Source organism: Cupressus sempervirens, chromosome 5 (assembly GCF_028749045.1).
Source record: "Cupressus sempervirens isolate cs-2001-9-10 chromosome 5, ASM2874904v1, whole genome shotgun sequence".
Classification (NCBI taxonomy): Eukaryota; Viridiplantae; Streptophyta; class Pinopsida; order Cupressales; family Cupressaceae; genus Cupressus; species Cupressus sempervirens.
In genome coordinates, this window is record NC_143122.1 from 1,004,321,626 (window position 1) to 1,004,393,714 (window position 72,089).

General features: G+C 34.6%; 1 protein-coding gene across 16 annotated transcripts; it reads right to left on the bottom strand.

Moving 5' to 3' along the window:
• Positions 1-24,795: 24,795 nt before the first annotated feature.
• LOC149559312 (protein argonaute 4B-like) lies at positions 24,796-40,964 on the bottom strand. Of its 16 annotated transcripts, none has more exons than XM_089833233.1 (24): positions 40,533-40,567; positions 39,548-39,625; positions 34,984-35,287; positions 34,572-34,771; positions 34,219-34,416; positions 33,906-34,042; positions 32,141-32,238; positions 31,845-31,942; positions 31,502-31,688; positions 31,303-31,419; positions 31,120-31,227; positions 30,815-30,880; positions 30,507-30,626; positions 30,218-30,383; positions 29,998-30,113; positions 29,731-29,868; positions 29,051-29,193; positions 28,838-28,915; positions 26,443-26,506; positions 26,227-26,341; positions 25,901-25,974; positions 25,696-25,790; positions 25,565-25,596; positions 24,796-25,379 (listed from the first exon to the last, which is right to left on the bottom strand). In XM_089833233.1, exons 3-24 carry the CDS (start codon positions 35,251-35,253, stop codon positions 25,195-25,197), a joined length of 2,805 nt encoding a protein of 934 aa, XP_089689359.1. In that variant the 5' UTR covers positions 35,254-35,287; positions 39,548-39,625; positions 40,533-40,567; the 3' UTR covers positions 24,796-25,194. The 16 variants fall into 16 exon arrangements, with proteins under 16 accessions (XP_089689359.1, XP_089689373.1, XP_089689362.1 ...); XM_089833247.1 differs by lacking the exons at positions 39,548-39,625; positions 40,533-40,567 and adding exons at positions 38,657-38,891; positions 39,043-39,088; XM_089833236.1 differs by lacking the exons at positions 39,548-39,625; positions 40,533-40,567 and adding exons at positions 38,657-38,891; positions 39,043-39,088 and having other exon boundaries at positions 34,984-35,372.
• Between the last annotated feature and the right edge of the window lie 31,125 nt (positions 40,965-72,089).

Genomic DNA, 72,089 nt, shown 5'->3' on the forward strand with positions numbered 1-72,089 from the left:
ATCATGGACCAATTCATATGCGATGAGACTTGATCCCTGAAAGAAATGCAACAAATCTTTAAGTCAATATAAATCTTGATATTGAAATCATATGCGATAAATTTGTTCAAAATTTATTCAGATATGGAATTTCAATAAAATGCAGAGTTGGATCAAAATGTTCAGCACTTTTCATGTTCCATCAACTTTGAGGGGTACAACAAGGAAGTTTCTTGGGAAAAATGCTAATCAAAAACTTATGTTGCTTTTGAAAACCATAAATAGTAGCACAAGCAGGACTAGCTAAAATAAAATATTATGAAAATTTCAACCTAATCTCTTCAATAATCAGTAAGCCTGTGAAATTGTCAACCATCAATACACTCTCTATGTTTAGAGAGGACTCTTGATCAAATAATAACCAGAACAGTCTCTTGACATCAAATGAACAATCAGTTGGCAGGTGGAAATCACTACATATGCTAAATTAGATGACTTTTTAAATTGAAATAATCTATGATAACTTTTAGAGTCAAAATTGTTTATGATAATTTTTCAAGTTACATTAATTATTAGAATCTAGATACAAACAACAATTAACAATTTTCTTGAAAATTTTTGACATGAAGTGAATTCTTATAGACTAAAATATAGAGTTCAGTCACAGAAATTAACAAAGAACCATCCATAGTACCTGGTTGAATGGTCTCGTCTCTATGCAAAAAGCAGTCTCTAATAGTCCCTCAGAATGAAGTGCACGAATCACACCAAGAGTAGTACCATATCCAGCAGTTGCAAGACTGACCAAATACATCACTAAGTTATGTTAGAATCATGCAAAGTTCACAAAGAAATGGATACATCAAACATATTATTAAAGTTCTATCACACCTTCCAGTGTTACAATGAGTCAAAACATTAAGGTTCTGAGTTTTGTTGGTCTGACATAGAATAAATTTAGCCCCATGTAAATTGATTGCTTTGTTAGAATTGACATCATCTATCAGTATTCCTTCAGTAGCTTCAATATAGGCTTATACTAAAGAAATTTAAAAATTCCATTAGAAATTTAGAAGTATATATATACAAAATGATTTGACTTGAGTATAAATAGATGATTAGACCTCAGCAATACCTCATATCATTACTAACTCAAAGTGCCTTCTTCATATTCCCCACCAAGTCTTCTGTTGATCTATCACAACCATTAGTTTCTACATTAAAAATAAACCAGTTATTGGTTCCCGCTTTGATCAGCAAAGATGGATTTTATACGAATGAATTATACAGATTCATGTGAGGAAATCACCCCTACCAGCCATCAATGTACAAAATTAGGAAAACAAGACTAAAAGATGTAGTAGAGGGTACTAGATATAAAACAAAGTGAAACAAAAGATAAAACCTAAATGTCGTGTGGGTCCTTTCAGAGTTGGAAAAAGATTCCCCAAACAAAAATGAAGTTTAAAAAGAATGAAAAAGTCACATCAAATTTAACAATCTGGAGAGCTAGAATGTGATTTCAAAATTGCAACACAAAGAAAAAGAATCTCTTTCCTACAATTCACACACAACAAATACTAAGATCGTTGCCAAGTTGAAAATTAACATCATGCAGGTTAATAAGTTCCTCCTAGAACATATGATCAAAGAAGATGACAAAAACCATGAATTTCCTAACATGAAAGGTGATGCTCGAGAAATAGAAACACAAGGTGTACACCCGTTAGAACATCATCTTTACAATAAAATTTTGGTAATTTCACTTGTTAAGAACCAACTGCTTTAGCGTTGCTATTTATAAAAGTAGTCTTGCAAAACTCTGATGTGAGGGCATCACTCCAAAGCTACAAATTGAAGGGATGTTATCTCCATATTGCACAATATCTCCTGAATGCTACTGTTAGAATATAGCTTCTCAAGTTCCTTCTACCAGATTAATTTCTAGTAATGGCCGTTCAATACATGATTGGGGGCAGGACAGAATTGGGAGCCATCACAGTAGAGGGTGTACAGTCAGCTTTGTCTCATTATTAGCAGTCAGATGCAACAAATGTAATTGAAGAGTTGCAAAACAAGATAAGGATCATGCATGCTTATTGTGGAGATGCTAAAATTTTAGTTGGCTTGCATGTTCATCACCATTGAGGAAATCTAGAAATTAGATGTGATTACATCATGCCATTTTCTCTGGCCCTTCCATCCATAGATCAAGATGTCGAAGGGAGACATGTTATAGTGTGTGTTTCACATCTCTGACAGGAAATTGAAGGGGAAGGTCAGTCAATGAAATGAGCCTTGAGTCACATTGATGTAGAGAGAAAGAGCATAAAAAATGCATATTAAAATGATTGTAATGCTAGACGAGGATTTCATTTATAAGATTTTTAGATGCCCAAACATCAATGAGTATGTTGTTATCATCATATAGTCAGCATAAGATTATAATGCAAGCACTTTGAGAAATATAGGAAGAATATAAACATGAACTGGCTCAAGACATCCAAGCTTTCCATTACAAGGTGGCCAAAGACTCCCCCATACTGAATTCCAACAAGAGGTCAATGATTTGATAACCCTTCTCAGTAGGGTTAGAGGTCTTCCTAAATCTTAAATATTCCACCAATGAATGTATCAATACATTCACATTGTTAGAATGGCAATCATAAAATCTTTTGGGTAAAGCAGATTAGTGATGCAATTTGTAATTATCTTTCAAAGGTATCAAATAGTTTGAAGTTCTACATGACCTCCTACTCAATGTATAATGTCGCATCAATGAGACATTTTGCAGGTGTGAATTTATAGAGTGACACAAGTTAAGTCCTGGTGTATGAGTATTATTCCTAAACTCTATAAAAGTATGAAACACGTGAGGATAGTTAATGAAGCTTCTTAACTAGTTTGATTGCACTGTCATCATGCTTTAATTTATTCAAGTAGGGTGGCCACATTTGTGAAGGATTCTTATTTTGAGCTTGCATTCTCATGGTGGATGACAGTGTATTAGCTATTGTTTAGTGCATGTGTTCAGTTAAATGTTTCTCTATTTAGTGTTGATATTCCATTGGTTGTTGCAAATGGTTGGAATGGTCCAAAGCTGTAAGAAGGCTCCTGGGACCCATTTCTCTTTGCTCAATCTCAGTCATTGCCTTAAAGAAACTTTTGATGGCTAGTACCTAGCAACTCTAGAAAAAGTAGTGTTGAGAGTGAAGGGAGTGTAGGATATTTGGTGAAAGGAGTAAGCATACAAATAGAGAAAATTTCTTGGCTTAGTTGAGTTTCAATATATCAAACAAAGCCTTACAGAAAGTGGATTTATTGATGCCAAAAGAGTTGTGTTGATGTCTCGTGTGGTCACCCTAAATGTGGAGAACAAGGTTAGTATGCATAAAGCATGATTATAATGCTAGGAGGATGAAATGTCCCTTTTCTAATTTTTGTGTGATATTTCCAACCTTTAATCAGATCTTTAAGATCAAACAACTAATATCACAAAGATCCTCCAAATTTTTCAAGAAACCCCAAATCGGGTATGCCAGAAATGGTGCCAAAAGCTTCACAGCTTCACCTATTATTAATAAATCTGAAAATGGCCATTTTTACAGATTTTTTCAGCAGCATAACAGCCTACAAAATGACATTTCCAGATCTATATAGCCTTTACACAACAACTCACAAATGCAGGACAAAAACTATGCTCATCGGGCTCCCGGAATTAACACAAAAATGCCTGGAAACACCACAAAAACACTAATAAACTATCTCAGAAGTTTAATCACATCCCAATACATATATTCAGCTCTATTTTAACAGCTTAAAGTCTGAAATAAAGCAGCAACCAAAACTGATATGAAATGCTCAACTGAAAACACCAAACTCATGCAAAAAACACACCCAAAAACCCACAAATCTACACTGTTCAGCACAAAGGCAAACTCTATATGAGCATGCACATGGAATGGCTTCAAACTCCCATCCTTAGCCTTCCTAGAAACTTACAAACTCCCATTCTTGGGTCTCCCTGGAAACTTGCAAACTCCCGTTCTTGGGTCTCCTTCTCCACAGGTTTGGCAGCCTCTGAAGAATAACAAAGAATGAGCAAAAATCAAGTTCTCCTCCTCGCCCAAAATGCCTCCAAACCCCTTAAAAGAGGCCATAACCATAACTCATGTCCAAGAGAGGTTAATGAAACATATTTTAATAATAATTTCATTTATTAGTCCAACGGTTTCCAAAGATTAACCCCCCTTTTTTCGAAACTTCACTTTCTTGGGCCTGCCTGTCTTAGCAAAGATTATTATTTTTTTATTATTTGAAAAGGGGACATGACAAGTCCTCCCCTCCCCAAACATTTCTTGTCCTCAAGCAATGGCTGAACAATATACCAATCAATCCACCTGGATCCCAAATGTAGTCATGAACTATACTACTACCAATTAACACAGGCTCCTGCAATATCCTCTGCAATATGACCAAGAGGAATCCATAATCAAACTGACAATTATAGCTCAACCAAACTCCAAAATCACCACCACCATAGTAAAAAACCCATGAGACACAAACTCTTAGAACATCAGAACCCAAGTAAAGTGGAAAAATCAAACTGCCAACACAATAAATACCATCAACGCATCCCACTGGCCTATACGAAATGTACAATCCAACTCTACAACAATGGTGAATGCTCTCATATGAAACTATACCAAGTATAGAGAATCCACACACTGTAAAACTCCTGCAATCAACACAACTCTGTAGATCATCGGCCACTGTCTCATAACCATAACTCCCATGCACCCCTGATGGTGAAAAGCCATCACAAGATGAACAACAAGAAATGGAACCCAAACCAAATTTTCCTACCATCAACTCCTCAACACAAGGATCAATTGCTAATTGATGTACATACCCTGCTGAAGCATCACTCCAAAACTCCTGCTCTAAGTCATGTATTATCAAGCTATCAACTGTAGGACCTATCACCATGTCGTGCCCATCACAACTCTCATCCCGAGGCATCAAACTATTCCATAACTGATGATAAGCACTAGGAACCAAAGTACATCTCTGTATCATAATCTCATTAACATGGTCATCAAAGGTAAATTGATGAGCGTACCTCACAGTGTAATGCTGATAGAATGCGCCAATCTCAGTCAGTGGCTCAGACTGTAATCCAGATGAAACTAACTGCAATTGATCATTAACCATGTTGGAATTGACTACTATCTCTGAAGATATCACCAAGGGAGTAGTATTACTAGTAGGAACCATGCCAACTGTCGACTCACCAACATCACACATGCTCTTTGATACATCTCTAGTCTCTGTGCCATCAGTACTAGAGGCCACCACCATGTCAGGCATACAACAATTTGCTACAAAACCCAACTCAACTGAACCTGACTCTAGTGGGAATGAACCTGATATGCCAATGTTAGTATCAAGGATGGATGCATCCCCATCTCCACTGTCTCTGAAAATCTCGGCCATGGACATCCTCGAATCACCAAACACCATAGCTTGTGACTGTATAGAATCAGGTAAAGACTGTAGCCACTCTAACTCCATGGTCGCCTTAGCCAAATGAAACTGTGACTCCTTGAAAGCCAACTGTGTACTCTCAAGAATCTCAGAAGTCACCTCAAGTTGCTCAGTAAGCTCACTCACCTCATCTTCCTTGGCCAACAATGCATCATATGCTGTACTGCCCCACTCCATAAGATAATCTCTATCAGCTACCAACTGCATATAATTTTGTCTCAAAATCTGAATAGCCTCCCATAAAGAGTGGATCTCTGTCAAGGAAAGATAACTACCTTCCTGCTCATCACTAGTAGGAGAACCCCATCCATAAACTGCTAACAACTAACGAGCAGCATCAAAATGCTGGCAAGTGATAGCAATGTCTCGGTCACTAACTCTTAACTGATTAGGCACATGATGGCACTGGCTTGACTGTCTCCTACAAACGTCCTCTGATGCACTGTCTAAAGGAGTATCCTCAAAGTCACTAGTCTCTAGAGTATTACAATCCATACCCTGTGAATTAAATCTAAAGCTCATATCAACATACGGAGTATCAAAAACATTAGCACTGCTGTCCAACTCCTCTATACCCAAGGAAACTAAGTCTTCAAAACTGCCCACTACATCCTCCTAGATGTCATCAATGCCAATATGATCCTGGGACTCATCTGTACACACTGCCAAATATGAAATATCATCAACACATTCCAGCAAGTATGGTCGACTAGATATATGAACAAAGCCCAACACCGGTGTATAAAAACTAATACAAACATCGGATAAGCTCCTGGCACAAGAAAAGACAACACTGTGCAATCTGCTAATCAAATCCATGGTAGCACCCAAACAATCATTGGTACCAAAAAGTGTTAATGATTTACAGTCAACTGAACCCCAAATGCCAATATAAGAATCTCGAGTCCATATCTGTAAACTAGAATTAGCTGGTAACTCAAGCAAAATCCTGACTTGAGTAATATGACCAATACCAACTAACTCCACATACCTGTCATGATGAGATAATGTAGTGACAATACTGTCTTCACACACCTTCAGCTGGCGGGATAAATCATGTGAAGTACTACTAGCCTCAACCTCATGTGACGAAGCATCTAACTGTGCCTGGTACTCTCTCTCAGAAAAGTCATGAATGCTCAATGTCTGCTCATCTACACCAGGTATCTCACCATCATGCACAACAACATCCTCATAATCATCATCCTTGAGGTCAAATATATCTATCACTCTTTGACTAAAATCATCAAATGTAGTTACCTGATCATGACCTTGAGTAGTCATTCCATGATACCACCAATCATAGGCTGCATCTTCCAAGTGTAGACTTGTAATTTGAACAACATCACTCTCCTTCATGGGGTTAAGTGTGAAGAAGGTCTGTAATTTTTGTAGCCATGCTCTAGCTGAAATTTTATTTGTTCCATCAAAAGTAGGTGCTATAAACTTGCTTATTTTATTTTTGAGCTCTCTTCCACTTATGTCATGCTCCCTTCTGTACTCTTTCTTGGGCATCAAAGTGTTCATCATATCCACATATTCTCTAAAAGGAACTGAACTACGAAAGTCATCATCTAAGCCATTATAAGTAGCTTTTAATGTAATCAAGTTACCTGTAACCTCTTCCATAGGATTAATGGCTGGATTTGGTACTGGTGGCTCATCTGCAGGCAAGAAAATAGTTTTGGTTGATTTAGATGGTGTGGATTTCAGATTTCTTGGCTCCTCTAAAGTGCTCCCTTTCTCATTAATAGATGCAACTCCTTGTAGTTTTTCTATCAATATTCACAAAGCCTCTCTAGTTTCTGCCAAACTATCCACTGTTTGCTTCTGAGTATTTTGGATGTCTTGGAAGAATTTCTTTGCCATCTCATCTAGATCAGCCATACTTTTCCCTTCCTTGGATTTTGTACTTTTACTTTCAACTAGAGGTTTGATCAAAAAAAATTTATTCTTTTCTCGCTGCAAATATCTTTTTTCTCTTTCACTTAGTTGCATGCAATCATAAATTTTGACATGCAGCTGATTAGAAGCAACATGCAACCACCAAATTCACCAAGAACTAACATGCATATGATTAGAAGTAGAATGCAACCATAAATTTTGACATGCAAGATTTGGGTAGTTATCAAAACTGACATGCAAGATCTGGGCAGTTGTCAAAACTAGCATGCAAGATCTGGGTAGTTGTCAAAACTGACATGCAAGATCTAGGTAGTTGTCAAAACTGACATGCAAACTTCTACAACCACCAAATTCACCAAGAACTAACATGAAAATGATTAGAAGTAGAATGTAACCATAAATTTTAACATGCATCTGATTAGAAGAAACATGCAACCATAAATTATGACATGCAAAATCTGGGTAGTTGTCAAAACTGACATACAAGATCTGGGTAGTTGTCAAAACTGACTTGCAACTTCTACAAACCCTCAAGCTGGCAAGATCATGGATCTGATACCATTGAAATGTCCCTTTTCTGATTTTTGTGTGATATTTCCAACTTTTAATCAGATCTTTAAGATCAAACAACTAATATCACAAAGATCCTCCAAATTTTTCAAGAAACCCCAAATCGAGTATGCCAGAAATGGTGCCAAAAGCTTCACAGCTTCACCTATTATTAATAAATCTGAAAATGGCCATTTTTACATATTTTTTCAGCAGCATAACAGCCTACAAAATGACATTTCCAGATCTATATAGCCTTTACACAACAACTCACAAATGTAGGACAAAAACTATGCTCATCGGGCTCTCGGAATTAACACAAAAATGCCCGAAAACACCACAAAAATACTAATAAACTATCTCAAAAGTTTAATCACGTCACAATACATATATTCAGCTCTATTTTAACAGCTTAAAGTCTGAAATAAAGCAGCAACCAAAACTGATATGAAATGCTCAACTGAAAACACCAAACTCATGCAAAAAACACACCCAAAAACCCACAAATCTACACTGTTCAGCACAAAGGCAAACTCTGTATGAGCATGCACATGGAATGGCTTCAAACTCCCATCCTTAGCCTTCCTGAAAACTTGCAAACTCCCGTTCTTGGGTCTCCCTAGAAACCTGCAAACTCCCGTTCTTGGGTCTCCTTCTCCACAAGTTTGGCAGCCTCTGAAGAATAACAAAGAATGAGCAAAAATCAAGTTCTCCTCCCCGCCCAAAATGCCTCCAAACCCCTTAAAAGAAGCCATAACCGTAACTCACGTCCAAGAGAGGTTAATGAAACATATTTTAATAATAATTTCATTTATTAGTCCAACGGTTTCCAAAGATTAACCCCCCTTTTTCCGAAACTTCACTTTCTTGGGCCTGCCTGTCTTAGCAAAGATTATTATTTTTTTTTTATTTGAAAAGGGGACATGACAGAGGAAATGAAAGCAGTCCTAAAAAAGAAATATGTGCAAGAAATAGGTACACTCCAAAGCTCAAAAAGGTTTTCTTTCAAAGTTTGTGAATACTAGGTCAATGAGGTAGGTGACCCTGCATGAGGATAAAAGCTCCAATTTCACCTTCTAAATCAAGATGAATAATTAAAATTTACACTAGGGCTTGCATATGACAACATCCAATCACAAGTGCTAATAAAAAATTGTGAACTCCAATAGATTACACAGTATATATCTGCATCTTCTCTATTTTCTTTGCATATACAGATATTGACTTGCGCTTCTAACAATATGTGTATAGATGATAAAAGTGCCTATATTCAAGTTTCCACATGATATGAGTCTACAAGAAGGAAATTGGAAAGTTCAGAAGTTCTGTTTGGCAGTTGCTCTGTTTCCTCCAGTGCTGAACAAGTTCTTCAGGATGTTTGCAATTTGTTAAAAGATTGTATTCTGCTTGCAGCCTCAAGATCAAACTTAGGATTGAATTGACCAATTCAATAAGTAAAACAGTAATCAACTAAATAGGTTCAGCAAAAATCAACTACAAGTTTTACATTATCCAAAGAACACTCTTCAAAGATCAACTTTCTCACTTTAACTCCAATTTCAAGATGATGATCATCCCCAAGATGCATGGATCACTAATTTGAGTTGATTAAACTATTCTCTATTGCACTTGATTCATTAAAGAGATCATATGGGCTTGTATTCCTTTATTCAAGAGTTAACATAGGAGAGTCATTCACGCCAACTCACAAGTCTTATGGCTCTCTCATCACATCATCTTTGTATAAATAGTTGCTCCTACAAGACAGTCTCAAGCATCGTTGTAGTAAACTCAATCACCATCACCACACAAGAACAACATTAGAGCAGCCAACAAATGTCATGAACATTTTTTCTTAAACTTTTGAATATTACAAGTGGATATCATTGCCCTGGCCCACCTGCCACTTTACTTATGCCTCCTCCAAAGCCTTAGTTTCAATTTCAAGAGTTCAACAGACAATGTGCAGCTCCAAATATTTCTCACTGAAATTGGCCAATACTTGCATCTTCCTATGCTTATGAACCTATTGTAGTCAAATTGTGCATAGCAGTCATTTGTGCTTCCCGCCAATTATCTATTCTCTGAGTGCTTATTAGTTCAAAATCGCATTTATAATTATTTAATTTTGAAATGGTATTGAAGGGGCATTTTAAAGAAGGATGAAAGAAAGGTTGCACTGAATTGAGAAATGCTTTGAAAGGTCTGCTAGTCAAGAAGACAAGATAATAAGAGAAATCAAGTATTAGACTTTAAACATAATAGGTAGATTATGTATTTATCCAAGCAAATATACAGTAGTAGATAATATTCACAAGAAGCTCTTTTGGGAAATGCCATTGGTTTTTTTGGGGGATTACAGACATGTAACATTTCATATCCAATCAAAAAATGGTTGAATGGACCCAACCAATACTAACCTACAATGGTTACATTTCGAGGAAGATAATTCAGAGGATGATCGATGTTGTATGCTCTATGTCATGTTTGGAGGAAGAAAAAATAAATAATAATCAATGCTAAATGTGCAAGCAACCATGTATGAATTCTTGTGGAAGTTCTAATGATCTAAAATGTCAACTAATACTACATTAACCCATAGCATGAGCATTGAAGCCATATATTTTACTTTAAATTGTATTGACACATAGCTAGCACTAATTTACTATCCTACAACATGTGAGAGATTGTTCATTGGTTCCTATGAAAAATCTAGTAGGTAGAACTAGACAAAAAGGAATTGAATAAAGATTCAAAACCCTAAGAAATGATTTGTCCAGTGAAGGGAAATTTGTCATAAAAGTTAACTTCATGCTTCAAAATGATAAGCAAGCTTCTGGAAGTATCAAATATCTAAGAAAAGCTACTAGCATCTAGATATCATGTCGACCAATTGCTTATTTATAACCAAGTTTTCTGCTACTTAAATGATGCACTTGAAATAGTGATCCATCAACCAATGAAATCCTTCATAACTACTTTGAGAAAATTACAAATATGAGTAGCTATCATGAATGATTAATTTGGGTATTATCAATCATAGAGAAGTGGCTCATTGATATGAATTTAATCAATTGCATAGCATCCATGTTATTGCACAAGGGCTTGAGATTTTCACTCAATTATCAAGACATGGATGAGACTTGAGAGTATATTACTTAAATGGCCATATTATTACATGACTTATCTGATATACTTCAATAGCATGACCTCTTACACAATTGCTCCTGCAAGTAAAATATGTACAACTTGAATTTCCCAACATCGCATTGAAGTGTGTTTATTTGTAGGGGAAGCAAATATTTGTATTTTTCTCTATAAGTATTTAACAAACATATCAATGCAAACTGCAAAGTCAAACTATTGAATACCAATACAAACAAAGCAATAATCATACTCTACTAGAGAGGCAATATTAACATTCTGTTTGGGATAAAGATACTAAGACTTTACCTTGTTTCTTTTTCTAGCACACTGCCTCTTCCAGAAGAGTCCTTGACATCTACCAAAAATAAGAGTGCATATTATAACCAATTCTATTTGCTTGTCTGAATATCATACTTGAATCAAAAATTACAATCTCTATTGATAATTCATATGATCAAATGGCTAAATGCTTGAAATAAATCCACAAATTTAGCTTATCCGAAGTATATCTCAAAATTCAAAAAAGTGTGAGGTTGTGGAACAAATTATGACATAAGAAACTAAAATACAAAGAAATATATCAAACCTTTGGTAATTGCTCAGCTAACAAGCTGCACCTGCCCCTCATTTCAGTTGAATTATTACATGATTGGACCTTTATCCAAAAAAAAAAAAGTCAAATGATTAATATGTACCATTCATGCATGGTGCATAACAAAATGTTTTTAAAAACATCTAGGAATGTGTCAATATGAACGTAAAGAGATGTGAAATATGTCTACATCAAGATGAAGAAGCTTGCATCATGTTTCTAAAGCAACATATCAACAATATGTCAAATTGGATAGACATTAAGCATTCACTTGCCATTGGAAGAAGAATCTTTCTTTTCAGACCAACATTGCACTTCAAATATTCAATGGCCTAATTAACCATATCAATTACAAAGACTCCACAACCTAGCAACTTCAAGGTCCACGCCACCTCCACCTTTGAACTAGCCATCTCCCCCCACCCTAAAAAATCACCCCTAGGCTGATTGGAGCAAAGATCTGCCTTGTCAAAGAAGCAGGATGGTCTCCTCACAAAGCACTCCAAAAAAAACCAAATTGCAATTTCAAATTACCTGTATCAAATAATATAGAAAAGATTTGCATGGACGATTTGCTACATTCATTCTGTTATAGATTGCCAAGAAGATTATCAAGGCTTCTTTCCCTACCAAACGGGAAAATGGAATTAACTAATAATATAAACCATGAAAAAGGTGAAACTTTCCATGAATGAACGCAAAGTAGTCTTTGACCACTCAAGGAAAATTTCCTACCTAGAAATTCATAGGAGGCTTTCCAAGGTCTTTGAAAATATGGGTCTCATAATACTAGAAATCTTTATTGATTTATAAAAATTCTTGTAGTTGAAAAGAAAGCTTCATGATTATCTTCTCCATCGAAAGGGAAAATGAATTGATTCCTAAAAGAGGCCCACGGTTTGTGGAAAAAATAGGTTTATTAATCAATTATAGATTTCCTGCCTTAAATGCAACAGATCTTTTGAGCACAGTTTCAGTGTGAGTCAGGTTACACTTGCTTCCATATGAAGTTATGAACATTAGCAAGAATACACTCAAAAGAAAACATTGAGTAATAAAGAAGTACATGATCGTTGCCTAATCCAATAAAGGTCCTCCAGTATTCCTAATTATGCAAGGATTTGTGTCAGCATTGCTAGATGTGTCATTGCCCAACCATTGTATCATAGATGTGCAAGGGATTAAATTGGAGCAGTTAATATGCTATAATAGTATAACATTTCCCCATAGGTTGTCTTGAATAAGGTCATCCAACTAGGATTTGTTCTACTCCACAACCATACAAACATATGAACATAGCTACTAGCCAAAGAAGTTAGTAGCCACATCCTCTCCAAAAATTTAACAAAAATCAGTTACCCTTCTCAAAAAATATTTCAGATTACAAATGGAAACCCTCACAAATTAAGGACAACTTCCAAAGGGAATATATATGCAAAGGACAACCTCCACAAACCTAGAGAAAATAACTCAAAAAAAAATTTCATACTTTGGCCTCAGAGGGACACAATGAAGTCAAAATCAAACAGTTGAAGAAACAAAGGCCACTAGAGATGAACTTGGGATCAAAGAAAACATTTCCAATTCAAACTATTATCTCCCTGCACCAAATTCCAACTAAATGCTTCTTACAATGCCTATGCTTCACAAACAATAACAAGATATATAATTTTCAAAGTAAAGACAAAGGCTCAATCTGAATTTCAAAAGCCAGCATCATGGGTTATGACAAAATCCTCTTGAGGGAAGCACTAGAATATTTTGAGGGCATTGTGTCAAAAATAAATTGTGTATTTGACGATTCTCATCTACAATTCTGCACTCATTTTTGGCACTTCGCCTAGTCTTATTGTAGAATCAGTTAGCACATTTTTCAAGCCTAATTACCTACCACAAATAGCGTAAATGGAATGAAAAGTATTAGAATCCTCCTCTCTATCACTTGAATCTGGAGCTATGTTCTTTTAAGGACACCAATGCCACTGATACTCATGTCTATGTTCAAATTTAAATTTTGGTCCCAGCAACTATTTTAACCCTAACTTGTACTACATTTGCTAATAATAATTCATACAAAATCCACATATAAACCTAATTTTGACTATCATTTGAATCTCTCACACTCTTGATCATCTTTCTTAACGCATGTTTTGATTCATATTAAATTTTTAAAAGGAGATACCATGGTTACAAGACAGCAAGCTTCAACATTAAAAATTTTAGGAGTGAAGCTCTCTTTATCATTTGGACTCAATCCATAGCATCTTTAGATGGATTCTTCCTCCCTCCTCATTCCATCTCCATAGCTCTCCACTTCCTTTCCATTTGCCATAGTTTTCTTCCATTATAGATCCTTCATTGATGCCATAGTTTCCAAAATCCTTTCCCATCCTCTTTACAATATAAATATGAAGGTTTTTTTGTTCTCTTCAAACTAATCGCTGCATATTTTGTGACATTCTATCTCCCTCTTGATCTTTGTCCAGTCACACACATTGTCCCCCTACAAAACTTTCAGAAGTGTCAAATTTAAAGCAAACATCTATTGTTTTCCCAAGTGCAACTCATGATATCCCTCGTGATTCTACAAGGAGGCCACAAGGGTCTTGCAAACATCATGAAGTTCCTTGTGCCCTATAGAAACTATAGAAGAATTGTAGACAATTGATTTGGGTACAGGATTGGCAGCTAAGATGGTTTATATTCTAGCCATCCAATGGGATCTCATAGAATGAAACAAGAGACAAGTCAATTTCCTGGCTAAGGCAGGTAAGAAAAAGCTCTCATGCTTTGAATGTTCTCTCTTGCTGTGCATGGTAGTGGGCACCAAGGGCACGGTCAAGTAATAGCAGTTGCAAGATGTTTCAGGGGAATGAGAGATGATGTTATAATGGATGGAAATCTCAATGCTACTATGAGTGATCCATCTGCTACAGCAAGAGAAGCAGGTCCTTCTTCCCCGCTAATGACTAGATCCCTAACTTCATTTTTAGTTTGATCATTCGTTAAAAGTGGATCGAACTTGCAACTAGTTGCAACAAGGCTCGATACAATGAATCTAAATTAATCTAAATCATTTTTCTTCTAATTGAAGAGACAATGAAAACCTACAAACATAGGGAAAATGAACAAAGACTCTCCAATGAATAAAATGATGTTGAACATACCAGAAGGGATATTGCTCACCCTAAACTGCTGGTGTCAATGCCAGAAGAATGAGCTCATAGCTGTGGATAATGGAGGGGGTCGGAATCCATAAAATGTTTCAGAGAAGCATTCTCTAGTTTTTATTGCATCATCCAAGCAGAGGTAATAATTTATTTTGATGGCATATGAAACGATTTGTGTGCAATCTACAAGAGAATCTCCAAGAAGTTGAAGAACCTAAAACCATGCTCAGACTTAGCATATGCAGCTGGATCTGCACAAAGCCAAAATGAGAAAAGCCCACCCGACGCGCGAATGAATACCAATTTTGTTGCTTCCCGCTCATACCTTTATTACTCGCAAATGAATGAAATTTTTTCTATTTTACCCACGAATGAATGAAATATTTCCTTTTTTTGTTATAACATTGAGTTGGTCGAAATTCAATTTGGGAAAATATAGGTTGGTCGAAATTTTGACCAAATCGGGCAAAAAACAATTTATTTTCGACCAATGCGGGAATGAAAACAAAAAAAAAAAAAAAAAGGAATCATAGCTTTGGTCAAAAAATTTGGTAGAAAAACAAGTGCAAATGTACTAGTGATAATTCCTCAATGAAACTCCAAACCATACAATGAAAACTGCAGGATAATCATGGAAACACTAAGTGAATGATAAATAACACTTAGATGTCATCAACTCACGAGTCCTCACCTGAAATACAGAAGAAGAACAAGGTTTTGTGAAATGGCAAAGACACACACGACAGGAAGTGTTCACAAGAGCTTGCAAGAGACTTCTAGACGATGAAAATGAACAAGTTTAGGGTTGTTTTGCCTTAGTAAATGGGTTCACCATTGGTAGTAACGTGGTCATTGGTGAACAATAATAAGTGTCATTGTGCAAGATAATAGGGTCAATCGTGGTTAAGTTAGGAAGTGAACATTTATTGATACAAAAGCAATTGTTTACTAGATCAATATGTGAATTGTTTTAACTTAAAAAGGAAAAGTTATTGGGGGTTTTCGTGGTAGGGTTTGGGCGAACACATTTTTTGGCCACTTTTAGACCACCTCACACTCTATGGATTCTACAAAGAGTTTTGTGAATGTGCGATAAGTGAAAGGTTAGCTTCAAGCACTCACCTACAAAGCTTCACCGAAAAAATTGACAAATTTCAACATACGATTTAGGAACTATATGTGCATTAGCTTGGACGGCTACTAGGTCATTTCCCCTAGCTTGTGGTTTCCTTGAAGGAAGTGAACCAAATTTTATGCACCCAAAATGGGCAATGGTGGATGGGACCCAACAAACAAATTTACCTTATTTAAAAACAAGGTCATATGGAGAGGCTCAAAAGTCCACATTTCTTAAAGGCATTTTGTCAGACAGTCTGCATACCTTTTTGTGTTTCCAATTTTTCACACATTACAAACATGCAAATGTAAACATCTTGCGTGAAAACAAGTGTGTAGAAAATGAGTGTTGTTTGTGAAAAATAAAACCCCCTAAACAATAAAAGAGATCTATTTCCTCATGTGAATATGGATTTGAAACAAGATAGAATCTTTTAGGGCAACTTGTGACATATTCAAGTAGAATACATAGATCTACAAAGCCAACAACAAAAATTGTAAGGCTTATAACGAAAATTAAACAAAGTGTGTCTAACTAGTTCAAGATCTGTCAATTTTTCGGTTAACCAAGAAAGGGAATTCATAATGGAAACTAGTTTAAAATGAAAAATGGCAATTCTAAGCATGGGGTTTGTTGGAGAACACTCACAAATTTCCAAGAAATAACTAGAGAGGGAGGAGTCTCTACTCGAGTTATTTCTTGGAAATTTGTGTGTGTTCTCCTTATCTAATTATTTATTTATCAAGTGGCAGGAAATTTGTGAGCTAGCTTTTCTGCAGTGTTCTCCTTTTCTATACACTAGCCTGTCTAATTTCAAAATAATAATACTAAGATATTGTTCTCCTTCTAGTTTTCAGAGTTAGAAAGATATATAATGTGTATATACATGTTCAATCTTAGATTTTGTTGTAGCATCAAATTTTGCATGTGGAGATTCATTAAAAATTTATTTCCAATCTTAAATTAAGTTTTAAGTTCCAAATCTAGGAGGATTTATTTTTCAAAAATCTCATTTACTTTACTCTCAATTTAGTTATAATACCCTTGGGTTGACAAGAACCATTGCTAGCACAATTGGACTCGAAATTTGTGAGTTCTCTCCTTTTCTAATTATTTCTTTATCAAGTAGCAGGAAATTTGTGAGCTAGCTTTTCTGGAGTGTTCTCCTTTTCTATCCACTAACCTATCTAGTTTCAAAATACTAAATACTAATACTGAGATGTTCTTTTCCTTCTAGTTTTCAGAGTTACAGATTTAGATATATAAAGTGTATATGTATGTTCAATTTTAGATTTTATTGTAGCATCAAATTTCACGTGGAGATTCATTAAAATTTTATTTCAAATCTTAAATCAAGTTCTAAGTTTCAAATCTAGGAGGATTTATTTTAAAAAATCTCATTTACTTTATTCTCAACTTAGTTATAATACCCTGGGGTTGACAAGAACCATTGCTAGCACAATTGGGCTTGTAACAAATATTATAAAAGAGTGTGTAATGCAAAGGTAATTGTATTTCAACTAGGTTGAATATAATTCCCTGGGTACCTCACAAGACCAAAGTTTTTTTGTTAAAAAATGAAGCATAAACATGCAAGATTCCTTCAAAAAGAAGAACAAATTTATCTTAGGGTGCAAAAAATATGCAACGAAAATGAATTCTCACATTCTTGGGCATGCTATTCCAAGTGCCAAGAGTTGTTGCCCTCACAAGAAAAGCAAGAAATCAAGCCAACACAGTAATGAAATAGGAAAGAAGGTAATGATTTCAAGTTTGATCCATAATAGCATTTTGCATGCGTAAACTTGAAATGTGGTGGAAATCATCTATTATACAAGTAAAATGTAAGTGAGGGACCTATTCCAAGTGCGAAGGGTTGTTGCCCTCACAAGAGAGCAAGAAATCAAGCCAACACAGTAATGGAATAGGAAAGAAGGTAAACGATTTCAAGTTTGATCCATAACAGCATTTCACATGCATGAACTTGAAATGTGATGAAAAACATCTATTATACAGGCAAAATGGAAGTGAGGGACTAAATTCCTAGTAGCGCAAGACCTAAATTTTACTTCGACTAGTTTAAAAGAGCCAATGCCAGTAGCCTAGAGTCATACTTGATCATTCTCAAAATGGTGAAATGTGTGCAAAAGACTGTCATTGGGGGAAGACAACTAGTGTCAATAGCCCAGAGTCATACTTGATCATTCTTAAAATGGTGAAATGTGTGCGAAAGGCTATCATTGGGGGAATGCCATTAGGGGAAGACCATAGGGAATGGAGGAAACTCGGGCAACCATGTGTGGCCTAGGAGAATAGCTATTGGCATTGAAGGTGAAGTCTTGGGCTTCTTTATGCAGCTCTGCGGTTGAGGCTCCCCTTTCAAGTGTTGAGAAGTTAGTACAAGGGAAGATGGACGACGAGCGGGTTAGGCAGACTCGTGAACTAAACCTACGAGTCTGTGGTCTCCCCTCCATTGATGACCCCTCGATTGCTGGATACTCTTTCCTCAAGGATCAGTTGGGCATTTCAAACATCACTCTCAACAAGTGTTGGTTAGGCCCAGATGGCACTCTCTTCATTTGGTTCCTCTTCCTCTCTGACAGGTTGTGGTCTCTTAGGGCAAAGAGAAAGTTATTCTCTCTTTCCCCTAAGATCTACCTAGATGAGGACCTCACTCGATCACAGGTGGCAAAACTCAAGCAAGCTCGTGCCCTCGTTGTGGCAACCAAACAAGAGGGTGAATATGCAATCACCAGAAATCTTAAAATAGTAATCCGCGACACCTTTCCTACAGGTTGGGTTTCGAGAGCGGCCTCAAAGGCCAAATGATGGGCTCAGTGGTAGTTGAACACAGACTCTGTGTGACTCAATTGTTGGAACAACAATGGTATCCTCTGGTCTATGCCTAGCTTACTTAATGACGCTATTGGTTCTATCAACCTTTTTATTACAAAGACACATAAGAGTCTCATGCATCCTCTTCCCAGTATTTCTAGCTATCAGTGGCTCTCCTCTTTTAGAGACGAGGTCCAGTGTTCTAGTGGGGTCAAAGGTTCTGGTGGGGTCGCTTGTCTTATTCGAGACCACCTTTTCAGTACTATTTCCTTGGTTCACTCTGACAGTTATGCCAGTTTCATGTGGATTCGCATTGTTCAAGGGACCTCACTCTATAGAGATACATATATCGTTGTCTGCTACTTCCTGCCAGCATCTTCGTACTATGCAGTTCACAACACTGAGGGTGGGGACCCACATGAGGACCTTGAGCAGATTACCAAATTTTCTGTCATGGGGGACATCATCATTTTGGGAGACTTTAACACATTGACTAGAAACCTACAGCCTCCCCTCCATGATCGTAGGGTTGATCCCATGTGTATGACTGCTTGTGATCCTGGTTCTGTGGGTTTGCATTGGTTCTCCAAGGATCGTCAGGGACCCTTCACTAGGTATGGTCGAAATTTACTTCAACTTTGTGAATCCTCTAACTTAGTGATTTTGAACGGGCTCTCTTGTTTTCCTGGCTCTGAACTCTTCACTTGTTGGCCACATGGTGGTGGTGCTAGCATTGTGGATTATGTTCTCTCTACGGCCTCCTTCATCCCTCTCATTTGCCTCTTTACCATCTCTCATATTCCTCTGGTTGACCATGCCCTCCTTAGCATCACCCTTCGAGGACCCCTAACACCTCCTCTCCCTTACGTATCTGCTTCTTCTTACCCCTCATCTTCTAGCGACCTCCCCCTTCTCTCCCCCTGCCCCCACGCTCACACTTCCTTTGCTTCATCGATGGCGACGTAGAGCTCTTCATCCATCACCTCAGACGACTTCTCCCCTAGGACCCCTTCTCCGACTCCGAGGACATCACCTCCATGTTCCACTCACTTGCATTCGCCTTGTGGGAGTCTGCCCTTCTTTCCATTCCCCACTACACCTCCTCGCTCATCCCTCATCCCACTCGCAGGTCTTGCCCCATGAACCAATGGTTCGATGAGGACTCCTAATCCTTTCACCGCATGCTTCGCTCCCACCCACTTCTCCCTCCTTTTCCTCTTAGTTGAGGAATGACTATCACCACTTTCTTCACCATAAGAAATGAAAGTTCACTTTGTTTTAGTGTAGATCTCTTTGTGCCATGTTCTTCCAATCTCCTAAGCTCTTCTGGCGCACCATCTTCCCAATTTGAATTCTTCAAGTTGGGTATCTCTGTCCTAAGTGCCTTTCTTACAATGCTCTTTAATTGAGTGGTTTGTGTTGGCTTTCCCGACTCTTGGTCACGACATATTCTCTATCTAATCCATAAATCTGGGCTAGCTTCCGACCCCAAGAACCACAGGACCATCATGGTTGGGCATATCTTTGCCAAACTCTATGCAACTTTGTTGAATGGTATCTTGTCCAAAGAGCTCAATCAACGACATTGCCAAGCTAGAGGTCAAGCTAGGTTTCATACAGATTTTCAAACCACAGATCACATTTTGACCTTACAAGCCATCATTGAGGAGGCTTACCACCGCTTGGCAAAAGTTTACTACTATTTTGTTGACTTTCGCAAAGCTTTCGATATTCCTTAGGTGGCTCTCTTTCAACGTCTTAGGGACATGGGGATCTCAAAGATTCTCCTTACAGCTATTATGAGGTTATATGAGTGTGTTGTGGACAAATTCAGGACTCCACAGGGCTTCTCTAACCCTATCTAGAGCACTATCGGGGTGAAATAAGGTTGCCCTCTCTCCCTCTCTCTCTTTGGCATCTACATTGACGACATCAGGATCTCAAAGATTCTCCTTACAACTATTATGAGGTTATTTGAGTGTGTTGTGGACAGATTCAAGACTCCACAAGGCTTCTCTGACCCTATCTAGAGCACTATCGGGGTGAAATATGGTTGCCCTCTCTCCCTCACTCTCTTTGGCATCTACATCAACGAGCTTGAGGCATTTCTTTGTGATTGCTCGCTCCCTGGTGATGGTTGTTACTTACATCAAGTGTTGATCTCTATTCTTCTATTTGTTGGTGATTTGATTCTCCTAGCATCTTCCTCCGATGGTCTTCAATGGCTCTTTGATGGCTTGGCCTCTTTCTGCGACTCATGTGCGCTAGTTGTAAATCTCGACAAGACTCAAGTTATGGTCTTCAATTGTTGGAGGACATCACACCTCCATTTTTACTTCTAAGGTACCGAGATCGAGATTGCATCTTCATATACTTGGAATAAGTTTTCTGGACCTCAGTTCAACCTGAGACCTGAGACCAGCCATGCAACCCAAAGTCCACAAGGGGCTCGGCTCCCTCACCATTCTTGAGCGACAGTGCTTTCGACACCACGACTAAGATGACCCTTCTTGACTCCCTAGTCAAGCAAACTATCCTCTATGGCTCTACTATTTGGAGCCCCTCCCTCTTGGAGTCTCACTGGGCCTCTATTGAGAGAGTCCAAACTCTTTTCCTTAGAGCATTATCAAATGTCACCGGTCCACACCGCATAGCATTGTTCTAATAGAGTTTGGTGCTCACCCTTTCAAATTAGGGACCATGTATGATTTAATTTGGCTTATTCACCAACTCTAGAACTTCACTAATTCCTTTGATGGTCATCACAAATATTCTTACTTGGCTTACTATTCCTCTATAGAGGTTGTGGGTTCGAACTCTAGACACAAGTCTCGTTGCTAGTACACCCAAGTCTCTACCCACTTGGCTTGATTAGTATTTAGTTTGGATCATCTTCCCCCTTCTCAGTTTTCTCTAGACACTCCAATCCATCTTCTTCCACCTCAATGAGAGTTGAATGAGCATGTTAAACTTGACATCTATAGACAGCATATTATCACAACCTAAAGGAATCCCCCATGTGAGCTTCGCCCGTGTATGGCCTTCTATGCTAAGCACTTCTTCATATCCAGGATGGTATCATCTTACGCCCTTGGTATCTCACTTGTCATTGGACTCACGCTCTCCGCATCTCCTTGGGATCTTTTAGAATGGGATTTCACCATGTATTCAAACTAATCACCAAATCAGTAGAGAGGGCAAGATCTGTCAACTTTGTCACCTCAAGAAAGGTTGACACTAAGTCTCACTTTATTTTTCGTTGTCCCATTCACTATGAGATCTTAGGGAGATCCTATTGTTTGTCCAAAAAGTGTCAGTCTCTTCCCTCATTCTTCAGATATATTGACCAGCACTATCTTGTACTACCTTCAGGAGACCATGCAGCTTCGCAAGCACACTATACAGCTCCAACTTTGCTAGACATCGACACCTATGCAGCTCATCGCCTCTTTCTTCAATCTTAGTCCCTACCCGAGGATTGAAGCAGCCTACCTGTACTGTCTCAATTCACACCAAATCTATGAGACCCCACAAAGATCACACTTGACAACCACTTTCCAGAGTACCTAATTGCTCTAATGCCCACCTTTCCATTGTGGACTACTTCTCACCTATGAGTTCTTAATTGTTATTATTCCTTTTCTTAGTTCTTTTGTTGTTTTGCTTTAACGTTCTTTCTGCAGACATTGTTGGATGCTCCCCCTGATAGTGTTTGTCCTTTATATTGTTTCCAATCCCTTAAGCCCTCGTTGGTCTCTTGTTGGACATTAATAAACTTATCTTGCCAAATCTTTTTCATGAAACTAAATAATGTTCATCCAGTGATTTGGGGCTACGCTGCCATGGGCTTTCTCATTTAAAAGAGTCTCTTGTTGGACATTAATAAACTTATCTTACCAAATCTTTTTCGTTAACTTATCTTACCAAATCTTTTTCGTGAAGCAAAATAACGTTCATCGAGTGACTAGGGCTATGCTGCCATGGGCTTTCTCATTTAAAAGAGAAGCTGAAGCCGCTTTGCTTCTTTAAAGAGGTGGACTGTAAGACATTACAACCAAGCCGCTTTGCTTCTTTAAAGAGGTGGACTGTAAGACATTACAACCACGCTAAATCCTTAGCGAGCATCGCTAGAGACAAAACAAAACCCTTACTCGAAGGTAATGAATGCACTTCTTTGATGAGGTGGAATGTAAGACATTACAACCATTGTAAATCCTTAACGAGCATCGCTAGAGACAAAAACAAAGCCGTTGAACTCGAAGGTAATGAATGCACAAAGGATGAGCTAGATTGATCAAAATTGTGACGACATTTTTTCGGTTCAAAGAAACCATCAATAGCAACCTGAATTAATATGGAGACCATTTCAGGGAAAGCTTCCAAAACTTCAGGCTGTACGCTCTAGATTGTTTTATCGTTATGATGTTATGATTTTTCTACTTATCTTAAGGAAAACTGATTTTACTCGTTGCTTTAGCCACATGAAAGATAAGAAAAATCATACGTTCTTAATCATTGAAAATAAATATTAAAATCAATAATAAAGTTTTCGTTCACTAGAATTTCATAACTTATTCTGATTGGTTGCTCAATTTAGTCAAATGAAATTCTGTTTTTGTTAAGGACATTTGATTTGCTCATTTGCTTCAGCCTAAATTTCAAAATCAGGTTGCCCGATGTTCCTCCATAATCAGGTCTAAATATAAACTGGAATATTATTTGATATGCTCTTCAGTGCCTTTGGCAAAATAATAATGGAATGCCCAAGACCTAAAAACATGTAAATTCACATTTTAATAAAGAAAGATTATAAGCACAGAACATAAGCTATTCGTTCAACTTCTGAATGATTTAAACAGCCAGCAAATTATTATGAATCAGGTATAAATATAAAACGTAATAATATAATAAATATGATAGCCAGGTCTAAATATGACGAGGAATATTATTTAATTTGCTCTTCAAAAATAATAATGGAATGTTTAAACCCTAGGAACATGTAAATTCATATTAGAAAGTGCAGATTATTGAGCAAATCCATTTCTCTTCTCCGCAGGCCTGAGAAATACAAATTTGGATAACTTTGATCCTATAATACATGAAATTAACATATGGATGGATACATACAAATTTGGCAGTCACCAAGCATTAATTCTGAGTGATAATGCCAGTTTTCAGGTGTGCCAGTTCCAAAGAAATTGTCAACCTAAGAGAGTCCATTTTGCCTTTAACCATCCACATAAAGAGAATATTTTGCTTTAACCAGTCATTCCCAATGTAATGTTTTTAACGAATACAAAAGCACCCAGGTAACACCGCATATGCAGTGCATGCATTGTACTTCCACCAACTCCAGCCTTTGTATCCATCTATTGCATGTGCATATATGTAGCCACGCAGCAGTCTTTGTAGTGACACTGAAGGCCAGTTTAAGAACAACAGAATTTCCCCAAATTACGGGTTTAAAATCTATACTTGGCAAGCAAAAGATGTGCATCGTCCAACACTCGTTAGTAAACCTCTCATCAAAGCCTTCTGAGACCCCTTTCTACAAGCAAGAAATCTTCGTGTTCGAACTCCAATTCATTGCCAACAGTTTCTAAAGAGTAAATTACCCAACATGCAGTTGAAGTCGCAGTGAAATGAAAAGGGTAACAAGAAAAATGAAAAGGGTAACAAGAAAAAAATAACAGCTGAAACAATCATTCCACACATAATTTGAAAAAACAATGCAAGACTTAAGGTACGTAAACCATAGCCCTCATCTGTAGGTATCCACATTATTTTCAATTATAGTTTAAAAAAGACAAATCTTTTTTCCATTTACAAACCAATTTGACATTAATGTCATCCCGTATAAGTCAAATTGACAGTACACCATTTTGCTTTGAAGTTAATCACAAGATGGAAAATATAAAAACTGTAATACTGTGTGTAACATCATAAGACGGAAGTACAAAACTGTAAATACTATGCATAGTGTAACATCAAAAGACAAACCAAGAGCTGACCAACAGCATCACCAATGTCCGTTTAACATCTTAATCAGCCCATTCAACTAAGCACGCACACCAGCACCATATACATTCAAATCCAGACCCACTTGAAAAAGAGTCTGAGCTCGTTACCGGGAAAGGCAAAACTGCTTTGAAAGTTACTGTGACTACAGCTCTAATAAATAAGCCAGAGAATCCAGCAAAATGATTTGAAAGTTAATGTGACTATAGCTCTAGTAAACAAGCAATAGAAACCGTTGTTGCTACTTCGAAGTCAAAAATATTTTCTCAGTTAGAACAAGAGTAAAGGGATTTATCTGAATATATTTTAGAACTACTCAAGGATCAGTTCAAGAATCAGCAAAAAAACATTGTATCGCAAACTTTAGGGTGTAACTTTGGGAGCTCTGGAATATTGCCACCTCCTGATGCAATCGAGCCTTCCCCTCTTCCAGACCGAGAGGCAGATTCTGAAAGGTCCTCAGCCTTTAAGAACTGTTGCATTTGCGTGGCAGCTAGATGGGCATAGTTTATTGGAGCCACTATATACAATTCAGCAATACACATTAGAACCATGAATTTTCATTTTACAATTCAAGCATAAACATCAGAATCACGACTTTCAAAATGAAAATTCTATAGAAATGCTTGAAAGACAGAACTCTGAAACGAAAATTAAGCAGAAGTCAATGAATTTTACTCAGACACCTTTTTGGGAGCAACTAACCTGCAGATATTGCTGTCGTACTTCTTTGATACCTGTGACAGAAAATACATATTACAATAAACTTAACACTAACTACAATAGAAATAGCATTGCAGGTAACTAGATAAAAATCATTTACAGTTTACTCTTACACATATGATAAAGCATGAACAAGATTTTGAATAATGTCTACACCAAACTTGTTTTCATCAAGTAGTACATGGTAATGTGTAGGCCTTGATGTCCCCTACAATTAAATCATCAAAGGAGAGATAAGAGCAATAAACAGATATTTCTTGCATCTTGAGAAACAAAACAGAACTTTTTTAGCACTGTATGATAGTATGTGGTACTCACAATAGGCCCATTCTGTGGACACAGAAAGAAATCAAAATTTCGTGGATGGCATATTTGTGTATCCACGATAGTTCCTGCAGCCAAGAGCGCGTAACAAAATAAAAGATGCATTTAGAACTGTGAATTCCATTTCAGCCTGATGAGAGCTTCTCTACATTTACTGTTTAATGGTTAATCTGCCTTAATAGAAAAAAAAAATTAGGCTTTTCCATTAGATAAATCAAGTATTCAAAAAATTCCAAATCATTAAGTAGAGCATTTTTCCCGCATATACCACGCTCTGCATCGGGAATAGAACAGTTTAAATAAAACTAAAAATATCTAACCTGGTTGAACGTTGCCCTTGGATTGATTTGCCTGAAACAGCTTAGTATGATGATTCTTTTGGGCAATTATCAATGTAACTTTAGGCCTATACCCATTCTCAATATGATTGCATGCCTGACAGTTCACCCAAATAAGCAAATTAATACATAGCGATCTGAGATGAAAAAATTCAATCTTAATAAGAAAAGAAATCCCTTTAAACAAAGTAGAACAACCTTTAGTATAGCTTGCAACTCATTGTTCAAGACCTGATCAAATTGCGACTCACTAACTCCGTCTCTGTAAATATCCACAGAATGGGTATCCTTAAAAACCAATATAGAAAAAGTGCACATTCCATCCTCAAAGAGGACCAATCATTTATTTTTTATTTGAAATCCATTTTGTTCACCTGCCATTAATGGGAAACAACACGAGGTGTTCTTGTTGATTCTTGTTGATTCAGGAATTAAAAGGAAGACATGATAAGAAACTAGAAAATAAATGCAACAAATATAATTACATCAAAAACTTCAATCATTGTCGTCCAGTTACTAGATAGTCTCCATACTGGACATAATTTTCTTACAAGAAAATCAGTAGGGTCCTTTATCTTATGATCATGGATAATCACAGCAATCAAAATGCCCAAGTGAAAAATATGACCCAAGGTCTAAGTTGTAGATCCTTGTCATCATCATAAAGAATCACACAAAATACCTAAAAACACCAGTGCAATATGAACCAAGGTCTAATTTTCTTGTGTATTTCAAATTTATAAATAAAAGCAAAAACAATATAGGAACAGAGCACACATTTCATCCTCGAAGAGAAGCAGTCATTTATTTGATATATGAAATCCATTTTGTTCACCGAGGTCTAATTTTCTTGTGTATTTCAAATTTATAAATAAAAGCGAAACAATATAGGAATAGAGCACACATTTCATCCTTGAAGAGAAGCAGACATTTATTTGATATTTGAAATCTATTTTGTTCACCTGCCACTAATGGGAAACAACACATGAAGTGTTCTTGTTGCTTCATGAATTAAAGAGAAGACGTGATAAGAAAATAGAAAACAAATGCAGCAAATATAATTACATCAAAAAACCTTCAATTATTCTTCGCTGGGTAACTAGATAGTCTTCATATTGGACATAATTTTCTTAAAATCAAATCAGTAGGGTCCTTTATCTTATGATCTTGGATAATCCATGGATAATCACAGCAATCAAACTGCCTAAGGGGAACCTTTGCAAATATGGACCAAGGTCTAAGTTGTAGATCCTTGATCTCAGCATCATAAAGAATCACACAAAATACCTAAAAAACCAGTGCAAAATGAACCAAGGTCCAATTTTCTTGTAAATTTAAGATCTACAAATAAAAGCCAAAAAAGCATATAGCACGTGGAGACATCAAAAGTCATTTAGAATTAATAGCCTTAAAAGAAAGACTCTGTCCACAAATAAAAGCGAAACAAGCATAGCATGTTGAAACATAAAAGTCATTTTGAATATATAGCCTTAAAAGGAAGACTTATGATACAATGTCAATTAGAAAAGTGGGAAAGAAAAAGTAGCAAATTAAGTACAACAAGACCACCAATTAGATCTGTCTTTGTACCATCCCTGCATACTCATAATATTTAAGACAAATATTTTTCCAGCTATGCAACAGGTTGTTTGATCTATTGATCATTGAGAATCACACAACTTAACAGATAGCAAAGCCTATGCAAGTATGAACCCAAGTATAATTTTCTCATAAATTTAAAATCTACAAATATGAACCAAAGTCTAGTTTTCTCATTAACTAAAATCTAGAACAAAAACCAAAACAAGCATACCCGGTTGACTGTAAACAATTACACTCAATACCCACTTTTTAAATATTGGGCCTGGTCTTTTTGATCATGAATACAATATCAATTAAAAAAGAGGGAAAGAAAAAGTAACAAATTAAGTACAACAAGACCACCAATTAGATCTGCCTTTGTGTGATTCATAATATTTAAGACAAAAAAATTCTAGCACCACAACAGGGCACTTAATCTAATGATCATTGAGAATCTAAATATTGGGTCTGGTCTTTTTTATCATGAATACGATATCAATTAGAAAAGAGGGAAAGAAAAAGTAACAAATTAAGTACAACAAGACCACCAATTAGATCTGCCTTTGTGCGATTCATAATATTTAAGAAAAAATTCCAGCACCACAACAGGGCACTTAATCTAATGATCATTGAGAATCACACAACTTTAAATATAACAAAGCCTATACAAATATGAACCAAAGAATAATTTTCTCATAAATTTAAAATCTACAAATATGAAGTTGAACGGGAACCAAAGCCTAGCTTTCTCATAAACTGAAATCTAGAAAAAAACCAAAACAAGCATACCCTGTTGGGTGTAAACAATTACACTCAGTACCCTCATTTCAAACATTGGGCCTGGTCTTTTGGATCGTGAAGAATCGGTCAAAACAAAATATTCAAACAAAGGCAATCCACACATAATCCAACATAAAAACAATCGCACCCAATCTTCAATGATCATGCAACTGGACTGGACCATTCAATAAATTAGTTCCATAAAATGTAAGGATCGGTAAAACTTCTGTACCTGAAAATCACCATTTGTAGAGGCTTCCGTCCAGAACCTGATGGTTTGCATGTTCTATAGAAATCTAGGAGCAACTCACTGTAAAAACAAGATTAAAGACATGGACAATGTTAATGGCAACTTTGCAATCATATTGCACAATAAAGAGCATTGCAAAGATGATTAACAATGCAGAAGACAATTCCAATGACTAATATCGCAAAGGGGCAATACTTGATCATGCCAGCATCAGTCATTTTGTCATCTACCGAGGGTCTTGGTTTATACAGAGCTTCAATCATCTCGACCTTTCGAGATTGGGTCCTCACTGAGGCTTTGTATTTTGAAATCATAGGCCATTCTCTAGAGGAAACAACCTATCAACAAAATTGTTTTGAAAACAATTATTTCTTAAAGGTCATACCACCTTAAGCATTAAAAAATGAGTACAAAGAAAAAGACAATAGCCCACAGATCCTGCATGCCTTCTAACAAACATAATCTTAAAACATGCACATTAATTTTCCACGAATCCAATCTCCTTAGATATTTCAATTTGAAATCTGATCAAAATGTAGAAAGAATATAAATCACATTCACTTATACAGCATTTTTTTGCCATTCATTGAATTTTACATTTTGAACACACATCCACTATTGCTCAAACCAAAACAATCAGAAGCCTGTACAATATTGTATGACATGTCATCTGATTAAGAACTTGAGAAGTACTGACAGTTTTACCAAATAGAAACATTCCATTTCAATTATCCATAACCTTCAGTTTTACCAAATAAATTACATTTCTATTGGAGACCTTACTAGTTATGCAACTAAGTATCCATATCCCTCAGTCTTACTGAATACGTCACATTTGAATTGGAAGCATTGATAGCATTTTCCTAAATACTTACAGCTGCAATTGAAGGAGTATCACCATGTCCTGGAGAACCATGTGAAACATCCATACCAAAAATGATTGTTGGCACCTTGGATATGCCTGGTATAGAAGTACTATATTCTAAAGAAAGAACAGAGTTAAGCCCACCAACCTGAACAAACGATGTAATAGTTAATTAAACGTTATTAAGAACAAGCAAAAGACAGTACGATTGCAAATAACATTTATTAGACTGTCACTGTTAGCCTACTTTCATATGTATTTAGTTAGAGTGGCATACCTTAGCATTTATTTTCAGAGCTACATTTGTATAAAACTGATCGTTCATTTTCCTTGATGGAACTATGCACTGATTCACAACACCATTGTCTGAAAGGAACTTTTTCTTCCAAGGACCTTACAGAGTTAAGGACAAAAATGTTCCACGTTCAGTAAAAAAAATTAGAAGTAAAATGACATAACTAAAACAGGAAAAACCGATAAACAAACTATCAAATTACCATAAAGATCACTTGTCTTCCTTTCTGGTAGAAGACACAGCAGAAAAACGGGTGGCTGTGAAAGCCTAGATTTCATTTGATCTAACATCCGATCCACCCTATCCACAGGGTTAGCATGCGAATAACTTGGATGCTCACAAAAAATTTGGCCAACCCGCTCAAACTTCTGCAGGAACCAAAAAATACTTCATTAATATACTGCAAACACAAGTTTATCAACTATACTTCACTTTTATATACTGCAAACACAAGTTTATCAACTATACTTCACTTTTATCAGAATACCTACCAATCCTTTTCTTTCACAGCAACGTTGAAGATCATCAGCAATTCGCCTACATTCATTCTCCTGGGATCTTGTGAAATTAACTACAACCCAGCTTTTAACTTCTGCTGGTTGATGCATGGTCTAAAATAAGGTTTTTCCCACCAGTTAGACCATAACAAATAAAATAAAAATCATTCTCATATGTGAAATTAACTACAACCCAAATTTTAACTTCAGTCAAAATCATGATCTAAAATAAGGTCTTTCCCACAAGTAAGACCAAATCAAATAAAAACCAAATTTCACATGTAAAATTGAAGAATAAAAACCTTATTGTTGAAGTTCCAACGACCCCGTTGTGGGACTTCTTCATTGTTGCCTTGCCCAAATTTCAGCTACGCACAATCACATGGTATGAAATAATTAGATGGGAAAATGGCCACATATTTATCAGGGCTATATACAAACCTTTAAATCAATCCCCATTAAAAGGCTAATCATTAAACCACACAATCATGCATGAATTTAAATAATATTTTGTTATCTACTTTATTTACTAACTATTCTTCTCCATGTGTTTATTAGTAGAAACGAGATGCATTCCAAAAATAATTGACTGTTCAAGGTACCCTACCTTTGGTGGTTCAAGAATGCGGCCATCTATGGCCATCAACTGTGTATCTACATTAATGTTGCATGCTCTCAAAAGTGGGTCTGAATTGTAATCGTTAGTCTTCATTGCCTGGATGATAAGTAAAATTACAGTTTGCTCTCTCTTTTGAGAAACACAATCAGCTCACAGATTAAGTGTGCTTACCTCTTGCAAGACCCCCATTCTCTCTTCTGGGGGCTGTCTAGATTGCTCAACAAGAGAAGTGCGTTGAGAAGTAGTGAGACCCTTTGTGTATCTCTGACCAGGAAGGATCTCACAGAGCTGCCCATTGAACCAAAGATAAATTTAACTTGAAGCTTGATTTTACTCAAATTTCCTGCGAGCAAATAATTATGTAACCAACCTCTACTGGGAGATAATTAGGTCGTTTAGCTCTACCCACATCCACGCAAGGTAAATCAGCTGAATATCTTAAATTCATTTGTTTGGTATTCATGTAGTAGTCCAGAACTGTCACCTCTACTGTTTTAGGTGGAGACTGGGTTTCTTGGGTTTCTTGATTATTCGGATTTCTTACTTTCAAAGAGAATCTTCACATAAGAAGGTTAAAATATTTAAATGTTAGCAATACAAAACTACAAATGGTACGGATACACAAAATACCTATAATTTCATACTAAAGAAATAATAATAAGTTTGGAAATAAAATAAAGGGAGGATTATAAAGTAGTCTCAAAAGTTTATACAGTTGTTCCTTGCACTTTTTCTCACTGAAACCCAAAATCTTAAATTCCATATTTATGTGAACTGCTTTTATTCGGACCCCCTTCAACACTCTTCTTGCCTGCAAGATGACAAAAATATTCATATAGTTATAGCAAGGCAATGTATGAAGGGAATGTGTGAAGTGAACCACAACAGATCGAAAAGCCTATGGTCAATAAATGAGCAAGCATCTTCAATGATGACAAACATAAGAATACAAAACTGAAATACATAAAAATGCAACATTGAAATACAAAATTGCAAAGACACAATTTACCTTCAACCAATCAACTTTCCCTGGATGGTCAACATTTTGATTATCTAACAAGAATTGCACTAAAGGACCGTGCTTAATAAGCATGGTTGTTGAAATATCTGTCCTTCCAACAACAAAAGAACTTCATTAAATTTCTAAATGATAAAAATCCAAGCATGGCATCAATTTATTTGACATGTTTTATAAAGAAGGAAGAATTTATTGATTGTTCATTGTAAGAAGTGCCTTCCAACTGTTTGTTTTGGTTCCTTCCAACCATCTTTTATTCCATAAAAATTTAACCAAAAAAAAATCAAATATCTTGTATCAATTGCCATTTGTGTTGAAATATCTGTCCTTCCAACAACAAAAGAACTTCATTAAATTTCTAAATGATAAAAATCCAAGCATGGCATCAATTTATTTGACATGTTTTATAAAGAAGGAACAATTTGTTGATTGTTCATTGTAAGAAGTGCCTTCCAACTGTTTGTTTTGGTTCCTTCCAACCATCTTTTATTCCATAAAAATTTAACCAAAAAAAAATCAAATATCTTGTATCAATTGCCATTTGTGGATGGCGTAAGAAGTATAACTTGTAAAAGGAATGCAGTCTAAATAATAACAAGTGAAGATAGGCTTACAGACAATAGCCGCTTACAGATCAAGGAAATCAAGAAACACATCTTTAAATAACACCTATTATGTAGGACTCAGGTTCAGTCTCACAAAAAAAATTTAAATAACTGCAAATATTTCTAAAATATTTAAGTGTTAATATGCAACCATTTTAGAAACAATTAAAACCCACAGTCAATACTGCACTGTTAAAGAATAAAACAGCAAAGTCATATCGCTGAAATCCAAAGTACAACCAGTGGGACAATTTATGATTTTTTCAACAATCAAGGGCAATCTACCAAATTAATCGAAAATATCAGTAAAATGCACTTTTGAAACCTTCACTTCCCAACAATTATTATTTCATAGAAGTTTGAGAAATAAAGTAAACATGGAATGAGATATATGACCAACACAAAACATATCAGATGAATGTTCCATATGGAAGAACATAAGAGAAATGAGAAACAAACATTGAAAACAGATAATCCAAATGAAATCACATGAGACCAATAGCTAAATGCAGATCCTAGTTAAATCAAGGAACTTAATTTCTTGATTTTCAAGCGATATTCATAAACTAGAAAGAAAGTACAATAACAGTCTTGATGTTTCCATATTCCATAAAAATGTCTGTGAGTACTTCTGGTATACGTGAATCTCTTGCAGCAATTTAGATCATACCATGATTCGTCTTAATGGATGATGAAGGAAACCCTCTGTTGACGGAGTACAGCAAAATTCTAAATATTTATAAAATAGAAATTCAATTTTCAATTTAATGAAGCGTAGCCCAAAGCTGATAAGGTACTATTAATGTATGAACTTCAGAAAACCTGATCAGCTTTTTCACTCAGCATTATGCTTAATTCTAATATAGCATATAGTCAAATGAACTATAAAGTGAAGAATAACCTAAAGCCTAGTCTGAACAATTCACATTGATAGACTTATAAGAAGAGAACAAAAAGTTTAAAATTTGATGAGAAGAAAAATAAGAGGGCAGAATATAACAAACAAAATAAGGGTTGCACGAGCAATAATGAAACCAATGAAGTGAATGAAACCAAAAGGACCATCCTCCCTAAAACCACAATAAGAGACAGCATCCAACACATTTATCACCCCAACCATAGCAAAGTATATTAAGAAAACCAGTACTCACCCATATTAAGAGACAGGCCCTTCTGTGAAGGCCTGAAACTAACATGGAATCCCTTACATCCTTGAACACCACCTCCCAGATCAACTAATGGAGCAAAGCTCCAGTGAAAAAAGCTCTGTCTTACCAATAGAAAGTTTCTGTAGAGAGCAGTTAACTGTTAATCACATGGGCAAAATGAATAAAACCCTAAATTAATTTTGAAACTATATCATTACCAAAAAAGTCAAGCATCCGGATAAGCATTCAACCATTTGCCAAATAATTATGTAATTACATACTTCATGCAAATCAAACAAATCATGTAATTACATACTTCCTGGCAGCATGCTGCCTGAGAATTATATCCAAAACTCTCAAAGCATCCTGGCATTTGTCAGATAAATCCCCACGTAAAACAGCTTCAAGGGATTTCATTGAGATTTTAGCAGCAAAATTAATCTCCACCTTGAATTTCTCTGCTCGGTCATCTCTTCTCATTTTCTTTCTCCCGTTGTCACCAGCCCCAGATCCACTGATTGAAAATGGAGAACACTCACAGATTAGACAGAAGAAAGCGTGCATTATTAGCATGACAGCTCATTATAAATAACAATGCTGCTTCAAAGGAAAGAAATACTCCACAATTTGCAAAACACATACAGCCTCAGCATTGCATGAAATGCTTACCTGGCAGCCTCCCCAAGAAAAACAGTAAATTCAGTGTTTTGTTGAGGAAGAGCTCCAATAGTAAACATACTCTTCTCTCCATCATAAGCAAATTCTTTGCCACTCAGCTCCGTCTGGCCATAGACTTCCTTCACTTTATCCATTATTTTCCTTAACAAGGTCTTGTTAATAATTGGTCCATGATCACTACTGATTGTAACCTGAAATCACCAGATGTAGTGCAAGTAAAAATGTCAAAAATAGCACTCTCAAATCATATTGTGAAATATATGCTTGAAATTTATCATGATGGGCAAAGTTATCTCGTTATGCCCTGAAACTATAACAAATGGCATAGAACTTATAATGCTTACAAGAATCTAGGTCAAGTCAATACAGATGAATTACAAAACAAGGTAAAAAGTTTGCTCACACTGTAGTGAAAAGAATCTTGAAGATTTGAAAAAGCTACACCGAAGTGATTGGACAGAAGCTTTATGGGTCGACCGGTTCGGCCCTTACCAGGTCTTGTCATTGGAAGCATGCGAGGGGCTGGGGGCCCTTCTGTAGTTTGTTGAAGGGGCTGAGGTACCTGCTGGGGTACAAATCCTCCTGGGGGGATAGGGGGTGGAGGTGGTAGATTCTCTGCAGCTCCTGCTGCTTCCACCGGCATTGCGGTAGGTAAAGCTTCCTCTCCAGACATAATGTATCCCTTCCAATTTAACTCTGTATCACAACTATATATACAGAACTACTTAATGAAGAATGTCTCATGTAAATTTGGCTCCTAAAAGATCCCAGGCACAGAGCCCCTGAATAAATCTAAAAGGCCCAAAAAGCCAATATCAGTGAAGTAAATGTGAACACATTTTTAAAGCCCCCAACCAGACAATTTTTAACCTCAACTAGAAATGTATTTTAAAATTACACAACCAAATATAAATTTCTCGTCAAAACCGGCCACAGAGAAAAGGCAGAAAAAAGTCACTAAAACAAGCTTTCAAAAATTCTGAATTACAGACGGCTTGACAATTTCTTTATAGCACAAATGAAATGAAATAAACTGAAAATAATCACAAGGCGATTTGATACAAAGCAAAACACTACTAAGCACATTCAATAATTCCTGAAGTTCTGTCATTCTTTTCCAAAAATCAAATTCAAGAACAGGACTGATCTTTAGAACTAATGCTCCAAAATTCATGGAAGATCTCTTCCCCTGTTAACAAGTACATATCAGAGGTCATTCCAACAGTACACAGACACAAAACCCCACTAGCTGTAGTGAGATAACAGCTGAAACAAACGCTAGTTTCCAAATGACGCACGCATTTAACTGAACATTCACAAAGAAAACATTTTCAAACTAGCGTTTCCAAATTAAGAAATCATTCAAATTTAAAAGCACAGAAAACACTGCTCTAACACAGTGCACCAGTAGATTAATTTAAAAACCCCAAACCGAGGCAGCACAAAGCTTAATATTGCAGTCTCAATATCTCAAATGCAGCAGGGTTCAATGGTTGCTCAAAACCCAAAATATCCCAAATAAAATAACTCCCAGCTTTGAAAACAACTGAAAAGCTTCTAACATGCAGGGCAATGCAGTGCAGCTTCCTAAGACTCAAAAACCAAAGCTGGAAACTCGCTCTATACAGTGCTACTTAATTTACCCCTTTAAACCTAAAATATTCTGAACAAATCGCACCCAGCACTCAAAACACTACAGATATTTTACAGGCAAAATAATACGAAGATCTCTAAAATCTGGCGTTAAAGGCCCAAAGCTAAATACGCAATAAATATCTTCAATAAAATTACACCTAGCACTAGGTCACGGCAGAACTTCTCCGGGCAATACAACAGTTTAACCTTGTGTCAAAACCAAGCAGAAAAAATCACCCTGAAGCACACGGTAATACAAATAAAATTAACCTCAAATCCTGCATTGTTCTAAATGTAATCTCCAATACAAGGGTAACCGCTACAAAATTTTCAGTTAAAAACAGCAATTTCTCTCAATTAACTCAAGTAAGTTCCATTTAAGAGCGAAAAAAATAAATTTGAAGACCAAAAAACACCCATAAAGAACGAGAAACAATGCAATCGTTAACATTTCAAAAACAACTAGTACCAACGGAAATGATTGTCTCGCCACATGCCGGAGGCTTAATTGTAAATTATATGCATTTGAAAAACGACGAAAAAAAAAAGAACGGAACTCGAAAAAATGGAATGCCAGTGTACTGCAACAGACCCCTCTATAAATGGCAAGAGCCGCCCTTGATACCTCTGACTCTGCAAATCGTACAAAGCCCTAAAAATAATGATGATCAAACGCCTATTCCAAATGACAACACCATATGCCGTGCATAGCTAGCTCCATCGCAGAAGACTGTTTAGCCAAGTTTTAAAGAGGTTTAACCCGCTGTCGACACGGTTAGTTTTTATGCAACATCGAGGCTCCATCTACTGTCACAGAGCTTAGATATGCCGGTACTACAAAATCAAAAGGTAATGCTTCTATTTAATTTTTTCTTTTAAGTTCCGGGATTATATTGTTGTTCCTCATCGTAAATAGCTCTGGTTTTTATTTTTAAACCGTGTCGGTATGTAAAGCAAAGGAACAAAACTATAAACTATTGACCTCAATTTTATAGAATGATGCACTCATGGGTCATGCCACATCTAGGACAGGGACGTCAGCAAAGTTCCAAGCAATTTTAAGCTCGATCTGTTTTATCTAATTACTTACTTTGAGACATATGAATCTGGGAAGAAAGCTGTGAATTACGGAATACGAACTCCCAAAAATTGGCATACAAATCGTTATAACTATTTCCCCTCGGAGAGAAGAAAAAAAAAAGTGCCTCGCAATTTCAGAATTTTTAATTAGAAGATAAAAGAGTCAACGAATTAGGAAAAATTGGGGTCTAGACAATAGTTAAAGAGACTCGCACAACTGCAGAATTTCACAACAAAAAACAAAAAAAAAATTAAAATTAAATATAGCTAAAGCGATAAAATTTCTGGGGAAGTCAATCTCCACCATTTTTTGTTCATAATTTCGAAGGGATTATTATTATATTTATTTGTAAGATTTGATCGACACATTAAAATAAATAATAATAAATAAACTCTAAACAGATCACATCCCCCCTTCCCCAGCAAACAATGTGCGAGCATAAAAATAAAATTGGAAAAGTAATACCTCAGATACCGAGAAAGTAAAGCCACCAGCACATACAGAAATTCCGTATCCAGACATTTTTTTAAAGTAATACCTCAGATACCGAGAAAGTAAAGCCACCAGCACATACAGAAATTCCGTATCCAGACATTTTTTATGAATGAGAATATCCGGAACCACCCGTCTACCATTACATCAGAAGGGTTTCATAAATCGCAAACTGTAAATCATCCAGAAAATCTGTAAAACTAGAAAGCTAAACATAGTAGAAAAAGGCAAGAAACCGCAAAGAGTTTAGTGTAATCCCCATCATCTGCGGGAATAAAAATGTACCCCCACTCCTGTTGCACCTGCATGTTCAAATTCCCCCAAATAAATCCTCATAACATATTTCCCAAATACAGACCCGCTTTACTTGCATGCTTAAATCCTTGCTTAAACCCAAAGCAATCCTCTTCACATGATGCTGAGGGCTTTAAACCAAAAATAGCTTCAGAAATTCAAAACCCTGCCCACCATGTTAACAGTTACGGCCAACATTGACACTTATTACCCTGCGGACTTGCCTATCAACTTAAAGAAATGGATAGTAGAACAATATACAAAAGTAAATGGAAAATTTCACCGTGACAGCTTAGTTACAGCTTGAAATACACACAGATTAAATTTAATCTACAACATTGACACTTATTACCCTGTTGGACATGCCTATCAACTTCAAGAAACGAATAGTAAAATAATATACTAAAGTAAATATAAGATTTCACCGTGAACCTCGGGTTTGCAAAGCTAAATACATTTCATAAAACCTAGAATGCAGCTTAGTTATAGCTTGAAATACACACACAGTAAATTTAATCTACAATTGAACGCAATAATCTACAATTAAACGCAACGATACGAGAAAATGTCTTACTGAACATTGAAGAATCTGACACCACTGATCAAAGGATCGGAAAAAGCAAACACAGATTGGTGAATAAGATTCGATGCCTGTCAAACATACACAGAGCATGCCGCTCAAAACGGCCCTAAATGCACTTCCTTTACATTGCTTTTTCAAACTTTTTTAAAAAAATTCTACGTCCTCTCCTTCGTAAGAAAGTGCATTTTCGTGCTGTATAGACGTTGCCCTCAAAACGCCTCTGCAACTTTACATATTAAGCAAACGAGACCGTTTACGCTCAGTAAAGAATAGACCGTACTAAATTCACTCGTATTTCTATATAATACTACGGAAAATTTATCCTCCTGAAAGAAATATCAACCGCTAATTAATTATCAAAGTTGAAGAAAACATACCTAAATTTTATGTTCAAAGTAAAGTCCTCCGGATATAATAATTAGCCAACTAATTAAAAAATATAAAATAATAATAATAAAGGTATTTCCTTAGTGCAAAATAATAATAAAGATATTTCATTAGGTTGGGGAGAGGAAAAACAATGCATGCAGCGAAAATTTTGAAAAAGCAAAAACTAATGCAGGAAGAAATCCAGAATATACCTTCGAAGTCAAAAAGGATGATGTCATTCTCAGCTTTCCGGTTAGCCTAATTTACAGCCCTTAATATCAAAATAAACAAACGGCCAAAAAAAACCTTGAAATTTGTCAAGGTAACTTTTCACTAGCTAATAAATTCACGGAGTCTTGCTGCTCAAACAAGAGCATGGTAAATAGAAGTCGGATAAAATAAGCCAAAATACAAAATTCAGAATTTCCCAGTGCAATTCTGCAAAATCAGACAAAGCCTTCCTATCCAAAACACGGGAAAAATTTACGGCACATATAGATTTTCAAATTTTACCTTTCTTTTCCATTCTTCACAAGATTCGTTGAACGCTGGGCAAATTGAAACTTAAGCCGAAATTCCAGTGACTCAAAACTGAAGGACAACAAAAATAGTGTCAAAGAATGGAAAAACGCGGTAAAATACCCCAGAAGACGGTTCCCCTTCAAATTTTCCAAATGCCTACAACCTAGAAACTTCTTCCGCGCCTAAAATTGCCACAATTTTTCAAGCCTGAAAATAAACAATTCTCCCCTCAAAGGCACAACTTCAAAGAAGCCACTAATTCTGTTAAGAAAACTTAAATTTAGGATATAAATATAGAATATTAAAAATAAAGCCTAAACGTTCTACCACTCTACTTCGAGTAACTCCAGCTTAAAAGACTCAAACAAGACTAAATACGTCGCATTACGTCACTTTATAGACTACTCGTACAATGCGGCTTATCTTGCATGCCAAATCCCCAATATTTCCCTTAGAAAAGCAAATGCATTACAGCAGAACACCTTGTAAACGTTTTCTATATTTTTAGGAAAAAAATATGCTCGCTTATGTTACTTTACAATACAATGCGGCTTATCTTGCATGCCAAAACCCCGCTATTTTTACATAGAAAAGAAAATGCATTACAGCATAAGTCCTGTAAACATTATCTGTATTTTTTAGGAATAAAATATGCTCAATACTCTTTACAGAATGAAAATCTCCTAAAACCTTTCATAAAATTATACAAGAAAATAATAAAAATGTATCTGCCAAGAAAGTCCTTTACAAAAAATGACGTATAAGTTTCACAAAATTGTCTTCGCAGAAAGAAAATCTCACAAAAGCTGAATTCCCTTGACAGAACTCTCACGAAAAACTGCAGAGACAAAATCATCTTGAAAACACTCAGTTAGGACCCGAATGCATATGTTTCACTCCAAAAAATTCTGACTTCAGAACAAGATCTCACAAAAACTAGGTCTGATAAAAACATCTGAAGAACACAGGTACTTACCTAAACGTCTTTCTTCTGCGGATTGGAAGGAGGCGGGAATGCGTACAATTACCACGGGGAGCTTTATAAAGCTACACAAGTGTAGCCAGAAGAGATTGTAATTTCCTAGAACATCATTAATTCACACAGTAATCGAGGCAAGAATAAGACGCCATCTCCGCCGTCTCATGCACGAGCTTCCATAATGCCCACTACTTCTCTGCATTAATTTATTATTCTTATCGAACACGAGTAATAAGGCAAACGGTTTTATTCAAAAACAGCAATCGGATTTAACAGCCTAGCGGTGCTCCGCCATTTCAGGACTTCGATTTTTGAAAAAAGAAACAAAAAAGATTGAATAAGTAGTTGATACGGGGCCGGATGTCATAATGCAAAGTTTATTTTTTAATGGAGGGACTCTGATTTTGCAGACATGGATCTATGTTTCGTGTGACAATCGATATCTTAATCCCCATTTATTAGAACGACACTGTTAGTGATAATCATACATTATAATGGTCTCTATTGCTTGTTTTATATTTATGTTTTTTTTTTAAACCATTTTCTCTAATAATAACATGTAGTCTTTTATCAACTATATTTTACTATAGGTGGCACTTTTAAACAAAAATTGTAAGAGAGTATAAATTGAATTTTTTAATATTTATAATATATATGCATGATAAATATGTATTATTTTATTTTATATATGTTTCTATTTTTTGTTTGTTTTTATTTAGATATGTTTCTATTTTGATGATTGTATATTTATATTTATTCATAATTTTTCTCGAAATAAGAATAGAATGAATTTTAAAAACTAATTTTTATATTACTTATTACATAATTTTATTAGTTTAAAAATCTTTTAAAGTAACATGAACTTAGAAACTTTTTCTTTTATTTGAGAGTTTTGTATATATTACTAAAATATAATATAAAGTGATAAGTAGGAGATGATTTCCACAGCTAGTCAAATTGTGATGTGAATATCAGGATTTAACTGTGTGATTTTTGAGTCAAACTCGATGACCCATGTTTCATGAGTAGTGATTCAACATGAATCCATCTCTCATGAGAATAAATGGAACACTTAGCACTCATTGGATCTAGGTGATGCTCACAGGGGTGAAGCACCGGGACTTCCCGGGAGGTCACCCATCCCAGTACTACTCCAGCCTGAGCGCGCTTAACTACGGAGTTTCCTCCACAGTTAAACCCAAAGCTTGCAACCCCATTTGCAAAACCTTCACCAAGTGTTGTGCCTTATGAACCTTCTTCATTAAAAATTTTGCACATATTATTAATCAATATTTATTATTCTCATCTATAAATTATTTAAATTTAAAATGATCTCTTAAATTATCTTAAAACTAAAAAGAATTGACAATCAATTTTTTATTTAAAACATAAAATGAAAGGCATGAAAAAGATTTAGCCGAAATCATATGACAAGTAGGGGCGACTGTCAAATTCAGCCTGTATAGATTGATTAAAATGTATAGATTGATTAAAATTAATAGCTAGCATTTGTATTTATATGAGATATGTTGATAAGAAAAGAAAGGTGAAAAAAAACTAAAAAGCTATGTTAGACAATGGATTTAAATATTTGAAGTTAAAAGAAATATAGTTTTTATTATATGTTAAAAGATGGTAGTTATGATTATTGATTTTGATGTAAATATTGTAGTTTTATAGGTGTTATACCTTCAAATTATTAATAGATTGATCAATATATATTAGGAATCATCTTGGGTGGTGATTAATGGTAAAGATTGACAAAACATAGCACATAACTTTTTATCATCATCTTGGGTGGTGATTAATGGTAAAGATTGACAAAACATAGCACGTAACTTTGTATAATGATCAATGCCATAACTTTCCTTATATAAGTCTAATAAAATAAAAATATAGAAGAGGACATTCTCATACATTTATGATAACTATACTTGAATGAAGAATCATTCTAGAAGTTAAGTCTAGTCTAGTCTTATTGTCAAATGATGGTACTAATTCATATTTTACCATTGAATGTAAGTAAGAAAAATTGGTACAATTGTTGTAGATTAATGCCACTCTATCATTGTACCAAATTTGAGGACTAAGCATTACTTCCTTTCATTTTAGCATGATAGGAAAGGGTAAAAAATGAATCATTTTCCTAGGTCATAAGGGTTGTACAATCTTTATGAACAGTAATTAAATTTATGATATTTTAATTTCAATGTATTGTATGAATTAATGTAATTGCCATATGTTTCTAAGTGTAGAAAATTGTTTTGTAATGACTAACAAGTTTGGAGGATTTTTTTTCATTTGTTAGTTGTTCTTGTGTATAAGTTTATACGAATATTTTTGTCCAATTTTCGGTTTATGATCTCTATTTTTTAGGAGATTATTAGGTCTCTTTTTTTGGCAATGAATTATTTTTATCTTGATTGTGCAAATGCTATAGGAAATGATGATTTTTAATATCAATGAATTTCTAATTGTTTTTGAATAATAAAGTAGCCAAAACAAGGGGGTCGACCCTTACAAAAGACAAACTGGCCAAAAATCAGCAAATTACCAACAAAACAAAAATTACCCCCTACTATTGCTTATCAAAACAAAGACATCATTCAAAGGAGCATAATAATAAAGTCTCCCAGGCATCCTACTAAGATTGCCTGGAACAATATTACATGAAATTTTTATTGTTGTTTTAGTGTGATTATTTTTACAATTCAAAATTTAAGATAGGAGGAATGCAAGCCCTCGAAGAAACATCAGTTAATTGCTTCAAAGATTAGAGAACCTTGAGGCAAGATTAAAATTGGATGAGTCTTAAAAGGAACTATAGAACTTGGTGAATGCTACTAGGGTATCGAACCCAATGGAAAAGCTTATTAAGGCATTGGCAAAACAAATTTTTTAGATAAAGATTCATATTTTTATAATTTTGAAAGTAAGCAAGCAACCCAAATGTGTCTTTAGATTAGGTCGAAGAATATGAGATGTATTTCCAAATGGAAGATATAGATGAAGATGACTCAAAAAGAGTAAAGATCATTGCCTTCAAGTTGAAGTCATGTAGCTCCATGGTGTGAAGATGTTTAGAGTTTGAGAAGAAGGTGAGAAAATATATAATTCAATGTTGGCTTAAGATGTCAAAACATTAGAAAGCTTGATTTTCACTCTCATTTGTACCAACAAAAAATTATTTAAATAATTTTTAAATTTAAACAAATTGATCATTCAATGGACTTATACTAAGTAGTATATGAGGCTTCAAATTGAATGTATATCCAAGAGTTTCAAGGACAAGCAATAACTTTGTATGTGAGTGGGCTTACATTTTAACTTCAAGATGAACTTGCATTGGTGTGAGTTTTATAATAGATGAGGCGTGTATGAATATGTCTTGAAGGCAAGGGAGGAACTAAATAATAAAGAGAGTAAAAAAGGTGAAATTTATCAAAGAAGACATAAAGAGGTTTTCTTAGTACCTACCATGAATGAGGAGCTAGAAGAAGGTAATAATGTGAAGGTTGACTTTTTAGAGGAAGGAAAAGCTTTAGAGGTAGATTATGTGGACAATTATAGTCAGAAAGAGTGAAAACCCTTGAATTGTTTATGTATGATGAAGCCCACAAGGTTATAGATTAGCCTTAAGACCCTAAAAGGGTGATGGTATCCTAAGAAGAAATAAAACTTTGATTAGATAAAGTTGAAGTTGAGTCAGGTGAGAATCTCATTTACAAAAAATTGTTGATATCTAGAAACAAAGAAACCATGGAAGTTGGTTAAGAGAGGAAGATCATGTTTCGAACAAATGTAATGGAAGGAAAAATGTGAAATGTGATCATAGGTAATGGATTTATCAACAATCTAGTAACTATAGAAAAATTTGGTGAATTATAGCTTCCTTGCATTCCACAATCTAACCCCTACAAGATTTTTTGCTAGAGAAGAGTCATTGTGTGCTTGTTCATAAGTATTTTCTTGATTCTTTAAAAAATCATCCATATAATAATGAAGTGATATGTGTTGTGGTGTCAAAGGATACATGTAAGTTTTTTGGTGGGTAGCACATAGAAATATGACTAAAATGTAATCCAAAAAGGTAGGTAGGATAGTTATGAGGTTCGACATAAAGGAAGGAAAACTATCATAAAACCCTAAATAGAAGAAAAAGCATTTGAAGTGGTAGCTTTGTCTCTTCTTATAGAAGCTTGATTTGAGATTGAAGAGAAAAATGCAAATTGGCCAAGAAGGGAATTAAAGGAAAATTTGAGAGAAAAGGAGATAAACTATTAAGAGAATGAAGTTCAATCAAAATTTGAGGCAGAGCTTCAAATAATTTCAACTACTGTGACTATTAGTGAACCTCAAAAGGTAAATAATAAAATTTTAGTTGATTGTGACGTAATTAAAGAGAATAGTGAATTGTAGGATTGTGTGCATGATAAAGAATAATATGCCTTGGATCTAATTAGTAATTTCTTAAAGAGTAACTATTTAACTTAATATAAAATAAATTATGTGATATGTGATTGGAATAAAGGAAAATATATCAAGTCTATTAGATATTTTTCATAGCATTCTACTTTTAGGGCTTTGTATTTTTTTGTTAGTCCAAAAAAATGGTGGAATCAACACGAGGGTCCTCCCAACAACAAGACCAAGGTTGAAAATTTTGGTAATGGTTCAAGTTTGTGTCAAGGAACTTCATATAGGTAGAAATATTGTCATATTTTTTGAACTAGGAGTTTGGGACATTTCAAAAAGACAAGGACCATAATGTATCTATCATATCTTTCCAAGATAGAAACTCTTTTTGTAACAATGGCTAGTTGTAGGGATTCTTCATTCCCTTTAAATTTTCTCTTCTTCTTTTTCACTAATCTTGTGTCTTGATTTTGCTAGTTTGTCAATCCTACTTTTGGTTTTCTTTCTCCATGTTTGAGGAGATTTTGGGGTTCCTTATACGGGTGTCATGAAGTTTATTTTTTATTTTTTTGGCTTATAGATGCTATCAAAAAAATGTTGATTGAATACCAATGAATTCTTAGTCTATGTTTTTTATTAGTTTAGTATATTTTTACTCATGTATTCATAAAATAATAATCCCTTGGTTTCAAATTTATTATCTTTTGGATTAGAAATATTAGTGTTTGTTTAGTTTTAGTAGTTGTGTGTGGTTATGGTGTTCTTAAATAGAAGTTGAGTTGTGTCTTTTTGAAGATCAATTTGTAGATGAAAAATGTTTAATCTACACCATGAGTCTAAGAATATGTTGAGCTCGAAACAAACTAGGAAATGAATTTAATTCATGTTGATGAGAAAAAAATGCAGGTAAAGAGTTGGAGATTGTAACCAGACTTGGTTGCTTAGCTTGATTTGTTCTTTATATCAATCCAAGGGATTGTGAACTTTTCAAAGGTGTAGCAGATGTATACCTAAGAGTTGAACATATAAAGATGAGTATCACACAATGCATCACTAATCCTAAGAATTAAAAGTTTTTTTCAAATAAAAATCCTTTAAATTTTTAAAATCCATCTAAACACATCAATTAAATTCTACTTTGAAACAACACACACTTAACAATTCCTTAAATCAACACACTATTTAAATTTTGTTTCAAACCAATATATACACCTTAAATTCTACTTTAAATCATCAACCAAATTGATCTAAATTTTATCCAAACCTTCATGATCAAAAAGAAAGACGTAATACAAGATTTTCAATTAGAGGGTTCTGGTGATGGGATTTTTTATAACCAAGGGACAAGACCTACAATATTACAGTGTCAAGATCTAGTAGTGAAAACTTTGTCAACTACTTTTTCCTATAAGGTTATTATAACCTTATCAATTTTGTGTATAATTAATATGAAGACATACACTCATCCCACAACTCAATGATCATTAACTTACATATTAACATAATGTTTCTAAATTCACTCGTCAAATAGATTTCACACCTCACCCAAAATGACATAAGAACAAATCCAATTAATGGTCAAGGAGTGGATCATTTCCCCTACTTAGTAGATTGAATAAAAAAATTAATTAATGTGCATAATCAACTCTGGTAATTTGATAACCTTACATAATAATATTTATCTAAATTGAAGATATCTTTCACGTACAATCAAATAAGTATATTCCTTAGTATAGAATGAGATGTCTAAATAGTGTTCCTAGATTACAATTGCATGGTTGGGAATGCATTGGTCAATTTGTGTTACAAAAATAGTAAAACAACCTATGGCTAGTATTTTCTAGATCTTTATATTAACTATTATTTATATGCTAAAATATAGAAATGATGTCATATAAAAAAATTCATAACTCTTCCAAGAAATCTTCATTGGTACTCATTACTAAAATATCCATATTTCATTCATCCGCTATGATTAGTTCTTCATAATCGTTTAATTGTTACAGAATATTGCATCTCTTAATTCACATTAATTAGATTTTAATTTCATTAAATAATCATAGAATTTGAGCTAAAAGGGTTTAAATGTGAACAAGAACAAATGAAAAACTAGATAATTTTAGGCTATAACCAATAACAAACTTATAGCTCGTCATTTTCTTTGAGTTGACAAAATTGCATGTCCTCATTCACTACTTACAAACTTAGGTTGCATTACTAACAATTTATAGAAAATGGCATTATCTCTTTACCCTAACTGTCTTTAAAATTCTAAATTTTTCCTTGGTTCTTTATCATAAGGATGTTGTTTATTCTTTTCTACTCTATTTACTTTGGTGAAGCCTTTAACCTGTTAACTATTTCCTTATGATTTTCTATGGATATGTGATCTTCAATGCTCTATTATTCCTAAGCAAATTTCAAATTCTTAAATATCTTATGATTTTCTATTATGGTTATGTCCTTTTATCATCCTAAAAAGTTAGCACCCATAATTAGATGCTCTATTAGGCCCCATTTTGGTGATTTCAAGGTTTGATGTTGTTACGTTTGATCATAGCAACCTAAATCATCTTTTTTATTTCTTTTGTACCACCCTCACGCCTAGTTCAAATATAAGATCAAATTCATACATATAGAATGACTCCTACATTATGTGCCCAGGTATAGAATGACTCAATCATTTTATACCTAAGGATTTGGGACCAATTTAAGCTCAGAGCCCTATGTCAAGGTGTTGATGGGAAAAAATATTTTTTGGTCAACCTTGATAATTTTTCAAGCTCAAAATGATGGATGAGTTATATAAACAACCAATCTCTCCTCACTTTGATATACTTTCATGATCTACAATTATGTGATCAAGTTCAAGAAAATTCAAGAGAAATTGAGCAATTGGATTCAAGATTTGAAGGAAAACATCCAAGATCTAGTTTCTCCAATTCATTCAAATAAATTAGAAGGTAATATTCTCCACTAAAGAAATCTTCTCTTGCATTGTGTTTAAGTAGAGGAATTATCAACCAATCAAGAATATTCTCCTTTCTATTTGCATTCACCTCTCCTTCATTGCAAATAATTATCAAGCATATCTACATTGAAGATCTAGGAGCGGTGTTCATAGTTCCATGCATTTGTGAGGGAATTCTTGATTCTAAGAACATTCAAGTATCTTCACGGGTGTAAGAAATTCTAACATCCATCCATAAGGGATTATACAAGGCAAATCAAACATTTACCTTTTTACATACTTTCCTTTATGTAATTTCATTTCATTTTCAAGGTTAGTTCCTAAATGGGGGTTTGACTAAGGAAAACCCCTTTTTCCTAACCTTTTCCCCAATTTTTATATGCAAGAATAAGCTACAAATGTTTTGAAACTATTTTGGGAAGATCAAGAATAGTCGAAGCATCCCTAAATTTTTTTAGGTAGAATCCCAAAGTACAAAATGATTGGTCATTCTATAACTAGGTACAAATTGAGTCAACTATTGCATACCCTCTAGAGTAGGCTCATATTTGACTTGAAGGTAGGTTACAGTATTGAGATCTCATAATAGTTATTAGAGGCACTTTCAAGAATTTGTTTATTTGCTACTCATATCCAAAGTGGCTCATTTACTATTTATTTTCTTTGTGCATTTGTCTGCTACTCATATCCAAAGTGGCTCATTTACTATTTATTTTCGTTGTGCATTTTAATCTTCCCTAATTTTGACCAGTCCTTATTATCATTTCACATTTTGAAGTTAGATATTTAGTTAAGGATCATCATCCCATTCAGTACATTAGACATTACTTAAGTTTATTGGGGTATCTCCCTTATGAATTTTGCAACCTTGAAAAGGAGTGTTCTATCCCTTTGTGTGTTTTCCTTTTTTCATATTGTACATATTCATGAACACATCTCATACGATTTTTATTCTCATTTTGGTGTTAGATTCAATTTATGTGCTTATAGATTCACCTATTATACATATTATTGAGGCTAAATCTTCTTACATACATCTAATGTGGTGTCACGGTCTCTTTTTGTATGCATTGAATTTATTGCATTGTACATGCTTTAAATATTCATATTTGATTTGATAATTACATTATTGTATTTTTTATTAATGTTGTATTGTGCTTAGTGTAGACACCCTAAATTTGGCACAACTATTAACCATGGATTTTACCAAATCAGTGAGGTTTAAAGGTTAAAATCAAATGATTTTTGGAGAATTAAGGAGAAATATTCAAAAAATCAAAGATATTGGAATTTAATTAATTTTAATCAATTGATTACTTATTTTCCAATATCTTAAAAATAATACAAATTTGAATTGAATCAATAATTCAAATAAATCAATTTGTTGGACCCATTTAGAATTTACACATGAAAATCAATTTTAAAGAAATTAAAATGGGCATTTATCCTCACAAATCAATTTTATATTCAAATATCTCCAAAATCATATTTTATTCAAAGTGGGATCATGAAAATCATATTTTCATCAAAAGGGACCAAAAAATAATAATTTAATAATTGAGTGGGATTCTCCATTTTAAATGTCTTATTCAAAGTGGATCTCATGGATATTATTATTTTATTATTATTTTGAGTGGGAACCTCATCTTTTAATATTTTATTCAAAGTGAGTCTTATGGATATTGCTATTTTATTCATTCAACCTTTACCTCATGAGTAAATGATAAAAATATATAACTTTATCCCAACCCCTTGAAAAATCTATAAATACAAGGCATTTTGAGAGTTGAAGAACCCAAAAGTTCATGCATTTGTTAAATTATAGTCATTTATAGGGTAATTTGCATATGAAGTTCACGCATTGTTATTATAAGCATTTGTAGAGCATTTTGAGTTGTTATCATTGTTGTCATTTAGTTTCGTTTACATCATAAGTTTTAGCTTCATTTGTCATAGTTGCATTGTTTCATTCATATCATTTGCATTTAGCTTCATTTAGTACTACAATATCTCATTCTAGAATTGTTAGTAAGACGCTTAATCTGATAGCCTTTTAGCAATTGTAGTTAGGGAGACATGAGACAGTTTTGAGCTTTCAATTTAAATTAATATAGCATGCTAGATCTTTCATTCAAATTGAGTAGGTCAAGTTAATGTTTCATGACTGTGCTCTTTAGAAAAACAAGCTCTTTTACTTTGCATTGATTATTTTATGTGCTAACCCACTAACATTTACATTGTTTAAGTTTGTTCCACACAGGTACTTTGGGGCAAGAGATTATAATTTGAAGGAGCCTTTGAGAGACCTCTCTTCATCTTCTTCTTCTTATTCATCTTCCTTTTCTTCCTCCTCTTCTTCTTCTTAATAATGTTCGTGGAGGGTTGTTTTTATATATATATATAGAAAATCTTCAACAAAAAAATCATGGCAAGTTGGCATTGATGTCTCTAACTTACAACAGTAAAAAAATTAGATTTTTCTGATCAAAATTATATTATTATAATTTTTTAAGAATTATTTTTCATAAAAAATTAATTTATCACCCAAATCATCGAATTTTGATCTAAAAATTTTATTCCAGGTTTAGGATGACATATGGAGATCACGGTAAAAATTGCAGATTTTTCTGATGTAATTTTTTTTTTTAATGGTCTTTCATTGAAAAAATATTTTATGACCGAAATCACAAAATTTTAACCTAAAAATTTTATTCCAGGTTTGGGATGATGTCAAGAGATCATAGCAAAAATTGCATATTTAATGGATTTGAATTTTATTTTTAATAAGTTTTTTTATGATTTTTTGTATAAAAAAAATTATGACCCAAATCATAGAATTTTAATCTAAATATTTTATTGCAGGTTTGGGATGCTATCAAGAGGCTTATATAAGAATTTCAAATTCTTCTGAGCAAATTACTATTATTCATTAAAAAAAAAATTGTTTTTCATAAAGAAACAATTAATTTATGCCCCAAATCATAGAAGTTTGATCCAAAAATTTAGTTGCAGGTCTTTGAAAATATGATAGGAATAACAAAAAGGTCATAAAAATGTGGAAACAAAGTGAAGACCCTCAAAAATACGCCTAGGCTTTGCTAGTTGTGAACAAGGTAAGCCTAAACCTTGCATTTTTCTTCAAACTACAATTTCTTAAGTTTCGCAATCTAGTTTAAGTAAGAAATTGATTTCTTTGACCTACTTGAAAATAGGCCCATGCTCTCAACTCTGAGTTGATTAGAATGCCAAACCTTCCAAAAGGGTCAATAGGAAATAATTTGGGAATAAACAGACATATAGACTAAATATGAGCCTCTTGTTCTCCTAGTTTAAAGGCTCATAATTGAACAATTTTGGCTTGTTGTGTTTGAGAAGTTGGAGTAGTAGGGATATGCTCTCACCCTTTTAGGGTGATCAAACTCCCCAACCTTCTTCCGATTTCTATTTCTCGTGTTTTTTCATAGGTAGTTAATTCAACCATAGAAAAGCATACCTCCCGAGACTCTCCTTAGTAAGGACGGTGAGAGGGAAAACCTAAAGCTTGCATCTAGATGCAAGGCAATAGTGTCCAAAATATTGCCTTCTTGAGTAGTCTTGCAAGAGATTATGCAAAACTCCCTCTACATTGGTGGGAAGCTCTCTTTCAAGACAGGTAGATTTGAATATAAAACAACACATTTATAGATTCATGTAGCACATCTACACTTTTTTGTAGTGCATCTGAACTTAAATTGTAAAATAGCGAGCAATGACACTTGATATTTAAGCAATCATAACACAATTTGTTTCTTGATCTAAATGCTACAATTTGAACAAATCAGGAAATACGATAATTCTCCAAAACTAAGCAAGACATTATTCTATTATCCTATTGGTTACACACAACCAAATTCAAGTCCAACCAAACAAAACATCATCAAGTTTCTTGATAGTTAACATCAGGATAGTTTACATCCTTTCATCCCAACTTTAAAGAACTTGAATTTCAATCTATCTCATTTGAGTGACTTGCAATCTTGCTTAGACATTCCACTCCTATTTAGTCCAAAAGATTTTACTCACTTTGTAGCATGAAGAGACATTTTAAAGGATATTTGTGCTTCTCATATCATCTATAAATCTTGTCAGTACTCTAAAATCGAAGACAAACAAACCTATCACTTTGAAAACAAGTGAGGTGAAAATTGCTCCTACACGTACACGTACAGGATTAGCAAAACAAGATATGACAATATAATCCTCATAATCCTCGAATATTATTGATCCAGGATTTATTTTTGACTCAATGTTCCTTAATCAGATATACAATGATCTAGAACTTGAATAGAATCAACCAGAACAGAATCAAGTAGAACAATGCAAGCAAATGTGTCTTTTCCACTAGGAAGCGAGGAATACTATAATGAAAAAATTAATGAACTACAAGATCCTAATTTCCTAGATGACATAGACAAAATGTTAGAAAGAAACAAGGATTGATATCTTCGATACTCACACAACAAGTTGCCAAATTTCCTTCCAATTTTGATATAAGCAATATCAAGAAAAACCATGATGAAACTCCTCTTGAGCTCATGAATCAATGAATGCAAGCCATGGAACTACAATTTAGCACTTTTTGACAGGAAAAGGTGGAACCAACACCTTTCAGTTTGGTGAAAATATGTCCTAGAGCTCCCATTTGACAAGAGGGTAATTTTGGCACCATTTCCCCAAAATGCCCAAATTCTAAAATATGGCAAATATTATGAGACATCTAATCCTCAAGATCATATGTGACATTTCTATATGACAAGTATGTAATTTGTACATGAGACAACTTATATCATGTGATTATTTCCAAGAAGCTTGGGAGGGCAAGCCATGGAATGGTTTTCAAAACTTCCCTCAAACATCTAGACTTTAGAACAATTGGCCTCTTTGTTTGTCATGCAGTATGCTTATAACATAGAGAAAGAAGTTACTATGGTCAACCTTTGTAACACAAAACAAATATATGGGGAGTCCTTTCAACACTTTCTACAAAGATGGTGACACATCTTTGCTAAATATAATCAAGATATTTTAGAACCAAAGAAGATTGCCATCTTTGTTAACAATCTTACCAAACCCATGAACTATTGGTTACAACTCCAATGTCCTCAAACATTTGAAGTCATGCTTGAGAACATAGCAAAGGTAGAGGCAACCTTGCTCAATAACGATAGCTTCAAACTATCCAAAGATGGGAAAGGGTTTTCTAACAACCTTGTAGCTCTAATGACTCTTCCCACACCTCTAATGACAAACCGAAAACTTCATGGCACAACAAGAATAAAAATATGGTTAATGATGGAGTTGTAGACGCCAACAATGTTTAACAACAACCTTCCTACAACTTGTCTTCTTCCAAAAACAATAACATTAACTCTAGCAATAATAATCAATGTGATAACAACCCTCCATTTTATCAATGCAATGACCAAAATATTTCAAATAATTAAGTGTCGTATAATGAAGCTCCACCACCGCAGGGATTTACCAACAAAACACCCAAAGTATATACCCCAATAGGTGTAACTTATGAGGTTGCTTAGATAAAAACACTCTTGGATGATAATCTTATCAGATTTACCTAAGTCCAGACCATATGAGCCCCTGGTCAAACCAAAGTGGTAGAGTGAGAAAAACTATTGTGCCTACCATCGAAAACGGGGGCACATTAAGCAAAATTGTTACTCTCTTAAGGATTTCATCAAGAAGTTGATTAAAGATAATACGATTAAAATCAACAGACTCTAAACCAATGGAGATCACACAACATTTAAGACTCGCTTCATGAATTAGGAGAAAGGTGAAGCATCAAAGAACAACCACAACAAAACCATTGATGAGAAAGTTAACTATACTCAATCATATGACCATACCATCAATATGAAATCAGGATTTGATGACATTGCAAATGCCATAACTATAAAATATCAGTACAAAAATCAACAAGCAAATGTTATTACTTGAGGACAAGCCTCTAAAATGGTATTGTTGGGGTTAATACCTAATCCAAAACAAACTACAACAATTTCAAATATTGCCAAATACAACTTGGTTAACCAATTGCTCAAAACTCCTACACATATCTCTATTTTTGAATTATTACAAATGTCCCTCGTACATAAAGATATTTTATTTAAGGCTGTAGTATCCAAAAATTTGGATGTTACTAGGTTTCAAAACACGGTTAGTACTCTTGTTGCACCCCATTGCATCTCCCTTTCTGCACGAGATGACATGTCCTTTGCTCAACCTCAAAATTCTCCTTTGCACATAGAAATCTTTATCCACAGGCATCAAGTTAAAAAAGAAAATGATTGATGGGGGTGTGGGTTTGAATATTTGTAGCTTGAGCCTTGTAAGACAATTGGGATATTTAGAGGATTTTGTTGAACCATTTAAAAAGATCACGATCAAGACATATGATGAACAAGAAAGATCATCTAAAGGGATGGTTATTATACCGATAAGAGTTGGTCCTGTACTCAAAGAAATCATTTTCCAAGTACTTGACCTAAAGCTGACCTACAACATTATGTTAGGAAGACCACAGATACATGATATGCAAGTTTTACCATCCACTTATCACCAATGCTTAAAGCTTTCATACATGGGGCAAGAGATAACTATAGTGGGGGATTAGAATTATACTCAGTAGTGTAACTCTTTTGTTCCTCACAATAGGGAAGACATCTCTACTGAAATGGACCAACACATAGAATCTACATCTACTCCAATTCCAAGTTCATCTATTGTTCCTAATAATTCTAATAGTATAGACTGAAATAAATGACCCGTGACTACAACAACTTCTAGCTCACAGGGTCAAGAAAACAATCAACTAACTACAACAACTAAGGGAAAAGAGAAGGTTGATTGTTCTAATTCTTCATCTCCTTTGTCTCTTTCAAGATCAGAGGCAAAACAACTACATTTTACAAAGATGGATAAAGAAATGAAAACTTTGAAAGAAATTGCCAAATCCAACATAAAGGAGTAGGAGAATACTTTGTTTCTATATTTGACCTACCCATATCTCCTAAATTGCATGGAAAACCATCTTCAATAGCACTTCCTTAGATATACAATAAAAAAATAAAAAAAGAAGTGAGGCTCCTTCAACATCCATTTCACCTGCAGAAGCTTCATTAGACAATGCCAACAACATAGTTCAAAGTGTTGATATTTCTACCCATCTATTTGGAAGAGGTTTGGAATTGATGAAGAAAATGGAATATAGTGGAGCGGGTTCACTAGGAGATGGTACAAACTGTATAGAATCTCTACAAATAAATTTTAGATCTGATAAGATTAAAACAGGTGTGGGTTACTTGGAAAACCAACCTATGGGCATTCCATTTTATACTAGACCACGACATCTTTATGCTCATCAACACATACATGAAGTCTCTTCCTCTGGGAAAGTTTGGGTGCCCAAAGATAAAGAAGTCATGGAGAACCCCATGGTAGATTTAGATTCCATGAATGTGTCCTTCTCCAATCTTTGTATTATAGATGAACCTCCTTCAATTGCTAATGAGCCTTCCTCGATTGTTATTCCCTCAATTCCTGATAATAGTGAAGATGACTCAATGGTCCACGAGAGTGAAGAAGAAGATGACTCCAATCTATGGGAGTGAGATAGTCAATCTAAAGCATCCACCTATGACAAAGAATGCATCATCATTCACATCTCTTGACTTGAAATTGCACATAAACAAGGTTCCCCAATTGATTTAAACTTCAATCCTACTCCAAAAGGTTCATAAGCCACGTTGGAACCATTATTTGATCCTGCGCTATTTGATCTAACATATCAATCAAATAACACGTGAGTTGAGGATCTGACACTATCTTAGAGAAGGCAAGATGATGGTGAGTTCTCATTCCAAGCTTTGTTTCCACATCTATTTCTATAGGAGATCCAAGATGAATTTAGTGAGTGGTTTCATGACCCTAGTTCTATAGAACACCTAGAGGAAACACCCATTATTTATTTTGACGATACAATGGTTGATCCATGAAATGAGGTTATTTCTTTAAGCCCATTTAATCTAGAATGTCATTTTGAACCATTACCTTATGTCATCCCAAACCTACCAATTGGGATACAACTACACCTCCTAAATTACTCACCTTTGACACATACCAAGATATAAATGTGTACCTAAATGTAGCTGAACCATCTCTAAAGCATGGATCAAGTGTCATTTGATTCATAGATCAGGAGTGTATCAATGGTCCTAGTCATTAGAAAATAATATAAATATCTAGAAATCCAAGTCACCACATGTTTGGACTAGATGCAAAATAAATCAAATAAGAGATGACGTATCTAATGGTGAAAACCCAATTGTGGCACCTAATGATGTGATCTTTGATACATTACCTAACTATTCTGAAGAGAGATCTTTGATCTTGATTGAGCCAACTGAAAAATTATCCATAAATTATCCCAATAGAAGATCCCAAAATTATCCATCTGGCAGTGTCTTTAGCATCTACTGAGAAAGAAGAATTTATTCAATTTTTTTAAAGAAAGGAAAATTAATTTTTCTTGGTCATACTTTGACATGTCGAGTTTAGACCCTAAATTGACCCTACATCATCTCAATACTAAACCAAGTTTTAGGATAAACCAAAGACATAAATAAGAGTTACATGAAAATATAACCAATATCAGAGAATAATAAATCACATAAAAGAGAACACAGAAGGATTTTACGTGATTTACCCAATCCTTGGGCTATGTCCATGAACAACAGAAGATCCCAAAATTATCCAAAATTATCCATCTGGCACAATAGAAGATCCCAAAATTATCCATCTGGCAGTGTCTTTAGCATCTACTGAGAAAGAAGAATTTATTCAATTTTTTTAAAGAAAGGAAAATTTTCCATAGAAGATCCCAAAATTATCCATTTGGCAGATCCCAAAATTATCCATCTGGCAGTGTCTTTAGCATCTATTGAGAAAGAAGAATTTATTCAATTTTTTTAAAGAAAGGAAAATTAATTTTTCTTGGTCATACTTTGACATGTCGAGTTTAGACCCTAAATTGACCCTACATCATCTCAATACTAAACCAAGTTTTAGGATAAACCAAAGACATAAATAAGAGTTACATGAAAATATAACCAATATCAGAGAATAATAAATCACATAAAAGAGAACACAGAAGGATTTTACGTGATTTACCCAATCCTTGGGCTATGTCCATGAACAACAATTCCAATATTATTATTATCCATTTATTACAATCTGCAATCCCTTTCAGCTCAATACCGCCACAAGAAGCTACAATATCACCATTCATTAAGAAATTCCTAACCCTAAGCCATTTTATACAAGCTTTTTTCTCTTACAAAATTAGGGCTAGAATAAGTCATCCAATAGAAAAATAGCATCCAATGCCTTTTACAATATAAGGGGGTGTCGCCCCTTGACCCCACCCTGTACTGCAACAAGGAGCACACCTGGGGCACTACCTTAGGACCCTACAAGGGGTACTGCCTAAAAATCCCCATAGAAATAATCTAGGGCGAAACCATGTCGAATAAATCTCTAAGTCTGATTAGGCTCCACATCACAACACTAGGGGCAAAGCCCGTAAAGCAAAAACTCATGAAAATGCATCCCCACATAGCATTATTGGTCAAAGTAGAATTAGAAAAGCTCCTTAAAATTGGTTTTATAAGACCATTGGTAAATGCTACATGGATATCAAGCATTGTTCTTATATCGAAGAAAGATGGTAGGATCCAAAATTTGCATTGATTTTAGAGACTTCTATTACCCAACATTGATACCATTATAGATCTCATAGTTGACCATGCCATGTTCTCATTAATGGATGGATTTTATGGTTACAATTAGATAAGAATAGCTCTAGAAGATCAGGAAAAGGTTGTATTTACTTGTGCTTGGGGAAAATTTGTTGGAAAGTTATGCCCTTTGATCTAAAAAATGCAGGGTCTACATATCAAAGGGCCATGACCGCTATTTGTCATGATATGATCCACAAGGTAATGGAAGATTATGTGAATGATATTCTAGTCAAGTCACATACTAGAGAAGAGAATGTCTCAATTTTAATTAAGATCTTCACAAGATTGGAAGCATTCAAACTCAAACTTAATCCGAAGAAGTGTGCCTTTAGTGTCAAGTTTGGAAAAATATTGTGTTATATTATTTTTGCTAAAGGAATTGAAGTTGATCTAGAGAAGGTGCAAGCTATCTTGGAAATAAAAGCACCTACAAATCTCAGCAAGTAAAGATCTTTTCAAGGACAACTCCAGTCAGTATGGAAATTCATCTTACAGTTGGCTGAAAAATATAGTCCCTTTACCTATCTTCTCCACAAAAACATAGTTTTTCAATGGAATGAACAATGTGACACATCTTTCAACTTGCTCAAACAATACTTGATGAATCCACCCATTTTGATGCCACCCATTCTAGGAAAACCTTTATTGCTCTATGTTTCAGTGACTAATAGATCATTGGGGGCACTATTAGCGCAAGAAGATGACCAAGGTAAAGAAAAGGCAATCTACTACATTAGTAGAACTCTAGTGAGCTACAAGCTTGATTACACCTTATAGAGAAATCATGTCTTATAGTAGTTTTTACTTCTCAAAAATTATGACATTACCTCCTATTACACAAGGTCAAGCTCATCATCAAAATAGATCCCTTGAAGTACCTTCTAAGTAAAACAACATTGAATGGGAAATTGGCCAAATGGGTGATGTTTCTGAGCGAATTTGATATAGAGCATGTAGATAGAAAAGCTATTAAGGGGAAAGTTATTACTGGTCAGTTGGCCAAATCACCTTTGGAGGGATTTTATCCACTACAACATTTGGGATCAAATTGTGATGATGATGTAATTTCTGATAATTTTCAATTTTTTTTACAATTGTCCCCGATGTCGTCGCAATACCAACATTTGAATCATAATTGCAAGGCCCTCACAAGCATAATTAGAAGAAAAAGAAAACACAACAATCATTTTCCATTTTATTTTGATTGTGGAGAGCTACATGCGAAAGAGGTGGAGTGAGTTGCCCGCAAAAGAGGTGTAGTGTTGTGAACGTTGTTGTGGCCCTTGTGATCAATGCATTTGGTTGATGTGCCCTTGTGATCTTTGCATTTCTTTTTTGTGTCCTTGCTCTATAATTTCATTGGCATTTCATGCTCTTGCTCTACGATTTCATTGTCATGTTGTGCCCTTGCTCTACGATTTCATTGTCGTGTCATGTTCTTGCTCTATGATTTCATTGTTGTGTTGTGCCCTTGTGATCTACGTGCCCTTGCTCTGAAATTTTGTTCTAGGGTGAGAAGAGGTACACATGTAAATGTTATTTTCCTTTCCTTCTAAACATGTAGCTTTTTATATATTTAGAGAGATCTTTCTTAAGGTGCTTATTACATATTATCTACACAATAGAAAAAATTATCCAGTTGCATACATATTCCAAAAATCCAAATAATAAAACAATAAAACTCACTCAATCCATGCTAAGTGACTTACCTCAAGATCTTGCACAAAAATAATGCTAACCATGAAAAATGGAAAGAGTTCAAGAGAAATTTTACAAAAGCATATCATAGCAGATATTAAAAAATACACAAAATGATTTTTTTGCTATACAAACTCTTCCTAGTTTGTTGAATAGAAAAATAAATAGAGTTGAAAGAATGAGCTATGCAATATTAGTTCAATTTTATCAACCCTAGACTTTTTTCTTAGCTCCACCAAATTCTAGGTGATCTTCTACTTCTAAGATATACTCCATTTTTTGTTTTCTTAAGCCTTTGATTTCCTCGGTCATTTTGGGGTATGGGCAAGTTTTTACTCTCTAGCTTATTGATGTTGATCAAGAAACACATTCACTCCAATAATTTCCTTTGTAATCATAAAAACTAAATTCCACAATTAATAAAAAGAATTGTAATGATCTCAACACAATGTAATAATTGAAAGGCATGTGGGGATTAAGTCTTTTTGTTGATTTATTCAAAAAAGAAATAGAATGTACCTGGTTGACATCCGAGATAAGATAAGGCTTAGAGTGCTCATGGTTTGAGCACCATAACCCAAATTCTTATATGATTATCTGAAACAAAGAGATCTAATGGTAGCAACTTTCAAATTGGGTGTACATGAACATCCACTGGGTCTATGAACAACAATTCTAGGAGTTGCTTGTGCTTGTCCTGACACTACTTGGATAGAAAACATGGTATGCCTAATTCAAGGGCATTACTTCCCAAATTAAAAAAATAAAAAGGTTATTGACTAACAAAAAGTTTGTATAATAAAAAAAAGGTTATTGATTTTGGTGTGGACTAGAAAAATACATAGAATGATATTACATTGTAAACAAGGTTGCATTTGATATTATGTTTAATTCATATTTACAGTTAGATACTATATGACTTCCTATTTGAATTTTGTTCCCTCTATTTTTTGCTGAAATTTTATGTACCAAGATCTTACTCTGTGCATACCTTGATCGTTATAAGTATATGATGATTAGCTGGTTTAGTATTTCATTAATTAGCATCAAGTACACAAATTATTTATTTAATTGAACTCCTTTTTGAGTTCTTTATTCATATATTTGCAACCACTTTTCTTAGTGTTATCCTAAGATGATATGGGCTTTTTAACGCATCATAAAAACATGGAGAAAGAAATTGAAAGTCTATTATAGAATATTTAACAATAGAGAAATAATACAATTGGGAGAAACAAGGATTTATGTTACTTGAAGATGGAGAAATAATTTTTCAATTGAAGATAATTTAAACAATCAGTTGTTTTATAACTAACAACATCAAATACAGTTTTTCAAGGTGATAAATCGCATATGCTGATGCATCACTTGCATGCCAAGCATGAAGTGCATTCCCCAACTTATAATGAATGGTTGGATATAAAGGCTCCATACATTGGCCCAACAATGGAAGCCAAGGATGTAACCATGCATGTATTGGCAACAGTCTCCCTACAAGGATCCCGAGTATCTATTGATGTTATTAATTTAGGCATCACTATATGATCCAAAATGTTATGAAGTATTGAAACTAAGAGTAAATTCTCCCATCTCTCCAGAAAATGTAGCATAGGTTCAAGGCCCCTTGGCTCCTAGGAATTTGTAGTAGCTATTCTCATTGTTGGAAGAATAACTTCAGTGAAAGGTTGAGTGAAAGGAGTTGAAGAAGAAAGTTCTACTTCTATGTAAATGCCATAATCACAAGGCTCATTCCCTTGCAGAAGCCTCTTTCGCAATGACATTACCTCTAAACCACGTAAAGGATGTTGAAGTGGTTTCCAACCTTGAAACACTCTTATAAGAAATGGGAAAGCAAATGTAGATGCAATACATGAAAAATTCCAAGGTGATCATGATAAATCCTAATATCTTAATATCTTAAATGCAATAAATTAGAGGGTGAGAATCTTGTGAGAAGTGTGTTTTCTTCAAAGATCTCATACACACAAACTTTTAAAGGAGAAAGTAGATAAAAAATGTACACAAAAACCAACAAAATGTTTCAAACAAACAAATATGAGAAACTAGCATTTAAGATATTAGGATATGCTAGTTTAAGAAAATGCAGATGCTATTTCCAAGGTGATCATGATAGAACAAGATAGAATGTAATTCATGTTATAGTTTGGTCAAAAAAAGATAAGGTTTTGACACAATAATGACTCATATTTGACATCATTCACTCACACATGGATAAACCAATAGATGGCTAAGTTGAAGGAAAAAAGAATTTAGTTGAAAGATGAACTAATGAGGAATCATGTGAATAAATCCCTAAATGTTCAAGAAAACAAGAAGGCAAAAACAAGAAGAAGAATGGAGAGAGTGACAAGGAGTTACAAGAGGAATGAAGAGGAAGGGGATAGAGGACAAGGGGTATAGGTGTTTGATCCATGATAGCTTTCAACTTTATATTGTTTTGTAACTCTAGCATAGTTGTTTGATTCTCGATAGCTTTCATTTCAACATTCAATTTTTCAAGATTGATCAACACCCTCACTTGCGGACCTCTCATGTCAAGCACTTTCTATACTATTTCAACACCATGTTCTTTCTTTTGAGCTAATAGTTCTTCGGGTGTGTTTTCTTGTCAAACATTAATTTTGTAAATACTACTTCAATACCAAATGTTTCTTTCAAAACTATATATGCAGATATAAACATTAAGTACAAGATGTCCAATATTTTTGTAGATATACACATTAATTACACCAAATGTTTCTTTCAAAACCATATGTGTAGATATAAACAATAAGTACAACATGTACGACAACAATGATACTGATGATGAGATGGATGAAGAATAATATCAATGTATATACAAGTAAATATTTTCTATTCAATTTTTTATTTCTGAATTACTAATACAAGTAAACATTTTAAATTGAATTTGGTGTAGTAATAAAAAATCAACTATAATATATTTTGGAATTAAGAAAACATCTTGTATTGTAGTTGTAGGGGATGCAGATGATGAGCGTGTTGAGGTCCAAGTTGGCAAGCAAGATGATGTGGTTGAACAAGGTAAAGAGTGCTACAATGTTTTTAAAAATCTTTAAAGTCTCAGTTTTTTTAAAATTTAACCCTTTTATTTGTTATTGCAGAGGACCAAGCTTTGTAAAGGACAAGGAGTACATGTCCACGGATGAAAAGAAATATTGATGACGATATGGATATGCCTCTGGAACAATATAGGGAAGGACAAAGAAGAAATGATTCATGTGAACTTATGTAACTTATTTGATAATGACTGATGTTTATGTATAGATGTTTTATTTATGTTCTATTGAATGTTCATGTGAATTTTCTAATGAATCTTATGTTTCAATGTTAATGTGAATGTTCTAATGAAACTAATGTGTTAATGAATGTTATCATGTGATAATTCATGAATAGAATGAATGAATTTTAGATGTTAATGGGGAATATAAATGTTGGTGGGGGGGGGGGCGGTGCAAATGAACTTCCACCCTCATGTCGTTGGCCTTGATTAGTAGAGAATATTAAACTATTCTCAAAACCAAGTGAAGCTCAACATTAACCTATGATTGCATGACAACTAACTATGTGAATCTCTTGGTTTCAAGTAATGCAGAAGGACGCCATAGTCAAATTCATTTATTTATGAAATTTAGTTGCAGTGTATGAAGTATTCGAAAGAATGGTTTTCTACGGGATCGCCTCAAATTATTCCTCTCTAAGGTATTCTATTATTTCTATTTATCTACAATCGTGTTTGATTGCATTTGATAACTTTTGTTGTAAATTGGGAGACATGAAGAAGAATTTGAATAGTGGAAACAAATGATATTAAGTCATCCTAAAGTATACATTGATTCATGAACTATTCTCATTATTTCTTTTGAGTGTGGTGATATGTTGAATAATATTACAGGGAGGAAACAAACGATCATAAAGTCTATCTGACATCTAATGCTTAAAGGAGAAAGTAGATAACATTTTAAATTTCACAAATCTCTAAATCCTCGTGGGAAATCAAGATGAACCATGGCTGGTAGATTTCATTGACCCGAGAATAGTGGCTATTTCGGACAGAGCCAGGGAGATAGGGATGAACCTCTTAAATAATGCTTGTAACAGTATGATTGACAGTTTTAGATCAATCAAATGGCTTTTCCACGAGTTGGAGGAGGTCAAAGAACAGGTGAGACATATTGAGGCAACAAGGAATGGGATGGATGCTAACAGGAGAACGGATTCAACTAATAGGCTCAGTCTGGCGGAAAGAAGGATACACAACCTAGAGAACTACAATCACAACCTTGCGAATCAGATGTTCTCTTTGTTAAGCTCCATTAACAACAACATCATCTCTCTTATGAGCTGCATCAAAGACAGAGAAGTGCAGGATGATGAGGAAGGAAAAGGCAGGGAAGAAGCTAGAATGGAGGATGACTTTGCAAAGGACAACACCATTCCTGATCAGGACTAGGGGGGCCAAAGGGCGCAACAGCTGGAAGCAAAGGAGAATCAACTGGCCTTTGAGGCTGCTCAGGTTATGCAAGAGTTGGAGCGAAAGAACGAGGAATAACTCTTGCCTGTTCTTTTGTTTTTCTATGTCTTTTGGCTTTTGTTCTGGCTTTAGGCCATGGTAATACTTGTCTTTTTTCCTGGTCTTTTCTCAAAACTTTACTTTTTGGCTGGGCTTTATGCTTATTATCAGCCTCTGAACTTATACTTTTTTGGTTGGGCTTTCATGCTTACTATCAGCCTTATATGTTTTAACTATTGGGTTTTAGGATCCTTGTAAAACCTGTTTATCTAATCAAAAACATTTTAAATTTCACAATTTATAATCCTTGTTGCAAATTACAATGTGTAAAAGTCAAACTTTTTTGGCTACATCTCTAGCTAGGTTTATATATGATATCTACTGATTTGAATTCTGAATTTTACTTTCAAAATACTTTGGTTAAATTATAATTTATATGTGAATATTTCAGTTACTATTTCCAAATGCCAAGTTCACGTTTTCATTTTAATATTTTATGATATTTCATTTTTTTTGCTGGTCAATTTCCAAGCCATTCTCAAATGCAAATTAATATCATTAAAATTTCTGCCATCCTTACGTAGCAGTCAAAATCACAATCTTCTATAGCAATGGTTTGTGTCATGTCTCATCTGGCAAGGTATTTTCAAAAGAGCATGCATTGTACTTGTGAGGCTTCCAATCTTAGTGATGATATAAAAAATTGGAACAAGTCTTTTCAGGTTGCAATTGAAGAGTGTCTGGTGCAATTTGCAAAAAAGGAGATAAATTTAATAGTTATTTTCCTTTCTTGAATGCACATGCTGTTAGATGACACATATGAAATTAGTATTAAATATCCACTAATATGTAGAGTTGGTCAATATAATGCAAAGTTCAGCTTGTTTAGATACAATCCTATAGATGTGACAAGAAATTGTCTGAAATGTTGCTTCTCCTATAGATGATGGATAATCTATTCTCCACAATCCCTCTTCCTCAAATTCCTATTATGATGACAAAAAATTTTCCACCAAACTTATTTCAAGTCTCATAAAACTTCCATAGAAACTTCTCACAATACTCTCTTCAAAATGCTTTGTAAATTTTCATAGTCCTCTATATACTCATAAATTTGTCCATTGAAGCCTTCATAAATCTGCACTTTATCTTTGCTAATAGATCTACATTAATCTTGTGTGTGCTTCCTTATTCACAACCCATGCTCTTGCCAATATCATAATCTATTTTATATCTTGACACCTTCATGAAAGAATGCAAATTTTTGAAATACAAGGATGAAATATAGTTTATATGAGTAGAACATCATTTTAAGCATTTCTAGAGAATACTTATCTAGCCTTATCTAGAAAAATTGTCCACTAACTCAATAAGTGATTATCCTTCAAAGAATAAGAGAAGGGAGAAAAATTTCAAACAGAGGATTATCATTACCTGTATTCGATATAGTAGCACCATTTTGTACTTGAAAAAAATAAAATAAAATAATATTCACTATTATTAATAGATTTTCCCTACTAAAAATTGTGTAACAATATTATAATCATGTAGTAGCAAAAAAATGAAGAGAATTTGAAACAAAAGAGGTTTAAAGTCACACTTTCCTAAAAATGTACACTAGACAAAGATCAATCACATTTGTAAGAGGCATGATCAATAATTGTGCTAAAACTATGATGACCATATAGCCTTGAATGAGGACACTCTATCTGTGGCATTCACAAATAAAGGATAGCAATTAGTATTATTTTGATCCCCTCCCAACCTGCATTATGGGACTTGTCTGAAAAATAAATGTGGTTGAAGCTCTATTCTTACATAGCATGACATGTGTAGATTTGAAAACTCTGGAGCATTACATTTGTTTCTACTACTATAGAACCATCTTTAGTAGACCCAATGTTGTTGTTGTTTTGAAATACATTGGTCAATTTTTCTAGGATTTTTCTCATGTCATGACTTCATATAGCAAATAAAACAATGGAACTTAGACCAAGTTGTGTATAGTCTGAAATCTATCTTGCTATCCACTCAAATACTTTTAGTCAAAAACTAAGTAGAATGGTGTGGAAAATAGAAAAAAGGTGGTAAAGTGTGTAGAATTCAATTAACAATAGTATCTAAGAAATTTAGGATTAGAGCATTGATAGTCATTCCTTTTCTAACAATTTAGGATTAGTTGCTTTGTTGTAGATGGAGGAAGGTACTTTAACAATCATTCCTTTTCTAACAATTTTTGTGGAGTTCTAAGTAATCTTCTTAATCACATGCATGCCTATATTAGTCAGTTACAACTAACAATGAACAAATCAACAATAAATATATCTAACAAATATTTAACTTCAGTATAACATATATGTATAAGCTTGAAGAAGAGATGCACAACATTGTACTTGTGCCCTTTCCATATGATAATTTAGACATTTTCAGTCCTTGGGATACCACTTCCTCCATTGACTAAGTACTGAAATAAGAGTATTGCATTTTGATTAATTTTTTGATCTGATTTTAATTAACCTTTGTTGAATATTAGTTTGATGTGTGTTCTATTCAATGAGCCTTGTCAAAACATACTAATGCAGAGATGAAATATACATGCTTGTAGAGTTCAAATCTTAGCAACCATAGGGACAACCATACCAAAAGAAGTTGCAACTAAAACCATATGAGAAAGAGGAACCTCCAAGCAAGATATGAGCAAGGAAGACACACATCCCCCATTGAAACACCAATAGGTAGAGTGGGTCATGAAATTGCAAGGACCAAGGAAAGGAGCTCTGGTGACACCGTCAACAACAAGAGGAACTCAAATTGCAATAGAAGTAACTGGAACCATCACAGTAGGTTCTTGAATGACGTAATCTTCTCCATAATGTTGTGAGTTATTAAGCATGTTTTTAAGATCATACTCACAATATGTGTATACATTATTTAAAGGCAACTGATTCTTGGAAAACACTCCACAAAATCACATTCATTGCTCATTGATTTTAGGGGATACTTATATAATGTTATGTATAAAATATTTTCTATTGAAATTAGCAACTGATTCTTGGAAAACACTCCACAAAATCACATTCATTGCTCATTGATTTTAGGGGATACTTATATAATGTTATGTATAAAAAGATAATAAAAGATAGATGGATTTAGAAGAAAATAGTTAAAGTTGACCTTGTGTAATTGAGGACATTTGCAATATTAGGTAGACCTACAAGAGAGCAAATAGAGTGTGCTTTAGAAGGAAGAAATTTGTGCTACATGAATGAAGTTGCACCATGTTGAGAGGACCTTATAAAAGTAATTATAAGCAATAAAAAGTCATGGTAAATCCCTTGGGAGACGTGTAAATAAGTAAATACAACACAATATCTCATCATGTGTCAAGACATGAGATATAACAAACATTGAATGATACCACAAGGAAAACATCTAAAGAACATGTTGGAAATATTATGACAGGCTAAGTTACTAAGAGGGGAGTGGTGAATCAATAACTTATAAAACTTAATCCTTAATTAGCAATTAATCCTTCATGTATATTCTTAACTAATTGCATGCATGAGAAACTAAAAATATTATGGCATACATAACGCTTTTGACACACAATTTTGGTGACCCAAAAACCTTCCAAATAGGAAGTAAAACTAGGGTGGGGATGATACCCACAAGCTTTAGTATTGCAATATAAAGTTGGCTTGTTAAGGCTTACAATGATCACTTCTGATGATCTGCCCTGTTAGGAGCAATAAGGACTATTAGGTCCACCTTGCAAAAGGATTTACAAACATAAAATGAAGTATGCACTTGGTAAAGAGATTTACATCTAAAGAACATGTTAAGATGAAGTAGTAGTTGATCTCTGATCCACAACTTAGTTTGCTGAATGAGATTTCTCTAAGTGTGAAAATCACCTTGTTGTGATAGATAAATCTTTGTTGCTCCTTATACTGTTGTAGCCTTTGTAATTCACTCTTCTTCTCTTCTTTGATTATTACATTCCTTTTCTTCAATGATTTGGATGTGATACAATACATTACATATATACTAATCCAATTACAAAATTACAAGAGTCAACCACAATACAAGTTTACACAAATATTACAAAGTCGGCCAAAGTGTAGAAACTCAAGTTTTGAAGACTGACTCAGTGAGGTTCTGATACTCGTCATACACTGTCAATGCTCGACATTATCATGCACTCGGTAGACATAGAAGCTTAGTCCATACTGATTACTTCCAAGTAATCTTGAACTCGATCTACACTGGTGACTCAATGAATATTGTGAAACTTAGCATATAAATTGAATTACTTGATTCACATTGCATAGCTTGGTCATTGCTATCATTTCGAGCTCGGTATAAATTGAGTCACATGGTTAACACTAAGTAGCTTACTTAACACTAGACTTGTATCACATCAACTGCAAACTCAGTAAGCACTGCACAACTCGATTTGCACTAGCAAACATGACATACACTAAGATGCTCAGTTTACATTGTTGATCAACACCATAGTAGTAATTGCTTGGCATAAACTGAAATCTATCTAAAGGACTCGGTAGCAACTATAGAACTCGATAGCAATTGAAATGTTTAGTTAACACTGTTAATTGTACAATATGCTTGGTATGAACTTACAATCTGAATAAGTGTATGTCACTAATAACATACATGAATAGAATGTCAACAATCTCCCCCTTTGTCATTAAAGACAAAAACACTTATCAGCCAAAACTGAATTCAAGAATGTTAAAAAACATCTTTATCCATTACCTTGTGTCTCCAACTCAGTAGAGTATATTGTTTTTGAGATTTTTAAAAATTGGTTTTGTAAGAGATATATTTGTGTACATGGTAATGCTCCCACATACATAATTTATAGTACACTATACATACAATATACATTTTCTCTATAATCTGTAATTTTTTTTCAATTTTCTCCCCTTTTTCCTTACATCTTCTCACATCTTCTCCCCCTTATATCTTCTTATAGCTTCTCCCCCTTTTTGACATTAATGCCAAAAATTTATGCTATATATTTAAACAGTGATGCCAAAATGTGACAAGAATTTTGAATGTACCTTTAGGACAAGCACCAAATTCTTGTCCCAATTCTCTTGCAAGACCTTGCATGTGTGCAATGCAATCTACACTTCTGTTGCCAATTCAATCATGTGGTCCGCAATGGAGAAGTTATTGTGATGGATGAGCATTTTTTAATGTGCAATGTGCTTCTATAGTGCATCCATGTTAGGGAGAATCATATTTTGAATATCTATCAAAGTTGATTTGATTCTTGCTCCTCTAAGAAATTCTACCTGCATATCTATCAGAAATCCAATCTTATTGAAGTGGGCAGAGCTTGAACTTGGGTCAAGCTACAATTGATGTGCACTTTCCTTAAGATTCTCATCAATTTTTGATAATTTATCTCTTATTTCTTTTGTGAAAATTGATGTATCACATAGCTTACCAAAAAGTAAATATATATTAATAAAAGAAGTCTCTAGAGAGCCTAAAATAGTAGATTGTTCTACTTGACGAATGACACTTTGTTGAGCAATAAGTTCTAAAACTTTATTTTCAAACTTTTTCTCAACTTTCTACAATAATTTGTCATGTCCATCTAAATCTTCATTATATTTATGGACTGCCTTTGCCAACAATACAAAATTGGTTGAGAAGTATCAACATTTATGCCTAGAGCCTCTTCTAAAATATTCTTAGCATCCTCAATTATCTTAAACTCCTTGTTTCTTTCCTCTCTTAGCCTTTGCTACTTGGCTTTCTTTTGAAGTTGTTCTCCAAAAATTTGCATTTGATTTGGATTTAGATTTGAGATGTCTCATTTAGGAATGACAATCTCCTCGGTTAAGGCTTGGTCTCAACTATCCTTGCACTTATTGTTTGTGTACTAGGAATGGAAACAAATGTAAAATTGGTAGGATTTGCTGCAAAAATGGATATTGCACTTATTGAAATGCTAGTAGTAGGAATACCTAATGTAGCCAAAATTGATGTAGAGGGTAGAACTTGTTGCTCGATAGATGAAGTGCTAGGCACTACTATCAGTGAAGTACTAAGCTAGACTGGTGCAGAGATTGATTGTGTGCTTGTGCTTGTAGTGCTGGTCACAATCAATCCTATGAGGTTGTCTCTAGGCTTGGTGTTATCAATGTTTTGCTAGGAGAATGAGGAAGTGAGGCTATGTTTGCTGTAGCAATCTTCACTGGGTTGGTCTCCTCAGTTCCCTCCTCCCACGATATCGAGGATTGCCATGGCCTACTTTCAATGCTCCCTATAGAGTGGAGCAGTTGAACCTCCCAAATAGAAGATATAAAAGGAGGTGAATGTGAGGGAAGGAAAGACTGGGTAATTGTTGAGTCACCTTGGGTTGCCCACTTAGGTATGGGGAAATCTGTCTCGGTGGCCCTTAGGGCCGAGAGGGTTCCAGTGGCACACCCAATCCCATTGTAACCTCGATCCATCAGTAAAATCGTCTTGCACCATATGTACCATGAAAGCAGGAGACATGGCCCTTCTTGCACATCTTGTTTGGTTGCTTCCTGCCCCTGTTCCTCTTCATCATCTATATTGTCAAAATGATTCACTTCTTCATCATCTTTCTCTTCTTAATCATCATCATCCTTATCACTTACATTGACAATAAAATCACTTAGCTTATGAAGAAGATAGATATTCTTCCATGTGTTTCTAGCGTTGTTCACAACATGCTCAATCTCTTTCAATAGAATAAGACAAGTGTTGAATCTTAAAGTTAATTTTTCTTCATTTTTCTTCAAAGATTCTTTCACCTCCTTGTCATCCAAATTTGGCACAAGTTTCCTTAAGGTCTGTTCATATATATCTTTTGCATTTTGCATTGCAATCTCCCATCTTGGTTTAATTTGTTCCATTAAAGCATTAGGAATTTGTTGAGTAAGCCGATTAGGTGAGTACTTCCACTTACCCATCTTGGATATCAAAATATCTTCTATCTACTTCTACTCACTAGCAGTCCTGATCTCATATTTTAGTGCCTTGAAGTTTGTACTTCCAAAACCTAATTCCAACTCTTTCATTCTTTCCTCAAATGTGAGTGGATACCTCTTGAAGATTATGTATCCTCCTTATTTATCTACTTTCTTTTTGGAAGATCTTCTGGTGAACACAACAGTGGATGTTTTGGCAGGTTTGGTAATGATTACCTTACCCTTCTTCTTCAATGGCCCTTCTTCCTCCAACTTTTCTTGATCATATACTTCTTCATCCTCACCTTTTCCTTCAGTTAGTAGAAGAGTATAACTAGTTTTCAGTTTGGCAATCCTCTTCTTGTTGGTCTTAGATTGGTTTTGACAATTGAGTGTCAACACACTTAACCAATTTCTAAGTTGATGTTGAGTATAATATAGATGCTGAGCTATAGTATGTGCCAAGTCAGAAATTCAATAGGTGCCAAGTAAACTTTAGGTGCCAAGCAAGTATCAAGTGCCGATTGATAAGTGATGTCGAGTCACTATAGGTGTTGAATAGAGTATTGATGCCAAGCAAAACAAAATTACTATAGATGTCAAGTGAGACAGAATTCCTATATGTGTCGAGCATCAACAATTAGTAAGTGTCGAGTAACACAAAATCAACATGGGAGTTTTTGCCTTCACAAGCTTAGATGTAAACCATTTTTGAGCCGACTTAAGATGAATCTCGAAGGATCTTAAAGATAAGATCAAATATTTTACATTCCCTATGTAATTAGCATGCAACCAATAAGAAAAATGGAGAAAGCATGCAACCAATAGGAAAAGTGAAAGAATTGAGCGGGAAAAGAAGAATGAATATTGATTGTAGATTCATACCCAACCCTAAGTCTTTCAAACCTTTAAAAGGAGGATGATATCCCATAATTCATGTGAGTGTGTTAGAGTATTGTATGGGAGAATACTAGTGAAGTTTAGAGGGGTATAAGGACTTAGAAGGAAGAGCAGCATTGCAGAATCAAGTTGGTTCGAACAAAGCATCAGCATTTCAAGCAGGGACTTATTAGATCAAGAAGGATC

Excerpts from the sequence above, each read along its gene's own strand:
- LOC149559312 (XM_089833238.1), bottom strand. The coding sequence starts at position 35,253 with ATGTCTGGAGAGGAAGCTTTACCTACCGCAATGCCGGTGGAAGCAGCA. Across the intron at positions 30,114-30,217 it reads GAAGACAAGTGATCTTTATG|GTCCTTGGAAGAAAAAGTTC; the intron begins GTAATTTGATAG and ends TAACTCTGTAAG. Across the intron at positions 26,507-28,837 it reads CTACAAATGGTGATTTTCAG|AGACGGAGTTAGTGAGTCGC; the intron begins GTACAGAAGTTT and ends GGATATTTACAG.